At 46.1% G+C, this 71,423-nt stretch overlaps 1 protein-coding gene and 1 non-coding gene across 2 annotated transcripts; both read left to right on the top strand.

The window, feature by feature from the left end:
• Nucleotides 1–11,397: 11,397 nt before the first annotated feature.
• LOC119169984 (uncharacterized) lies at nt 11,398–43,885 on the top strand. Its single transcript, XM_037420989.2, has 2 exons — nt 11,398–11,588; nt 41,601–43,885. The coding sequence occupies exons 1-2, from the start codon at nt 11,577–11,579 to the stop codon at nt 43,608–43,610; spliced, it is 2,022 nt and encodes a 673-aa protein (XP_037276886.1). The 5' UTR covers nt 11,398–11,576; the 3' UTR covers nt 43,611–43,885.
• A 19,829-nt stretch (nt 43,886–63,714) lies between these two features.
• On the top strand, nt 63,715–63,787 carry TRNAR-UCU (transfer RNA arginine (anticodon UCU)). Its single transcript has one exon. It is a non-coding gene; the product is annotated as a tRNA-Arg (tRNA).
• Nucleotides 63,788–71,423: the final 7,636 nt, after the last annotated feature.

Genomic DNA, 71,423 nt, shown 5'->3' with positions numbered 1-71,423 from the left:
AGCACTCCGACACACAGCCTTCTCGAGATCGGCCTGCATAACACGTATACGCTCAACTGAAAGCAGCAACATTGATCTCTCAGCGCAACCACCTCAGCCAGACGAAGTCGGGAAGAGAGAAATTGATGAGGGCGGGTATACCACCGCAACTCCAAAACTTGGACGAGGAGCTGGTAGCCGTACCAGACCCAGTCCGACGGCATATTTCGATCGCCCCTATCCCCAGGATCGTGACCAAGGAACGGCATCACGAAAGGCGAGAGGAGCGCGTAAAATGGATCAGAAAACTAGTCAGAGGCAATGACAACGAGCTATACGTTGACGCTTCCAGGTATAACTGGAAGAGCTGCGTCGTCTAATGGTAAGCAGCGACACGAGAAGCATGGCGTCCAGCACATCACTGTACACTACATCGATCACCAAGGTCGAGTGTTTCGCCATCTCATTGGCGACTAAAAGTCGAGAGCGCAACAACGGCCAGACGTACATCACTATACTCTCAGATTCGCAAGAGGCATGCCGGATATTCACGAAAGGCCGCATCCCATTAAACATTTGCATACTTTTAGGCGGCGAATTGAGCAACACTTATATGTTGGTCTAGTGCCCGGGACATGCAGGCTAAGAGGGTAACGAGAGGGTGGACGCTCTAGCTCGAGCGCTCACGAACCGAGCGGAGCAGCAGCCTTCCTCACTGTTACCACTACCCAGCACTACGCACGGTGAATTTCACGAAAAGGAGGAAAACGACCCAGATCAGATGGCTCGGCGAGAGCGTCTTGCTCACCAGCGATGCACGCGGCAGAAATATGGCACCCCCCACAAATCTCTTAAAGGGGAAGACGCCATAGACCCCCGTAAAATTCAAACGGGAGTTTATCCATATTTATTACGACTGCACAAAATTCACCAACTTTGTATGGGCGCGATTGTCCGTGGTGTCGTGACTCGCCACCGACCCTTTACCATATCTCGTGGAGTTGTGCTGAACGGCCAAATGAACTCGATCGCTCACAGCATATGTACAAAATGGAAAACTCTTTGGAACAGTGGGAGGCACTCCTCGCTAGCTCGGACCCGGAGCACTCCTGGACCACGTCCGGCTGGCGGCGCAAGCCAGTGCAGCCTTGGACATGGGGACCCACCCATCTAACTTCTAAACCCATTCTTTTTTTTTTGAACTCAATAAAGATATATATATATATATATATATATCTCGTGCCGAAGAATAGTCTTCTTCCTCTAGTTATTTGAACGCCTTGATGATGATATAAAGTGCGGACATTACTACTTTGGCTAGACAAGCACGACGACACAGACCACGTATGAAAATTGAAAGAGAAAGCAAGCAAGGAACAGAAAGGGAGGGAAAGAAAGAGAAAATACAGAGGAATGAATGGAAAAGAAACAGGAATAATTGAGAAAAAAACTAGAAAGAAAAAGACGAGGAAAGAAAGAGAAGACTAGAAAAGAACAAAGAAGGCTGCCCAGTTCCGCATTCAGCACTTCGTTCAAGCTTAGGACCAACAGGGCGAAGCTTCCTTATTATTCTTTTTTTTTTCGCAGTGCATATACATTTGATGTATGGTTTAGACATTATAGAGTTTACACCCGATTATTCTAATCATAGGTCATCGTAATATGCCTTTAGTAATAATTAACTGCTCAACAATATACAACTATACTTAATGTGTGATAATTCTGCTACTAATATTATCATAAATTGGTCCGAAAGCATTTATGCAAGTGAGGGAGGAAACACAATATGCGTACCAAGCTGGCAACTGCAGCTGGATGGGGCCGAACTCCTGCACAGTATTCAGGATGAACGATTGCAAACAAATGTACTGGACGTAGAGGAAGAAAGACTAGAAAATGAACGAAAGACAAAACATGACAGATCACGGAAGCTAAAACGAACCTTGACGAGTGGCGCAAGGAACGAGGACAGTGACGGCACAAGGACACATCAGGCGCGCACTTCTTGTAACCTTCTCTGTGCTAGTAATCTTGCACTACTTGTAATCGGTTTCAGGCATGAACCAGTTGTCTCAAACCAAACTTTTATTCTTCTTTAGTAAAGTGTCAAGAAATGAATGCAGTACACCATGAGAAATAGAAAAACAAGCCTGAAAGTAATTTTATTAGAAAAGTGTTCAAGAGCATAACTGGTATTCAGGACTGCAAGGTGGTCTTGACGCCACCAATCGACCTATGCACTCTGTCCGCGGTCTGAATGCTTCTCTGAGCAGCAGTATCAGGCAACGAGATGCACACTATGCACTCTGAAAGTGCCAAACCGGTTCTTTAGTTTTCCTCGCTGCAACCTCGCATGGTGCCAGCCCTTTCCCTGACCGCTGTTGTGACTTCACTCTTCTCGGTTGGGTTTTGACTGACTGAACATGGGTTACGTCTGGCGGTAGTTATTTAGAGACCTTTCACACGAACGAGAGTAGATGAAAGGCTTAAATAGAACAGAGTTCAACGATCCCTTCACAAGTCTCTTCACAAAAATCTTTTCTCCAGCACCCATTATTGACTGATGGATACCTATCTCAATGTGAAATCAGTGATAAATGGCATCTATCTGTCTATCTATCTATCTATCTATCTATCTATCTATCTATCTATCTATCTATCTATCTATCTATCTATCTATCTATCTATCTATCTATCTATCTATCTATCTATCTATCTATCTATCTATCTATCTATCTATCTATCTATCTATCTATCTATCTATCTATCTATCTATCTATCTATCTATCTATCTATCTATCTATCTATCTATCTATCTATCTATCTATCTATCTATCTATCTATCTATCTATCTATCTATCTATCTATCTATCTGTCTGTCTGTCTGTCTGTCTGTCTGTCTGTCTGTCTGTCTGTCTGTCTGTCTGTCTGTCTGTCTGTCTGTCTGTCTGTCTGTCTGTCTGTCTGTCTGTCTGTCTGTCTGTCTGTCTATCTATCTATCTATCTATCTATCTATCTATCTATCTATCTATCTATCTATCTATCTATCTATCTATCTATTTCATTGGCAATTTTATTTGACTGTGCCTCACTCTGCGATTTATTATTCACAACCTGCACCATCATCCCCACTATCACTACCACCCCCGACACCACCGGAGTCATCATCATCATCATCAACACAATACGCCTAACACCTTCTCCTCTAGAAGTTTGGAAAAGTATCCTGTGCTATTTAAGGAAGGCTTAATGAAACCTTCTGTAAAACGTGTAATCGGTAAAGCCTGAGCTATTTCGTATTGCAGAACGCCGTACCGATATGGCGTTCTAATAGTTTCTTTCAGACATTCAGCAAGACACGCAGCGTGGCCGTTTCTATTTCTTTCTCTCTCTCTCTCTCAATATAAGCGTGACTCTAAATGTTCGGGTCAGTCCAAACGTTACTGAAACTAGTGAATCGAAAGTGTGCTGTGTCTTTGGCGCTGGGATAAAGGTTGACTACACACACAATATATTTTTTTTTGTATTTTTCGCGTCAGCAAAAGGTGTGCCAGCAACCGAAGGCAAAGTCTTCCGTTTACCGGCTTCAAAGAGAGCGGCTTCTTTTGCGGCGAGAAAGAAAAAGGAAAATAAGACAGATGCCAACAAGTAAATCCAGAGAAAAGAAAAGGGAAGAAGACTGGCTTTGGTTTCCCACGAGCTGCATGAGGTCATCGGGCAGGTGCTTTGGGTCGCGGTCGAAGGATCGCGCGCGCCCGATTAAGATATATGCTCTACGCTCGCCTATACCGCTGTGCCAGCGCGGGGCGACCTCTTCCAGAACCTGGAATATTGCTATTCTGCTACGTGCGCTGTTCGCGGTCGTATAGTATATGTATGTACGGCGCGCGCGCATCTTCGCGTATGCTGTTCCCGTTTTAGAAAGTGAGCAAGAACGCATTCACCCCGAAGTCTTTTTCCTTTTGCTATCCTATAAGAGATATACCAAAGGCTCTTACTTTCCCTCTTATCTGAAAGTTGTGGTTAGACAGCGCATACACATAGTCGATCGAACGTCACAGAGTTTGGCAACTGCGCACGACCACGTCTCGATTTTGTACAGTCTTCCTTCGTGCTTCACGATTCCTTCGGCGCCAGTGGCACAAAGTCGAGCGATGGAATCACTTCTTGTAATATTCAACAGGAACGGTATCGATTCACGGCTGGTTAAGACGCTAAACCTAACGCTCCAATCTAGAGATTTCGCTCAGCCGTTACAAATATAGCCAGACTTACATGCTTGCTCGGATATAACACCATCTTTTATGAGGCTACGTTCCATGTGTAACCTCTATAGACGCCCATCTGCGTATAGCTTACGTAGGTGGGGCTTCCATACGCTCAGGTCAATGACCTGTAAACGGCAGTCGCACCCAATGCAGCCTGGCTTTATTGCCGTCTTAGTAGGAAGCGGGTCCGCTTGCTTTCAAAATAGATAAAAAATGAGAACCATATTTTCGAGATTATATTGTAGTAAACTACGCCTTGGAAATGCGCGTTGTTTATGTTTTAGCTCTCATTACATACTGGTTTCCGCAAAACTCCCGCTTGTCCTGAACGGCCGTATGCTTCCGCTCCAGCCTATTTTCACGATGCTAGATTTTTTTTTTTTGCGTGAGCTTTAAAAACGTGTCAGTGCATCACTGCATCCACCTCCACCCAGTGTTTTGTTCTTTTAGCGCTCCTCCTATCGAGGAAGTCCTGCAAATGAACGAACTAAGCAAAAGTGAGGGAACTCTAAACTCGACGTCTACGGAACATCCACCTCTAAATATCCCAACTCGTTTGTCCGAAGCGTGTCCCATACTAATCGCTCCATACGTAGAATTCGCATACGTCTGCATCAAGGACGGAATTCATCGCTTCCACTGTTGTAATTGCAGGGCGTAATTGCGCGAGACGGAAACAGAAACTGTACCATGTCCCGCACGTGCACACACTCCTGCCGCTTTCCTGAAAGCCCTTGTGCTTAATTGGGTGCTGGATAGATAGCCGGCTGGCTAGCCGGCCGGCTAGTCGGCCAGCTCTCGCCGACGCCGGACATTCCGCTTTCCCAGCCGTGGCGAGCCGCTTGTGTGCGCACGCAGGACCGTTGTTCGGGAAGCAGGCAAAAAGAACGTGCCGCGAAGCGCAGGTGAGCAAGACGACTGTGCCGCGGCGGCTCACTGTTTATTTTCGCGTATACTCACTATACGTCTCGTCTCAGCGCGAGATTTCGTGTGTATACGCAGGAAGCTTTTGCCGCACCCCAAGTGTGTTTGATCCTCGCGGAAGCTGTTCTTCCTAGCCCAGCCGCATAGAAGCAGCGAAGTGCGGAAACAACAACACCGGTGACTGCCTCACCGCCTCCTGTGTTGTTGTGGTGGCATGCGGCGGCACAAACGCATGCATTCGAGGCAGGTCGCGGAAGTGGACGTGTCTACCAGCTACTGACTTCCCGGGCGTGTCCCGCAGCGTGGCTACGTTGTTTCATGAGCAGCCGATTCGCTTCGGCGACAGCCGAGAAAGGATAGCGCGCTGGCGCGCCGAGGATTTACGGCGCAGTCACTCAAGGGTATAAGGCCAATCCGAGGCGAGGCATAGAGGAACGGTCATAGTGCGACAGCTTGCCTCGAGCTGCCGCAGCAACGCTTTCCCGCAACTCCGTTCCCTATTTACGGGGCGAGAGCGAAGGTGACTGCGCAGAAGGAGAGAGGAAGGAATTGTGAGAGGTGGGACGAAGGCAACGAGTTGAACGAGAAAACAAAAGGAGTGACCGAGAGAGGTGATAACGGAGAAATCGCTCGAGCGCCGCTTTCGCTCATCAAGTGCGTGCGTGGGTCCTGGAGCGTGACCCTCGACGTTCCCGTGGCGATCGGGCCTGCCCGCATCCTTGGGGGTTGTTCGCCTTGGTTATTCGGAGCTGGCCGTATTAAGATGAAAAAAAAAGGAAAAAAAGAGGGCATATTTATCAAACAGCTCGAATGGAACGTAAGAGCAAAAGTGATGGAAAAGACGGCTGGATATATAGACTATATACGGTGAATGGGGCGGCCGGCACGTATATATAGTTATATATAGTTAGAACAAAGGGAGCCTCTATGAGGAACGTAGTGTTTTGCATGGTGGCATGGCAACCACGTGAGAGGGGCAAAATGCTTCGCGTAAATTAGGAGACTCGGCTGCCATTTCTCTCGTTGTATTTTCGAGTAATGCAAGTATAGACGATCAAGGCTTATGATTAAAGTGGCTGGCTAATGTCGTGGTGCCCTGGTTACTCCTGCACCTGTCGCCCTTGTGTGCAGGGAGAAGAGGAACTTTCTGTGGATATAAAGAAGTGGCAGCGAAACCTGCGAAAGTAAAGGATGTTTCTTGTTACAATCCACCCCCCCCCCCCCCCCCCCCCTCCGCCCACCTGCCGAATTTCGGGTTTGTTCAAGAGCCGTAGTAAAAAAAAATTACGCCTGTCTTGCTTACAAAACAAAAAAATCGTGTGCTAGATAAGTAATTTGAAAAGGGGGACCAACGGTCGCCATTTAAGGGGGAGACAGGTAGGGAGAGAAGTTAGGCACACTGTAATTAACACCACACTACAACCCTTGCTTACGTATTTTTCATTAAAACTATTACAATACCTTGTTACGCAGAAAACAAACAAACAAACAAACAAACGCATGAAAGATACCATGAGCAGTAACACGCTGCACAGGACAAAACCAAGTGAAAATACTTGCGCCTCGTCTGCCTTGAACGCTCAAAGGCCTCACGAGAGAAAAGCTTCGCTGAAGTTTGTTATATTCATTTTTCAGTCTCCCATTTCAATAAAAAGCGAATTCAGAGGTCATCACCGTTGCGAAAAGCGCAAATGCGCCAAGCCTTCGATTAACGTAGCGCAAAAAACTTCATTGTTGCGCTATCGCTGGCTTTCGCAGTGCGAACGAGTCGTTTCCTCAGTGGCGACGCCTCTTTCACAACGTCTACAAACGTCACTCGAACAAGCGATGCTCGATGCCGTCGGTGTTGCGGCAACAGGTGCCGCAACTCGTAGTTCTTGCTTTTAGAGGCGCGTCGAATTTCGTGCTTTGCAAAAACACGCGCGCCTTGTTCGCTTCGCGGAAACACAGACAGAGGCGTCGTCGTCGTCTTCAAGCGGTGGCTTCCGTCATGTTCCCGAAGTCACAAAAGACGCGTACGATAGGCGCGGTTCGCCACTGCCTTTTGAACAGGGCGTGAATGACGGCGCGCTTTCGCGACGCCGGACGACAAACGGGACGACGTTATACAAAACACCTGGAAGCGTGAAATCGGGAAGTCAATTGTGCAACTCTCGCTAGTAGCGTGCAGTGCTACGGAGCGTAGAAGCTTGCGCGAGTCACCAAAGTGTCGAAATGAGAAGGCCACGCTATTCACATTAGTAAAAAAAAAAAAAAAAGGGGGGGGGGGGACACACACGTAATGAAAACCTGCACGTCGAGGAATTACGAAAAAAACGCGAGTACAGTAACAGGGACACTTTGTTTGCTACAAGTCGTCTTTTGCTTTGCGACAGGGCCTTCAAAATGATCCTCGGCATGTCTGAAACGGAATTTGCAATGCATTGTACAAAGCAGAGGGTCTCGATTGGCTGCTTGTGCTATGCGTCACCAGGTGCCCAATGTGCCACTCCCTGGCTACACGCCTTTGCGCGTCAACTTAAATTGAACCTCTTTGGCTCTCACCGGGTTCATCATGAAAGCAACAACGTGGTGACATGATGTCGATGTCTTGGGAAGTGGACCTTGCATTTTTCTTTTCAAGCGAAAGCTTTAGGCGCCTCACCACATGCCAAACTTGACCACCGGCGCGGGCAACGTCAACGCGAGCAAAAAAAAAAAAAAAAAATCTTCACCACAGAATGACGTCAACAAGTTACGTTATCATGAGGTCAAAGATTGCGAGAATTCGGGAGGTAACTATGACGTCACGTAATGACGTCATTACATGTCATCGGCGCTTGAGCAAAGTTTCATGGAAAGATCGCGGAGGCAGCGGGAAACCAGGTTTGAAGTTTGTTTCACCACAGTTCTACAAAGTTAACTATTTTTCTTTTTACCACACATGCATGAAAAGCTGGTGTGCTGAAATCGCGCAATGCCTCTGATCATGGAGGGAACACAAAATTATGTTAATGACAGGAAGCCTTCGGATGGGGGCCGGCGAGGATCAATACATCGATTTGAAGAACAAGTGAATAAGATGTCTTTCGCTGTAGATTCGTACGACTGAATAAGGATCCCTGTAAGTTTTAACACGATAGCATTAAAAGCATGGTGTCGGCATCGTTGGTTGTCAGCTAAAAATCATCATCTTGTGCGTGACCGAAAACTCGAGAAAGATGTTAATAAAATAAATAACGAATAATTCTGGGTCCGAGTGAGTCTTTTGCACGTTAAGCGGGTGTTCTACCACACAGCCATGCGTCTGCTTGTGAACACAGCGAAAATATCTTCCTCTTCGTGTGAAAGTAACTTCCATGCTTTACAAGCACATGCGTCCTGTATAGATGCTTCACAATGCAACATGAAGCGCTGCAGTAATAATGCCTGGCACAAGTGTACACCGCCATCGGGCGTCAGAGCATGCGATTATCATAATGACGTCATGGTCTAAAGCTGGTCACTCACTACAAGAGGCACACATGTTACTTTGCCTATTCTCTTGAGCCACGTAGTGAGTGCCTAGCAAGTTCGAAAATATTTCATGCACCCATGCAGTGTTTGAAGTACGCTGCAGGGACAGGATATCGCTATCACGTTCAACTCTTAAAGGTGAAGCTGAAGGGTGCCCCATTTTTTGTTTATTTTTTTCTTTCAGTCTTGTCCGTCTTGCGTTCTTCCAAGCACACTGTCAATCAGTAAAGTTCATACTATCTTGTCACTCGTGAGGAGAAACCAAACAGTATACTCAGAGTGGGTGGTAGAAGCTAACTAAAGAAAGAAAACACACATTACCCAGTGAGATATCCAGCAAAAGACCTTCAGAGACGTTGTGTTCCCGACGCAGATTATCCCAGCTTACTCTATTTAAAAGCGCGGCAGGAGCCCATAATCGTCTACGAAACGTCTCGCAGTAGCATGGACAACACGTGGCCAGTTCTTCTTTCAGTGTTCATTGCTACGCGGAGAACTCCTGTCAGGAAATTGCGAGGGGCAGGGAAAACAGACATTTTCTTTCCCCATTCTATCCAGAAATAATAAAACATTTGGAAAATCTGAAATGTCAGCGCTAACAATAACTCATATTCCTTATTTCAAGAACAGAAAAGTAAACCACTCATACACGATTACACGTTACAGAAGACAACGAATTGAAGATCTTGCCATCTTTCGCGTAAAACATTAGATATGAAAATTTCGAAGTGCTTAATATCATTAACAGGTGAGGTTTTACGTGCTACATGACATAATTAATTGCGCAGTGTCTGACTCACTGTCATTAAATGTGTACACATGCACCACGTAGACGGCTACTGCTTTTTTTTCCCAACCAGATTTGACTGCACAAAAGGTAGGCCACTTTTAATCGTCTTCAAATAGGGACACATTGCGCAGCTTGCTGCGAAAATTTCCACAAAAAGATCATCGCAAATGAGGCACATTCGCAACTCGCACACGTGGACGTCTGCAGCAGCCTGGTAGTTATGTCTTTTAAATGTTGCTGAATGCGAAGACACTTCCACGGAGTTCACGGTTTCGACGTTCTTCACGAAGTCCCACACGCCAGCATTGGAGCGCATCCCGGGGAACGCCCTCTATTTCGTGACCTTTGAAAGCAGTCGTTGAATGTAGCCAGGACCCCGAATGGCATACAGCGTATTAGCATTGCAAAAAAAGAAAAGTATTCAAGGACCATGGCAGGGTCCTTCAATACCTTTAGTGAAGGGCTCCGAAGCGAAGTATCGAAGGACGATGCATTACAACGAAAAAGCTCTTAGCGAAACATGCGCCTTTTTTACGAGAGGCTTGAAAACATTGCCCCGTTTTTCACGTCATCATCATCTGCTCTAGAGCAGTGGGTGGCAAGTATATATATATATATATATATATATATATATATATATATATATATATATATATATATATATATATATATATATATATATATATGTGTGTGTGTGTGTGTGTGTGTGTGTGTGTGTGTGTGTGTGTGTATAGAATATCTTAAGGCTTGGTTCTGATTTAGCAGTGTTTAAAGGAGCTGGCAAAAATGAAACGTCGCGTTTTTAAAATGATGATAAGTTGTTTCAAGAATAGTGCTGTCTACTTCAGCTCAATATAGCACATCAAGTAAACTAACGCACACGAACATTTAGCAGCAATTTAATAGCTTTATATGGCAAATATTTAGACGTTTCCAACAGCTTTGGTCACACGAGCACACGACTTCGTTAGAACGATCGCTTCCTTCTGTTCCCTCTCCCGCTCCTCTCCCGCTTTCAAAATACCGTTACATGTGATGTCGGCAGTCAACAAATACCCACACAAACATATACGACGACCCTCCCGTAACTGAGATTGCCTATCACTCAGGCGACTTCTATCTGGAGGAGCTGAAGGCAAGTTCTGTTCATCAGGCGCGTCATCTTCGCTCATGGTTGGAATGCACAGTATCACCGCAAGGAAAAATCCCGCGTTCTTAGGGTATGTAAATAAATAAAATAAAATAAATAAAAAGCAAAAAGAACGTGCATGAAATTTCGATCATGGACCCCCGCTTTAGTTTTGCGTTTACTCTGTTCCGGCGTGCGATTTCAATACGGCACGGTGATATCCGTCGACACCGCGCTCGACACACGTCCCGGAACGAGAGTTTAAGCGAACTGTTACCGGCGAGACAGCGGGGAGCGCCTTCCGTCAACGTCGTTGCAGAGACGACGACATGGCTTAACCCGTGGCCCAGCACCGCATTTTCTTCGCACCCAAATCTTTGTTTATTATTAGAAATATTTCTTGCTTCCCCCGGCTGCCACTCTGAGCCGGCATCCCAAAACACGAGTCGGGCGCACGACGGTGTGGCGAGAAGGGTGTGGCGAGGGGGAGGCTCCGGCAGACAAGGAAACAAGGTCATAGCGAGTCCCCCTCTCTGGTCGAGCCCGCCCGCCGTATAAAATCTAGAACAAGTTCAGGGTGAAATAGTTGCTTGGCTTGGCATTGATCCCCGTGGATGCGGCGCGCGACGACCTGCAACGACGAACAGCCACAACGTCGTCGTCTCTTCGCACAAGACGCCGACGGTGCGCCACCCACGCCCACCGCCCACACGGCGAAGGACCGCCGCCGAATCGGTTATTGCCCCAACGCGCGCTGCAGTGATCGGACGTACGACATCGACCTTGTGCCGTACTGCGAGGCTTTTTCGCGTCCAGCGCCGCGGTATCTTCCCTTGTGTCTCACCCCGGGCTACCTAATCCGGTGCCCACGGACGTTCTCTCGTCGACGACTCGCTGCTCCCTTGCCGGACTATTAGAGTGGACTACTCGCTTGAAGTCGGACCTTTTGACCGTGTTTGTGAAACGCCGGGTCGGAATCACCGCTGCCAGGATGTTGCCAGCCGTAAGTACACGGTGGTGCCATCTCTTTCTTGGTCGCTTGGCCTCGCGAAACTTCGTAATAACGAATTTCGTGGCATTCGAGAAAAGAGACGCGAGTTGGCCGTCGCCGAGATATAAAATATAGACTTGATACGCGACACTTCGATACGAGTTTTGCTTTACCATCTTAACATTCTCGAACCAGAGAAATAAACGCAGTTAACTGGTATAGCTTTCGCGAGCGATTTCGCTGTAACGAGAGCTCACCTCACGGCTTTCATGATTCGCGCGAGTTTCGAAGTGTGTTCGGCACTTTTATTTCATTCCAAATATCTCTTTACTTCTACGGGTCTTATTCGGAACAAATTATACGTTTATGCACCAAGGTATTAGTTTCCTGTTATCGCATAGAACGCCGTAAGGTTAAAGAAATCCAGAGATGTGAATGGCACAGTACGTCTGTTAAGTGAGTAACTTTCATGCTATATATACCTGTGCTTCTCTTGGGAATATTTAAACACATTTTAAGGTGCTTAAATAAGTGCGCACAACAAAACAGTTCTTTTTCATTCTGATTAACGAGGGTGAGAAAACGTAAAAAAAATATTGTTGTTCGTATTGTCGTGGACATTAGTATACATTTGGAGGGTGCAGCTGTGTACAACTACAAAAGCAAATAGGTCGGTATATTTGCCTGAATAGTTGTTAGCACTATCTAACCATACTAATAGGGCATAGCAGAAAAATATTATTAATAATAAAAAAGTGTAGGCTGCATTCAAGTGGTCAAAAAGGTAATCAGTGGGGAAATGGTTTACAGCGCTAGAACACTGCTCGACATTATCGAAATGGATAATCTATGCACAGACATGTAAGTTAAACCTCCTGTTTTATAGCGTAATGAGACAAACCTTCGTGCTAAGAAAAATTACTTCATGTGTCCTGGATGAACGTATAAAAACATAAACAGTAATTTACTTTATTCGCTACATGCACGGGAGATGAACGTGCGCACGCACTTGCATTTACCAAGTGGTTCAATCCAACGATGTTCTGTTGAAAGTACTGCAGCGCAACGGAAAGTCCCTCTTGGAAGACATGATGCATAACACTGTCAACCTAAATTATGCCAAGTTTGGCCACCGTTATCGCTTAAGAAAATGCATTTCTTTTCAATGTTTGTCCAGTTCATCGCAGGGCTTATATAGACAGCTTAAATTAAAACGAACCAAAGTATATGGGAACTGTGCGTTTCAAAACCACGATATCGTTATAAAGTGCGCCGTGGTGGAGAACTCCGGGCTGAGCTAGTGTTTTTTTAACGTGCGCCTAAATCTGTGTACTCGGGTGTCTTTGCGTTTCTCCCAATCGAAACGCGGCCGCCGTGGATGGCAATCGAGCCTGCGTTCTGAAGTTTAACACAAGTTTGATTATCTCCAGTGTACGGGCGCCTAACATTATCATCTCTGAGCGAAAATATTAGCGCATCTGTCGTGACGAATTTGAGAACATCAACGAATCTTGACATCACTGCAACTTGTATTGCTATGAAAACGACGCTAACATTGTATAGCGTTTCTATGCAGTGGCATCATCTAAGTTTACGTATATAAAATGAAAAAAGAACGCAAATCGACTTCGAAAAATGTTTTGTGTGAATATTCTCGATGTTCAACGTGGAATTAAAAGGAAGATGCAAGCAGCCTACACAAAGGGAGGTCTTCTCTACGTGAGCGCATAATTTGTCGTGTCCCTTGAATAGTCCTGAAGAAATAAGCAACGATGTTTCAGGCATCTTTATAACTATGCTCTGAGCCACTGAGTTCATCAAGGACTGAACAGCCATTACTAACTATGTAGTCAATCCAGCAATTTTTTTTTCTTGGCAGTGCGCCTGAAGGACTTCCGATAAAGTTGTTAGCGTGATATAGAACACACAAAGCGAAGCAAAGCCTAATATAGCACGGTCATTACGAATAGTTTCGTAACCATAATATGCTCAAGCAGAACTACCGAGAAGCCAAGTGATTGCAAAGAAATCGAAGTCTGGTTCGATTGGAACGTGATGCTAAAGCATAAACTAGTCGAAGAAGATGACAGAGAAGAGAGAGAAATGATACACACAACAACTTTCATAGTGGGTGTCACTTTTGTCTCTTGTCCTCCGCCTTCTTGATTGGTTTATGCTTTAGGCCAAGCTGTCAACTCGTTTTGGACAACCATGGTTCGTGCAGCTGCCCGAGGGACAACCACTATAATGAGGAACGGGCAAAAAAAAATTTTCAGAAATCTGACGCGCAGAACACTTCGCAAGGCAGGCACTGAGTTCATGTAGTCACACTTGAATGCTGTCTTTTCCCAATGTACGGGGTGCCAGAAAAAAATGGAGCACAGCGCAGAATCGAGTATACGTATATATTTAGTGTATGCCCCCTATTATGTAGTTCCGTGACAAGAGAGAACAGGAGCGAGGAAATAAAGTGGCTGTTATCTTGTTAGGAAAACAAAGGTCTCGCCATCATCTGCTGGTCACGACGAAGTAAGGCTCAAAGCCACACGGAATAGGCGTTTTAAAAAAGAAAATACAGAAGAAAAAGACTACAGAAGATATAAGATTTTGAGCCACCGTGTGGAGGGGGTGTCCACCCGTCTGCGATTTACGTCGAACCAGCGACGAAGGCCGCATCCAGTCGCAACAACATCCATGAAGATGGTACCGCTCGCTCGCGACGTGGACGTAAAACTTACGCGGTTTTGTGCAAAAAAAAAAAAAAGGTAAACTCCCTCACTTGAGCTGCACTTTAAAAATAGCCTCGGTAAGGCGTTACGTAATGAACAAGCGATCAAATAAACGCAAATGACACGGTGGTCTATTTGCGCAACGTAATGAGGTCACTTTGCCGCCGAGGCTGGCGCGGGGAGGAAAACGCGGCGTAAAACGCTTCGACCTCTTTTGTATGCAGCCCGCGCGTCTCACACGGGGATGCCGGTCGATAAGCGCGGAATGCGGAATACCTGCTCAACCTGCTCGGCTAATTCACGGGGCACCGGACCTGCCCCAAAAAATCACCACACGCCAGCTTCTAGGTACAGAACATTCGATTGTGGCGTTACAATTAGTACAGCCGTGGGAACACAGTACTCAATACGGTTAATTTGAAATTAGGTTGTAGGACATTGGTAAAAATAACAGCCAATAACCTGAGAAACACAACTTCTTCGATGGGAACGAAGTATTGCCGGTGGTTTTTAGTGAGAGGTCGTCAGAATAATTAGAAGTACTCACCTCTTTCGAGCAGTGTTCTTTTGGGCTTATATCGCCAACATGCCATGCCCACCCCTACACTTATCGGCCCTTGCTTATGCTCCTACTGGTATGCATTATAATTCGCCTACGTTCACTTGTGTTTACCCTCGTTCTGATGTACAGTATGGTACACTATTAAAAGGAACACGTTGATGAGCACCTTTAATATTGATGGCCTTCTAAATGAAAGTGAATGTAGAAACATTGTTCGTGCACACCTCTAGTCTGCCAAAACGTAGTTGAAATTGTCAACCACCAGTTATCTAAGCTACTGCACTTCGGCTGAAGAACGAGATCTAGATATACATTGTAACAGTGCAGCCGTCTGTACGTTTACCGGCCCGTCTGGCTGGATCAGTGGTTACAGGGCGCTCAGCTGTTGACCAGAAGGTCAAGGGTTCGATACCGGCCATGGCGGTCGCATTCAGATGGAGCTGAATCGGTAGACACCCGTGTATTGTGCCACGTCATCGCATGGTAAAGAGCTAACGACATTGAAATGTCGACGTCACAGTCCTTCGCGGGTGAGGGCGACATGCACAACTGTCATGAATACACATTACCTCCTTAAATAAAATTTTGGTTATAACTTCCATGAAAAAACTAAAAGTGAAGCCGGTTCAAGCATGAGCAAGTGCAACTTCACACGCATCTATTAGAGGTAACCCGACTCTATTACCGAGGCTGATAGCTTGATATTTCGAGAGTGAAGCTTTTCGCCAGTGCGTTCATAGATGTATAGTAAAGTTCAAATCTGGAATAAGAAATAAATCTCATGGGCCGATGGAATTGTGGCGTTTCGCAGGATGTTGTGCCTCATTACCATTTCTCACTGTCCTGATATAGCGCACTGTGCAACTGCGTCATATTGTTCCTTTGCTCTCGATAAATTGTACTAAGAAACAAAGTAAAGAAAATGTCACACTATCTCTAGTCATAAGATAGCCACGAAAAAGGTAAACAATAAATTCCTGATGTTGATGCTGCAATGAAACTAATCGTGAAGAGATGATACATAATCGCTTTCAAAACGATATGTATTGCAAAAACAGAAGAAAAAAGAACACATGCAATGATCTTTACAATATAAAAAAATAGACGACAAAAAGATGGCAAAAATATAAAAAGAAAGTACGAAGCGAACTATATGTCAGCGGTACTGTCTCTTTTTTTACTGACAGGTATTATTTTACACAACGTACAAGCGTTTGATCTACGCGCGCTGGAGCAAGATGTGTTATCGTGCACTTTAAACGGAGTTTAAGCATAACTCGACTGCCACTTTTGACGAAAGCATCACGCGGAACAACTGTATACAAAAAACTTTGACGACTTTGCTTCCCGTTGATTGGGAAACCTCGTGGGCTACGTCAAGAAAAAAAAAACGATAAAAAGAGTAAAGGAAAATAAGAGAGCAGCCGGGCTTCTGCGTAATTGGTTCACAAGGAACAAAAAGCGCGCTATGCGCTTTCGCAGTGGCCCATTAGCTCGAACGACTTTTGCAAAGTATCACAGAGTATACCAGCTGTCGAATAACGAACGCCCCAAGCGGCCACTTAAGGGCAAGTCGTTATAGCCGCTCAGAACCGAGCATGGTTGAAGGCAAACCCCGCGCCTCCTTTATGGCTCAACGGGGCGTGCGGACCCAGCTTGCGCAACAATTACGACAACCCATAGCGAGAAAGAAAATAGGGCGCAGCCTATGCGTGGTTTGAGAGTGTGGGGGAATGCAAGTGGTTGAAGTGCATTTCACTGAACGAATTATTATGAGAGTGAGTGAGTGAGTAACAATCAGGTCAGTTCAATGGAACCATTCCTGTTGCTCCGATTTGATTCCCTTTCATTGAATATTCAACGCTGGTGAACGAAGTGATGTGGCCGCAGTACTGCTCACACAGTGCCACTCACAGAGGGCCAATCACGGAGTACCTCTCACAGCACTGACCGTTTGCCAGAAGAAAAATGTCATCAGCACCACCTTTGTGTGCCCATCGCGAGGCAAATGCTTTTCCCGTGTTTCTCCAATGAATCCGGTCCTTGGATGCGGCCACGTTACGCACTCCGCCCCTACCTTTCAATTTCATCTGTGCACCTGACACTATGCCACCATCAGGAATGTCCACCCTGTCTTGGAACACAGTACGTTCACTCTTAATGAGAAGCTGTTATCTTTACTTAGATCTACATGCCGTATCTTATCAATTTCAAGTAATATATCCTTAACACATGTGTGCTTTCTGACCCCATGTGCTCTTTTCCTGTTCTGCGAGGAAAAACCATACTTGGAATATATTCGTTAAATTAAACCTGGTGCAGGATTCGATGGATATTGATTTGAAATCATGACCCTTGAAAAAAAGAAATTCTTCGAATTTTATCAGCTTCCTATTTTCGATCATTTTGCCTGCCAAAAGGATTGTATCATGCCGATAGTTCGTATCTTTACTCACGATGTTTTCTAAATGCATTCGTCAGTGTGTAGCCAGCAACCATGCCACTATTGAGGATGAAACCAACAATATTGCGTGTGACTGTGTATTCTCACACCCTCATTCACAAACCAATCGTATCCTTATCTTACAGTTTTCGAACGTCTTTGTACGCTGTATGGGCGTTATAGGGGCACAAGAATGGTAACAGGGTAAAAGATAACTAAAAGACACATTTGTGAATACTGACCTACTTTGATTATCAAACACACTAAAGACTCGATACGGATAAGGAAAAGCCGATATAAGGATATGGTTTGTTTGCAAATATGGGTCAACAATAACTTCTACTCAATAGACAGAACACTTCAGATGGCAGGCCATTTTCGGAAGTGAACGTCTTCGAACTTTGACCGAGTAACACTGCTATACGCATAAAAGTGGCTCAAATATACGCCTTTTCAAAGCAAGGTGCGATGTTCGAGCCCTAAATGAATATTCATTAGTGGGGGCTGTTCTCGTCATGACTTTTTACTCATCCTATAGCTTAGCCAACGAAAAGGTTAACACCAACACTCGCGCACTTCAGGCCATCATCTCTCTATCAGCGAATTGCAGAGTATAAAGTGACTGCTAATGCGTAGGTATCAGCTTTGACTGATTGCGGACCGGGGAATCAAAAGCTGGCTTAAAACTGGTTTTACGTGACTTAGAAATAGTGAATTTTGACTGCATCAAGGGCGAGTGAATCATCATCATCATCATCATCATCATCATCATCATCATCATCATCATCAGCAGCAGCAGCAGCTGCAGCAGCAGCGGGGGCGGCCTGACTACGCTCACTGCAGGACAAAGGCCTCTCCCACGTTCTGCCACTCAACTCGATCCTGTGCTTGCTGCTGCCACTTTACACCCGCACACTTCCTAATTTCATCTGCCCACCTAACTTTCTGTCTGCCCTTCACCCGCTTGACTTCTCTTGGAATCCAGTCTGTGTTTCTTAATGAGCAGTGGCTATCTTGCCTTAGCGCTACGGGCCCGGCCCATGACCATTTCTTCTTCACGATTTCGACTAAGATGTCCTTAACACTAGTTTGTTTCCGCGAGTGAATAGCGGTCCGTTAAGTCCTTCCTGTTATAGGAGAAAATGAGATATGTGATCATTGGCATACGAAAGGGCATGTTCACACCGATTTAGCCGCATAACAGAGCACGGGAGCGTGAGACTGTTAAGTGAATACCCGAATGAGCCAGCACATCAAGCAAGCTTTCGGGCAGAGCATGTTAACACACTTGGAGAGGGATAGAGAGAGAGACTAAACGGCTTTATTTGAGAGGTCAGCAGAGGCTTCATTAGTCCAGGATTCCCCGCCGCGGTGGTCTAGTGGCTAAGGTACTCGGCTGTTGACCCGCAGGTCGCGGGTTCGATTCCCGGCTGCGGCGGCTGCATTTCCAATGGAGGCGGAAATGTTGTAGGCCCGTGTGCTCAGATTTGGGCGCACGTTAAAGAACCCCAGGTGGTCAAAATTTCCGGAGCCCTCCACTACGGCGTCTCTCATAATCATATGGTGGTTTTGGGACGTTAAACCCCACAAATCAATTAGTCCAGGATGGCTTGAGCTCGGGCCGCGCCAAATATTGCCAGAATTTGTGACGTCGCTACGACGTCACACGAAGATGTCGTCATATCACTTTATCGCTTGGTGAAACACGGGTCTATCAAGGAGGCAGTCAAAACCGTGTTAGGGGTAGGCATACCGATGACGTTATTGTCACGTATACGAACAGCCCGCCTCTCTCGCGCCGTTCTCTTCTTAGCCTTTGTTCTTATTTTTATTTGTTAGCTTAGGCTTCCTTTCCTCGTCCCGTCAGGAACCGAGTTTTTTTCCGGGCCGCGAGCTCGCTGCGTGCGATTGCTGGAGGCGCCACGCTGACCGCTTTTAATTGCAGTCCGAATAGGAGCGAGATCACACGCGCGGCCTTATCTTCTTCTTGCTTTTCTCGCTTGCGTCGGCTTCGTTTTTGGGCTCCGAAGAGTGGTCCGACGTTTCGAAATGAGGCTAACACGCGACCGGAGAAGAAGTGCCGACGACTCGACACAACCCTCCTCCGGCAGCCGACTTTAACCGGCTCCCTCTCGCCGAAGTTTGTCTCCCCGGTGTTCGCGTTGAGAAAACTGCCGAAAAAAAGATTGCCGGCGAGAAGTCCGAGTGGATGCTGCGGATGCTAGAAGGGGGGAAGCGGGAGGAGGGGGTGAGTCATCAACAACGACGTAGCCTCTGCGGCTGCTTCTTGCTGGCGGCGGAGCCTCAATTGACCCCTTTCGGAGCTGGCTTAAGTGTGCCGGCCTGCCATTGCTACAGAAACAAACAAAAAAAAAAAGCCAAACTGAATACACCCGTGCCCGCAGGGAACCGGGCACAGATACCCTGCGCGGGCCGATGCGGTACATTGGCGCTACGAAAAAAACAAAAAAAGGCATGTAAGATGACGCAATGAAATTGACCAGGTTTAGCCGATAACAGACCAGTGCTGATTACGCCGATTTCTGAGGGTTAAGCCATCGTCACTTAACGCCTTCTCAGAAGCAGGGCTCCAGTGGATACGAAAAACAATTGGGTGTATCCACCGGGTCATTGCGATCAAACGAAAGCTCGTGGAATCCGTTAATTATTTTAGTTGTTGTATTGAACAAAATACTCAAGCATGCTCCACAGTGCACCTGAAGGATAATAAGCCAGCAACCATGATTCCCGGCCTCAAATATTGTGTTATTGGAGTTCAGTCCCACCGAATAGAGAAAATGAGATGATACGGTACTGAACATTTGATGTGACGTCAAAGGTCGTGCAAGTTTCTGTTTGTTTTCTCAGCCGATTCATTGTACCTTATGATTCAACTTTGGCCTGCTAGTACGCATTTTTGAATACCTCACGTCAAGACTGGGGAAATGGGAAGGGGTGATAAAAGCTAGAGAGGAGAAGAAAAAAAGCACTGTAGCCGTGTATGCAGCAGCAGTTTCGCGCCTGACACCACGGACGGTGAGGTCAGTCGCGTGGTTCTAATTAGAATAGCCTACTGAACTCAGCGCTCCTTAACGTCCCTGTCTTTCTTTTACAATTATTCTCCCCCCTTCTTTCTCACGCGAAGACTTATGGAAACGTGATATGAGAAGATAATCATGCCAGCCATAAAAGTCATGTTCACGATTCGACGATGACTATGACAACGTCGTCGATCTCCTGGCGTGCTGCAAGCTACCGTAGAACTCGGTGGTAGACACTGTTATCTTGGCGCGGCTAGTCGAAACAGACTGGCCACGTGTAAAGTGCACACCGCTCACGGAAAGAGCAAGTTCGTACCTCGCGAACGTAAACGTTTATTCGCTCACGCCGCGAAGAAGTCAAGGACCCTGGAGTGCATATTGCAGGGGTGGTGTAATATGCCTTCTTGCGGCGGCGGTGGCGACGACTGAACCGCCTGCCGCATTTCACCCCTTTGGCTGAAAGGGGGGCTGCCCTCAAACCACTAGTTGCATCGCAGCCTATTTATTACGCACACACACGAACTGACGGCGAAGGGTGCGAGGTCGAGCATTGCCATCCCGCGGCCGTCGTGCTCCGCAGCTCCGGGATTGATCCTCCGATACCTTGCTCAGCCTGTCTCGTGCGAAGAAAGAAATATGTAAACGAAAAAAAAAGCGCGTACGGGACGCTACAGGTATGCGTGTTCCGCGCGTATGTATGCGTATGGTATATAAATAGACGCGGCTCTGGCTTTTGTGTAACCCCCAACCTCCCCTTCTTTCTCTGCAACTGCATTCCTCGATATTTCTATATTTCCCTGCGGTGAAAGAAGAGAGAACGCGTTGCTAGTGCTTAGCTCAATACGCCGCCGCCGGGCCTATCATTGGGGCAACACGAAACGCCTCTACGGCGGTCCTCGATCTCCTGAGCCCCTTCTCACTTCCACCTCACGGCGCGAGGGTCTATTTTGGACATTTTTCTGCAATTCCGAGATCGCCGCGGCATATAGAGGCGCACGCATAAGTCAGAAAAGGGCCCCGCGTGTGCGCGCTACGCGGATAATCTCCGTCACGAGCGTAAATCTTGCTTCTCGAAAGCCGCCGTGGCGCACTGTCGTGAGCACGGTCAGCTTCACCTTTTGCACGGGTGGCACGCGGTGCTGCCACCGCTTGATGGAGGAAAAAAGTCGGGGCATGAAAAGAGGTAGTGCTGCATATGGGACGCGAGAAAAAATAAGCCAAAAATACAAAACAAAAGTCTGAAGGTATATGACGCAGAGTAAATACCGTATGAATTATGGGTGCAGAAAGGAGAAAACGGCGCCACGATAAAAATGAAGGGAGGCATGATGATCCGGCGTGGCCATGGCTACATCAAAGGAGAAAATAAAGAAAAAGAGAAAACGAGCCAGGAAATTAGGACGGGGTTTTATTATATATGAGTAAGCCAACTGCTGGAGATTATGGAAAGAGATGCAGCGCGGGGATAACATCTTCGTGCGAAACAAAAAAAAAAGCAAGAAAGCCCGTGTGCGTTACCCATTCTGATGCATTCTGTTGGCTGCTTAATGAATAAAACGGGTTTATCTGTTAGCATCGCCTACCTTGAATATACATTTACGTTGCACTGGATATAGCTACGACGCTGATTACTTCGTTCCTCTCGAATAAATGAATGTTCGGCACAGCTGAGAGAGAGAGAGAGAAAGAGAGAGAGAGATAAATAGAGAGGAAAGGTAGGAAGGTTGAACAAGCTTGGCTCGGTTGGCTACCCTACACTTGGGGTCGCGGAAAGGGAGAATAATAGAAAGGAAAAAGATAGAAAACAGTGTAAATATATCTATGCTCTCGCACGTTGCCAGCAAGTTGGGGGATATATAGCTGAGCCTAGCCGTCAGCATCCCGAATGATGAACTGTTGAAGTGAATAAAATGTGCAAGTTTAAAAAAAAAGATACTGTCATGATTTAAAAAAAAAACGACTTGTGAAGGATACCAAAGGTCATACTGCTTTTAAAAAATAGATCAGAACAAAACAAAGAAACACAACAGCGACACAGTAGTCAACTCGGACATGGTAACCCTGTCACTCAACATGTCTGTTTCCTCATTCTTATATTAACTTACATGGTAAACTAGAAACAAAATGACGTTTTCTACGTGAGAGCGTTTGCATGAATTTAAGTGAATCAAGTTGAGATTGTAAGCTTCGTCATGCGTATCGCCTTATTAGAGAAAGCATTGCTGGCACCGACCATGGCATGCTAAACTGACACTTATCTAATGTGTACATATGTGCTAATGCCCAACTGGTTGAATCGTATGATTTAAACCACTCAAAGCAACCATACTATGAGAGACAATGAAGTGCATGATTGACTCTGAATGAATTTAGACCACCAAGAGTCTTGGCCTGTATGATTCTGAATCTGGGGATCTTTGTGCATCATCTGCAGTGTGTTTGAGATAAGGTTTCTGTTGTTAATGTTGCTTTTGTATTGCATCTTGTCGGTCATGGCAGCTTACACGTCAATTAACCTTGACTTCACTCATCCCGATACAGATGGGAGCAAATTATGAAAGAATCGGCTTGGTTATGCATTTTGATGCTGGTCCTGCTACCTGGGACAATCAACTAGACAGATCTCAAAAGGCAGCCTGGAGGAGGTTGTAAACAAGGGCCTACACCAGCAAAACGCACTTCCGCTACACTTGTTCATAAGAGGAAAATTCATCCAATCTTAATGCCTGTCATATGATAAGTGAAGGAGGATGGTTAATGAGAAAGACCACTTACGAAAGAAGGTATCGCGAAATCAGCTCCCCGATCCCACCGAAAACCGGTACACTTGAACAGAGTAAATTCCGCCCATTATATGCAATCGAGCTGCAAGATTTGCAAGCTAGAACGCGCAGACAATGAGCACATCTTATGGAAATGTGCAGAGATCAGATAAAGACAGAGAGGACAACTCAGTGCCGGGACAGGGCCTTTCGAGGAGCGGTGGCTAAACGCTCTGAGTTGCTTAAATCCTCACGGCCAGCTACAGGCAATCCAGCGAGCCTGGGCAGCGCTGGATGGGCTATGCCTTACCGGACATAACGTCACGGTTGCCTGAGCCCGGGTCGGACACCTCGGAGGTGCTTTTTCTCAATAGCTTTTCCTGTTCGTCCATACCCGAGCATGCGCTCGTGCGGGAATCGACGTCCCAAGTGACCACGTGACCCTCGATCACCTGCAGCCGCACAGCGAGAGACGTGGCATAAGGGAAGCAAACCCAAAACGAAGTTGCTTTCCGGCTGACCTTCTCGGCCGTGGCGGAAGTCGGGCGAGCGTGGTTCGGTTCAGTGTCAAGAGCGGGCCGAGAACGCGCATGGCCCGCACGGATAGCTGGCCGTTCGCTTGCGGAAGCTACAGCGTCTTGCGTGTATATGACCCACGCTCCCTCTTCTATACCCTCCTCGCCGCAACCCGCATGGAATATTAATCGAGGCAAGGGACGCCGGTCTGCGAGGCCTTTGCGTTCACTGCGTGCAGCAGCTCTAACCATGCGCGGCACATCGCAACTCGGCCGTCGCCGCCCGTCTAGCGGGAGCGTGTGCACCCCCCTCCTTAGCTCGACGAGCTCACGTGCCGGAAAATCAGCGGCCGCCCGCCAGTTGTCGCGAGCTTCTTCCAGCTGTCAGACGAGGGCACGGACGAGGAAAAGACTCGAAACTGTCCGTGTTGAGCGTAACACCAAGCTGGGCGCGTGCTCGAGTCGTGGCGGCCCCCTTTTGCGCAATAGAAAACGAGTCAATCGTTCGCCAGAGATTGCGGCGTTCGACAAGGTGCGCGTGGAGCCTATACTATAGTAGAGCATTGCTATCTGGCGAGAGGAGAAGACAGGCTGCAGTAGCGAACTCTTTCTGAAGGAATGGTCCATGGGGGCCATCTCCGCGTTGGCCGCCGGCCTTGACATAGAAGCTACGGTGACACGAAAGCTCTCAGTTCTCATTTCGACATCGACGGTGGAGGTCGTGTCGGGTGAACGCGCTCGGCCAAGTTACGACACAAATTTGGAACGGTCGCCCCTAGCACGTTCACGGTCAATGAGTCGGACCGGGTCGTGCACCCCGCATACTGCGTTGGAAGGTTCGCACAAAGAGTGATGGCCGGGCGATGAATGCGGACGGTGAATGAGTTTGCGCACATACTGCGCGAAATGTGTTCAAACAGGTAATTGACGTTGTAGTTGCCGCAACGAACTCCCCCCAATGGAATTTCTTCCCCGACGCTAACAAACTGCGAGTTATCGGTCCCACGTATTACATAATCTTCAAGCGTACTCTTGTTTGCAATCTTAGAAAAAAATTGATCACGATTGATTCTAACAATATGTTAGCTTCGTTCTTACTGCTTAACGTCGCGCCTGTCTTCTTCAGATGAACGTCTCTTCCTTCTATTTTCATCCTCCGGCATGCCGTTTGTGCAAGAAGACAGTGACGCGATACCGTTCGTGTGAAATCACCGAAACAAAAAAGATGGGGGGGGGGGCGGGAGGGGGGGGGGCGAGTTAATTGTCTTCTGACTGCGCCATTAACCTTCATTTCCAGCTTGCTTTTACACCTAACTGGTGAATGCTATTATCATAAGAAATACGTGATGTTCCAGTTTCTGTCCATTGATAGGCTCTCTGGAGTTCTCTCTGTTTAAGGCGACAAAATATAACCAGACCACACCTTCAGATATTTATTCGCATAAATATCGGTAAGCCATACCGTATTTGACCTTGAATGGCCTCGTGAGTGATCTCAGTCGCCGCCTGACGTGGGATCAAGACATCAAAAGAAAAGCATCGACATAACATTGGCGAGATCGCGGGTACAAGAGGCTAGTCACAAAGCGGACAGTCGCTCAGCGCGTGTGGTGCACCTCGAAGTGCTTCGTTGCGTGAAAGCCTTCGACGGCCCTCAACTGTGGGGAGAGACGTGGCTGCAGTTGCTACTATTGCTACTATAAGCCGCGCCGCAGCTAACGGCTGGTGGACGCGCCGCTTCCTCCAACGGGACGAAAAAGCGCGCCCGCGCTTTCTTGCATGCGTGCGTGCGGCGGGAAATCGTCCGTGTCTGATGGCCGTCACCCACTGACCATGGCCGTGAGGATAGACGCGCGCAGAGTGGAGACAGAGAGAGAAAGAAAATACATAGAAGAAAGCATTGCACCTCATGGCATTTCACCATGGCCTTGCCGTTGCACCGCTCGATAGATACCGAGGGCGCAGATGCACACACCGACTGTTAAGGAACACGGAGGGCGAGAGACAGAGGTATACAGAATAAGAATGAAAGAGCTACGTGTACAGGAAAGAGATCGTTCAAGGTAAGGGGTACATCTAGAGCACCCCAAGCCGCTAAGGTAAACGCATTACGCATTCGGGGAGCAAAGCAAAAAATAATGAAAGCACTGCCTTCGGGCATTGCGCAAACGCCCGTTTCTTTCTTTATACGGCGTAGACCCGCGCGCTAGCTGGTGTGTGTGTGTGCTTCTGTGGACCATGCGACCGAAAACAAGGAGTGCGTCAGAGCGTGACATCTTGCTCTGGGGCAGAAGGTGTGTGCGTGCGAGTAACTATCGAAATAGAAGTAAAACAAAGCGTCGGCCGGAGGAGAAAAAGAACGAAAGTTGGCGAGAAGTCAACACTGGCTTGGCTACTTCTCCAAGCGGGGAAAGCGAAACAACTGAAAATGATAATAAACTGCTCGCTCAGCGAGGATTGAAAGTTGCTCCGGCTTGATGGATTCGGTCTGGATGGCGAAGACGGCGGGCGGCTCGCCGTAAAAGCGCCGGCAGATGAAGCTTCGTCGACGCTAAGGTGACGAGTTTCATTGCCCACATTTCCCTCCGTCGTCTTCCTCTTTATTTTCGCGTTACTGTCCTTATTTCTCAGTCGCGAAGGCGGGTTCTTTAATGGAAGCGTCCGTGTCGTTCCCTTTCGCGCTTGGCTCCCTTGCTGACTACATCCCCAGGGCCGCACGTGCGGCATGCTTTAAACTAGCTTAACGATCTTTCGTGAATAGAAAGTCGCCTTTGGGACGGCGGCATGGATTCATAACACAGTCGACTGGCTGCCCTCGTGAGTGCCTGTTGAGCGAAAGAAAGAAAAAACAACAACACTAGACTGACGTGTGCTAGCCGTGAGCAAGCTTTCTTGCGCTGTATATTAGGGCGCCCACGACTCTCTTTGTGGGAGGAATGAAGCAATCTCCGCTACAAGAGTGTGTGCCTGCGCAGATTAGGCGTCGTGCAGTCAGCAGAGGGCCTACTATTGCTGACGTGGTCAAAAAGAAGTCTACACTAGGCGCAGCTAGGCAGTGAGCTAGATAGGGTATACTGCATAGCGCTGCGAATGCGTGTAATGAAAAACTCGGTCATGATATATCCGTATCGGGTACACTTGTCTGTGGGCGTGACAGCCGCGTTAGGTCGGCCACGCTAGTTTTGGCAGTGGTGCTAGCCGTCTACGATGCGTAGTGAATGAAGTACCTCCGTGAAGAAGATATAAGTGGACTGTGCAGCGGAAAGTCACAGTCTCTTCGCGTTCAAGAGACTGTCCGAGCTCAATTTGGACACTCCGCAAGTCGAGCTATAAAACTATTGTAGACGGATGAATCGATTCGCTCGTTCTCTTGGGATGAATGGCATGCGTACGGTGAAATCAGTGGCACCTGATGGTGCTGCGTAAGGTGATACCGCTGGGCAGAGAATAACAACAGGATGGCAACTATTAATTTTCAAAGATAGGGCTCACAAACGTGAACCTACAAATGTAAACGAATACCCGAGAAGCACAATACCTGAAGTTTATTCATATTCACCACATCTAGAATTTGTTTTCACTTCTTTTGAACGGTATGGGCATTTTTCAATATCTAATTTATCTCGAACGGAGTCATTTTTTTTTTCATTTTCACTGCCACTGACGCGAACACCATGCAGCGGATCTCGTTTCTCAAGCGACCGTCCAGAGGAAAAGGAAGAAAGTACACTCGCTGACCGGGGCCAACGTCAGGACGAGTCCTCGACCCGTCTCCTTCTAAGGTCGGCCCCGCATTTTGTCGCAGACGGGAGGACAATGCATCTTTGTTTCCGCGTTTCCCACGAGCGGCGACAACGACGACGTAAAGTACTAGTAGATGCCACGTGCGACCAAGTGTCTCCGCGTCGTGTGGACCCCTCAAGGGCAGCGACCTTCCAAAAGTGGCCTTTACAGGGAGAGAAGGTGACGCTATCTACATGCTAGAACCACAACCAGCACGTACTCCTCTTTCCATACCTTACCAGCTGTGCGGATAGCGGAGTTGTCCACTCTTTGCACCGTGTGTGTGTGTGTGTGTGTGTGTGTGTGTGTGTGTGTGTGTGTGTGTGTGTGTGTGTGTGTGCGTGTGTGTGTGTGTGTGTGTGTGTGTGTGTGTGAGTGACTGCGTGACTGCGTCGCTACGTATAGTGGGCTTTAGCGTATAGCCCACTTCCACGTGGAATCCAGCAAGCCACCCTTGTGACCTTCTTAAAGAGATACCAGCCGAGATGAGTGGTGGTGGTTGGCAAAGGGCCACATTGAAACTGGGGGGAAAAAAAGAAGAAAAAGGCGTGCCATCGCACCGTCGCATCGGGGGAGGGCCACCGCCGCCTTGTTTGTACGGGCAGTGCTATCGCGAATGGCTGCTCTGTACTAAAAGGAAGAAGGTACCGCAAGGAGTTCTTCCCGAGGGCAGACGACGAATGGTTGCGTCGCGCTCCGTCGCTCGAGCTGTCGTATCCGAGGCGCTTAAAAAAAAACACTTTTCCTCGTTCTGAAGGGCTCGACTCGTTTATTCAAGCACGTCCCGTCCTCCCTTTGTGTGAGGACGCGTTAGTGCAAGCGAAAGGACGTTGAAATTTATAGTCGCTACACTACAGCCATCAGCGCTCAGATCAGAGCAGTCGAGTGCGTTGAACTTTGCGTGGGTACCTCGAGGTTATCACTTTCTCAGTAGGAGCAATGTCGCTGTAAACTCAATCTCGGAAGTGTACGCTGCTTTCAGTTGGAAGGCAGCGGTATTTGCGAGTTGTACTGGTGTTTTTTTTTAATCTACATCTTATATTAATATTCCGATAGGCAGCATGGCTGCAGTGTTAGATTTTGTTTTCGTAGCTTCTGTATCTGGAAACATAATCAACACTTGGTAATTGCTCACCAAGTTCAGCAAATTAAGTGGGTGGAACTTCTTGCAGTGAATGGTGATATCAAGGATCAAAACTTTATTATGTTTTGTAACCGTAATTAATGAATTGCACACAAGCTTTACTATTTTACTGGAACCTGCAATTACTGAAACTTTCTTCGAAAAAAAAAACATTGAATGGAATGAGTAAACGGACATTATTGCACTACTTGTGACTACATGTGGAAAATTGTTCAGTTTATTGAACATATTTGACGACAAGAATAGGCATATACACATGCTAGACTACGTTTGGAAAGTAGCAAAACACAATTTTTCTCTGAAGACATTTCCCTATTCTTCACAGTTTGCCACGAAAAGCTTGCGCTTTCACTGCGAAAACATCAAACCCCTCATTCGTACGAAAGTAGCGTGAAGCTTCACAGAAAACTCATGCGCGTTCGGTTGAAATTGAAGCATCGCAATTGGAGAAGAAGCAGTATTATTACGGCTATTGAAACCAAATAAGCCACCCACAATACGGAGGGTCCGTGTTGATTAGTCGTCGATTCAATTCACCTAGATTTATGTAAGAGAGAGAGAGAGAGAGAGAGAGAGAGAGAGAGAGAATTTTTTCAATGAAGAGTATGAGCTTGGTGCTGTAAAGCGGCGTTGTGACTAGCATTGGAATGTGGGCTCAGTGACTGGGACAATCTGGGTATTTTTGACACAATATGTCAGCCAGTTACAACGCGCGTGTGACCTGACACACCGAAATTGTGCGAGACCTGGTCACAGAGTCGTAAACTGAGGGTCAGTGCCTACATCAGGCTGTGTCACCGACCCCGTTTTACATATCACCCCCAAGGACAGACCCGAACACAAAGCAAAATTCAAGTTTTAATGTCAAGGGGTAGCCACAAATCTTCGGGTGAGGGTGGGGTTGGTAAAGCATGCTTTGTGTGTTCGTGCCGAGCATTTGTATGTCTCCGTGTATGAATACACATGCAAAACTGAAAAACTTCAATAAGGGGGGAGGGGGGTTAAGCTTCTCTTACTCTTCCACCCTTCCCCTTCTTACTACGCGAATGCTTCTTGTGTAGCCTGCCATCTCACAAGCTTCTACTTTCCATGTCCTTTCGTAACCTTAAAGCTCGATTTCATCGCGAGGCATTTTTGTCAAGTGCGGATCACAGAAATGGCATTTCTGCAATCCGTACGATGCGAGCCAAGTTTTGCTGCAAGATGACGTCGCATTCGTAGACATGATGTACAAGAGACTGGTATCCGCATGCGCAGAAGGTAATTTGTCTACGTTTAAGAAATGACCGGGGTCGCCATCAGCTGCGCAATAAGGCCATGCGAAAAAGCGGGCTTGCTAATACGGAAAACTGTCCATGACAACGGCACGCGCTCTTTTGCCTACAGGTGACATCAGGTCACAGCGGGTGGGGGTTTAGAGTCAATTCCCCGACCTCATGGTCTTCATTTTACACCAGGCTTAGCTTAATAGTTAAGACCTGCCTGAAAAAAAAAACTCACTAACAGAGCGCAAAGGTGGCTTTCGCACAGTTTGCAAAGGCTAGAATGACGCATAAGGCGTGATTACAGCGCAGCACGCCAGTGGTTCTTGCTTTTGCACTCCCAACATGCTCGGCGAAGAATGCGCAATGCTAATACACTGGCTCAGTGCTACGGTTTCTTATTAAGGCTAAACCCTTAGATGCTTCATAAAACTCGAACGTTGACCGTCGCCGTCAACACGAGTGATGCAAAAACGCATCATCTCCGTGATGACACCATTCCAACGTCATATAACGAACCATCTTGTAATGACGTCATCACATGACAATGTCACTGGGTGAAAGGTGGGCCGCCGATGCTGGAGGCAGTGCAAAACATGTTAGGTGCAGGAAGCTTTTAAAGAGGAGGGGGGACATCAAAATTTTGACTAAGAAAAGAAAAGGTCGCCTTCTCCTTCATATTGTCTCAAACGAATGCGTAACGCACCCTGTGAGTTCTTTATTATTATTATTATTATTATTATTATTATTATTATTATTATTATTATTATTATTATTATTATTATTATTATTATTATTATTATTATCATTATTATTATTATTATTATTATTATTATTATTATTATTATTATTATTATTATTATTATTATTATTATTATTGATTTCTCTGACGGCCCAAGGAAGAATACTTTGCACTGCGGGAAAGCGAGCCCAACAGTTTTCTTCAAGAAGGTTCAGTGCGCGCCACGCACTCTTGGGTCGTGTTGCTTCTGCATGCCCAAAGCGCGACCACCTATCGCAAGCGGCCTCACTGCTGCCGTACGAGAGTCCTTAGTTGTGTTTGTTTGTGTTTTGATTGTTTGTTTGTTTGTCAGCTGCCCGCACTACTTCGCTCAACGAACGCATCAAAGTCGAGCGGCAAAGCCAGCGTCTCCACGCATGGCCTGCACGTTTTCCTAATGCGCGTGCGTTCGAAGGTTGCTTTCCTCGTACAGAGGCGTACAGAGAAGGCGAACGCATGGGGAGGGGGGGGGGGGGAGGGGTCGTGGACGATGTAATACGCCGCCGGGGTAAGCAGCTCCCGAGGCGAGATCGAGAAACTGGAACGGCGGGAATCTCGTGCCGTGGCCAGAAGCGCCAACTGGTCGGTCGCCCCAGCGTCGTTCCATTTTCCGAGGGCAGCAGCAGAAGAAGAAGAAGAAACAGGCGAAGCCGTTTCTCGCCGCAGTGCCCGTCGATGAACGAGTCCAGCTGCGCAAGCGCCTTTCCTCTGTGCAGCGACAAGCGCGGCAGTCGAACTCACGAGTTGCATGGTATTCTAGAGTGATTGATTCATAGATTGACTGATTCATCGACCTTCGTGTGATTGCTTTGTTAGAGTTAGGGTGTCTTCGATTATTACTTGATGAAATGTGACCTAAATTGTGGGTGGGGAGTGCAATCTTTAATTACTAATAGATAGATAGATAGATAGATATATAGATAGATAGATAGATAGATAGATAGATAGATAGATACTGACGATCATTCGTTCTTACATCTTCGTAGTAAGCAAAATCCAAGGGTCAGATAGATATGTAACAAATAACAATTAGGAATGCTGTAGAAGTGAAGATATTTCTGTTTGGCTATGAGATAAATGTGTCGAGCCAGGCTGCTGATAAAGTCGGAGAAGCAATCGGAGAAGATGTTTTTTTTTTTTGCAAGAACACGCATTGAGTGATATTGACAAAATATTTCAAATTCACTAAAAATTGTGACAATATCATGTAATAAACTGGTTTATTAGAAATGTGCCATGACGTTAAAAGTTTGTTCGTATTAAATTGTTGTGGCTCTACGCCACAAGACCGTGATATGATTATCGGAGACGTTGTAGTAGAGGGCTCCAGAAAGCTTTACCACCTGGTATTCTTTAACGTGCACACAAATCTAAGTATGCGGCTTTCTATCATTTAGCCTCCACTAAAAGGTGGCTGGGATTTGATCCCATGACCTTCAGGCCAGCAGTAAAATACCATATTTACTATACGACCATGACGGCTTCGTTTTTCTTTTTTCTTCTTGAAATACTGAGCCATTTGACGGCATGAGCCAAACCGTAAGGTGGCTTCTCCATAAGACGAAAGCACGGCTAGTACTGCAGAAAAGCAAACTTTCTGTTATAGCAAGTCTTTTCTGAGGGCCTGGTCGTTCCATGTACGGACGAAAATTTCTTAGCGCAGGAAAAACACCGGCCACATGAAAGACACAAAGGGAGGCGTATAATAATCTAGTGATGAAGTGGTACTAGTCAGTATGACATATAGTGGGAAATGCTGTACAGAGGATGTGAATGTAGTGCGGTCGCGGATGTCTTCTCCCTTCACGTGCTGTGCTCGTGAATTAACATCGATCTGTGGTGCTCTTAATATACCAACTTATTCACGTTGCTATTCAATGTATAGAGTTCTATGACGTATGGTGTTAATTGGATAGCAGGGATGGTCGTTAAGTTACCCAAATCACGCAGCTTTCAGCTATTTCAACACAGTGCTCAGCCTTACACACATATTAGAAGAACAGGTGCCAGTGGCTATATTTTCTTCATTTTAGATACAAGTAAATCTAAACACAACGTCAAGTAAAAAAAATATTGATGGATCCTTAGCTCATCAGTGAGATGCGAAGATTTTATTCTGATGAAACCCTAAGGGGACACAGCCAAACTTAGATGCATAACGGATATTCACTGACGCGGAATTCTCGTGTAACCTGCGTTTTAGCAACCGTTTGCAGCTATACGAAGAACGCAGCCTATCACTATAGCGTGACATCGCCAGCCTTGGTGATCTACCACACGTAATCGCGTAATGTGTGCTTTGTTTCGTCTGCGACATTTCTACGGCACGCTTCCTTGGCCATAACGCGGAGATATATAAATAATGTCCTTACATGTCCTGCAAAGCCGTCCATTAGGCACCAGACAGGAATAAGACAGTAGTGGGTTGGTACGCGCTACCTTGCACCAGCTTTGCGCATATGAACCTCCGCCGCTTACTGGCCGCGTTCCAACCACGGGGAGGGGCCCACATTTCGGAATTTGGCATGCCGCAAGTTTTCGAAACGAGGCATTAGCTAGCCTCGTGTCGTGAGGCTGATGTGCTGTGGCCACTGGCCGCTGCCAACAATCTGCGGCTGTTGTCGGTGCACACCGGCAAGTTCTATTGCGGAATAAATGTGTTAGAGACACTACACGAGACGCACAACTTCCGTCTGCAATAAACAAAGCCAGGTATGGGGCTTTGTGATCGTGCTTTTTTCTGTACATAAAAGTGCTTGTTAATGAGCGCTATCGCATTACAGTGAATCGTTCATCCCCATTTGTGCGTAACCATGATGTAATGTGCAGACCCACGTGTAACATTTATTTGAGCATTCAGCCTTACTATTAAAGCAAATCGGAAAGCTAATCTAGTGGTGGTTTCAGCAGATGTGTCACTTTTATTTCGACGCACGAAAATAAACTAAGCAGAGAAAATGTTAGTGGTGAGCATGTTACATAACCAACAGGAACGAGGTTGCTCGTAAGAACAGTGTTCACAAACTTAGTATAAATGATCTATAAATTAATTCAATATACGAATCAGTCTAGCAGGCAAATAAATCAAGGAATCGTTGTTTATGGTTAAACAATTTCGACAACAACAACAACAACAATGACGTAGACGTTGACAACAACAACAACGACAACAACAGTGATGACGACGGCGACAACAACAACTTCGTTCTTTTGCCGCTGCATCGATGAAAGAAGTTTTATTTCCAATAGAGCAACTCAAAAGGTGGTAGTTTGATGAATGTCTAATTTCAAAAACACATTGTGATAAGGTCAATGTCCGCAGAAAAAAAAATACTAGCTAATAATGTTCAATTTAGGGAGCTCCCTAGTTTAATACAGCGCAGCGCTCGCACTGGTGGCGCCGCCAAGACGCCGCCATTATAAGTAGACGCATATGAACTCGAGTTATAGCCAAGTGCATCCTGCACGCCATGGTGGCTTGGCACGTAAGCACGTAAGGCTTCGCGCTGTTGAGTGCGAGGCGACAGGTTTGAATCCCGGCCAAGGTGACCACAATTGGATGTGCGCGAAATGCAACTAACACCTGCTTGCTCAAATTTAGGTGCATGTAAAAGAACCGCAGGTAGACAAAATTGATCGAGAATCTCCAAATACTGCGTGCCTCGTCATCATGTCGGGGTTCACGCTCACATTTTTTTTCGTGTGTTTTTGAAAAGAAAAAAAAACGGCCCCGTATCTGCATGTTTCTGCAAATGTCGTCGAAAGACGGTAGTCTTGCGTGTGGAGAGAGTGAACAAGACATTTATTTGATGCTCTGCGCAAGAAAATCAGTGAGTGGTATTCTGGAGGCGCTGCTTTAGAGTGCCTCGAGCGTGCAGCGGAGGCGAACGACCACATCGAGCCACGTCACACGTGAGACATGAGCGCTATCTGGCAGTTATTTTGAAAAGCGAAGCGCGCACGCCCTGCGCGCCCGGCTCGGAGGTGATAAGGTGTAGAACGCAAGGCTGTGGGTAGGTGCCACCACCGTCCCATCTTAGCAAAGCGTTGGAAACACTCCCCGTTCCGTGCAAGCGTTGTATGGTCAGTGCAGCGTGATAAGCGCTATGGTCCTCAATATTACTTATGTATGCCTTTTCTAGTAAAAGACGCACATGCAGAACATATACGTGTTGTTATGGTACACCAGACATGCGCAATAATCGCTTTTAAATTGACAATTGCACAAGCATGAACGCTCAACTTTGAGCAACGTTGGTGGGCGCTGCGGATGAGGTCGGCTGTTTCGAGTACCCAATGCCGCTAAGAGTGGACAAACAGACAAATGTACAGATAGACAGGCAGACAAACCAAAATTTTTTGCTTCGAAGGTCCCCAAGAAAGACTATCGTCTTTAATAGAGTTGACGAGGAGTTTCTTTCATAAGCACAGCTTACGCTTATTTATAACAAAGGTGCTGGAGGGGGAATACAAAGATAGAAGAAAGGCAGGGACGTTAATCAGGGCTGAGCTTGGTAGACCACCCTGTACTGGTGAAGGGTGGTGGGCGGAGAAAGGATGGTAGAAAAGTTAATATTACAACACTATGCAAATGACAGCCCTCTCGACTACAGGAGACGCTGATTCATGGCATATCTTTCGCATAGCAATAACGCTTGTGAATCCACGCACAGCCGTGAAGCCCCATTGCATCACACTGCGTATTTATTTATTTGATTTGCATACACAGGTACACAAGGACACAGAGAAAAGAGGGAGAGAGCAAGCAGGGAACTGCCACCTGGAGGGGCACAACGCCTGCCCACTCTTTCGGGGGGAGGGAAGAAACAGAGGAAACAAAGATTAGATGGGAGAGAGGGGAAAGAAGATGAGGAAGAGAGAAAAAAAATGACGTAGACTTCGACAAGTATGAGTGAAAAATAAAAGAAAAATAATTAAGAAAGAAGAAAAGTAGTAATAAAAAGAATAATAATAAAAAGACCGTCTATAAACGGGTGGCCAGGTCCGTTTGGTTCATATATATAAGGAGAGCTCGGTGTACCTGGTCGCGTCTGGAAGCAGTACCACTCGGAAAGAGGTAGTCGTCTACGGTCGCGCACTTAAGTCCTATGAACTTATATTCCTTAATTGGCAAAGACCGCTGCGTAGCTCAACGCTACATAAGCCATGCTTCCTGCGTGCAGATGACGGTTCATATTATCTTCACTAAAGTTACAGTATAGGCTCCCTACGGGAGTATATAAGGTAGCATATACAGTAACCCTAAGCTTCACCTTACTTCCCCCCACCCCCAAAAATAAAATAAGAAAGAGAACAAAAATCATTGGGATGCAAAAGCGAGGAACGTCGGTAGCCTCAGGAGACTGCTCCGTCACGTAAGCTGCATTAGGTGTAGCAAAGCATAATTAAAGAAAAAAAGAAAATTCTCCAGCCCACGGCAGTTGCACAGAGGTCGCTAGAACAATACTCAGCTACCATGACAGCTAAAGACGGGAAGTATCAGCGAAGTTGCGGAAATCATTTTAGTGGAGCTAAGACCTATTCGAATGAATCTGCACGAGATATCACTGCGCCTGTATCATTAAAGTCAAGATAAGATAGTCACTTTCGATTGAACTAACCATTTGAAAATCAAGCATGTCTTGTGATACGCAAGAAAGTGTGTCTTGTGATACGCAAAACTTTTTCTACTACGCAAAGCACAAGTTGGAAGCGTAGTTGGCCGGACAACTTCGTATAGTGGTACAGAACGAACAGGAAAATGTAAAACAAAGAGCTATGAGCATTGCGTCAGATTCTGGCACTTATTTACTGCTACAATCTCTGCATGTCTATATCAGCTAACTACAAAAATGCTAGTTAACATCCCAGCCTTTCTTTGTTTAAATATATATATCTCTCACTACGCTAAGTCAAGCGCAGCGTGCTAAGATTTGCCATCTTATCGCTTCCATCTGTTGCTTGGTGGGACTTTACTTAGTTTTCTCGGTCATAAGGGTGCGCTTTTGTAAAGGCACACACATTCATAAAAGCGTGAACACAGTTCGTCGTTGCTTCGCCCCTTCCACATTCTTCCACCAAAATACCAGCAGGGTTCTATGTACGAACGCGAAGTTGTTCCCCGTTCAAGCTGGCACGGGCGTGCTCTGAATAACCAGCTCTGCGAAGGGCCAAAATTACAGAAAAGAAACCCGAATGAACTTGTTGCGACAAAAGGGTCGCGCGGATTACAGGATGCCCAAGCGTGCGCCTCGTAGCGGTTCATTCACTGCTCTCCGGACGTGCTCGGAGTTCGAGAGCGGCGATAGCGACAACAACCGATCACACTGTGCGCAAGCCCTTGAATCCTCGTTTTGCGATTCGAGAGGCAGAACGAACAAGTGAACGCACGAAGAGATTGAGAGTGTGTGCGAACAAGTTAGCCAAGGAAAGAAGGAGACGGAGCCTTGGTCTCTTCGAGTGCAGCGCCATTGCGTTCATCTTCGGCAACTTCGCGAATCATCCCGTAAAGGATCGAAGCCGACCTTTCTGCGCTCGCAGTGGTACAGCATTGCCGAGCGGCGAGCGCATAGTGCGCCACGAGCCGACTGCGACGGGCACGACGCCGCGGGGTCCGGCCGCACCACCTTTTGCATTCAGCGGCCACGGAATGTGGGTCAGCGACGTGGGATGCCTTCGGATATGGGGTAAACACGGGGGATAGAGCTCGCAGGTCCGCGGCGACGCCGACTTGCCTCGCCCGAGGGGCCTTGATCTTGAAAAAAAAAAAAAAAAAAAGGCGAGGCGCGATCGGCGGCGGCTTCCCTTCCCTGGAGCTTGCGTCGACTCGTTGGCGCGCCTGCCACGCGGGAACCCAGATACGTAATCCCTCCGCCTTGCGAGTGCCCCGTTGCTCCGGGGTGCCAGCGGAGGATCCGTAATTCAGGTCTGGGATCGTTGCCCTACTACGAGACTGCGTGTCGCGCGCCGTTGCGCTGCGCCTTGTGCCACGATCCGCGTGCGCACCAAGTCAACGACAACGACGCCGCCGCGGCCGCGGCAAGCGTGTTTGTGCGCAATACCGTATGCAACGAAGGCGTTCCGATGCTGGCGCCGTGCCTCGGAGCGCCGCGCGTGCACGAGCGTGAAGCTATAGGCGACGAGGGGTGTCGTCTTCTGGCACCACGGCACGCACTGCAGTAACAATGCTCTGTCATCGCTGATGTACACGCCCCAACACTGCGACAGCATGTTCTGCTTCTTGATGAATACCGACGAAAGAAATGCGTGCAAACTCCGTAATAACGTACGATTCCTGGCGACTCAATGGGCCGCAAGCTGCGCCCGGCCTGACAGGTATCCTCCCAGCACTCACTCCCGACCTTTAAAGCTGAAGGCTTGGCCTTCCACCTCTTCACTCTTTTCTCTCGCGACGGGCCGCCCAGCCGTGTGTACACCGTAAGTAACAAGAACCGACGCTGCTCCACTTTTGAGAAACGCAACGTTGGTATTCATCAGGCGCTTTTGCTGCGAAGGCGCGTGAAGCTCAGCGTCAACGCCGCGTGAAGAGGCCCGCGGGACATTTTTTTTGTTAAGCGCGGGAACACAAAGGAACAGCAGACGCTACAGAACGTGCGAATGAAAACTGACGCGGCAACCCGATCGATCACCGTTTTTTTTTCTTCACACCAGACCTTGAGAGCGATTCACAATAAGCGGATCAAACCTTCCATCATGCAGCCTCCTCTAACCGCACAATGTCGTACACCCCTGGCTTACTGTAGAATGCAGCTACTCATGGGAAAATAGTTCAAGTAGTGCCCTGGGTGCGTCAACAAGAAATATTTTTTGAGAATCGTGTTACGGCTTGGTATGCACAAGAAAAAACAAAACGAAAAACCCGAGAACGTACACAGATATGTGACAGTTTCAGGTCAAGGTGTGACACACTAGATCCCACTTTTCTTATGAATATTGACTAACGAAACACTCCGTCTGTTGTCTCACTTGGAACAACAACAACAACAACAACAACAACAACAACAACAACCACAACAACAACAACAACAACAACAACAACAAAAGTGTTACGATGGACAACAAATGGCAATAGATTAATTCACATTTGGGAGCTTTTGATGAGCCTAGAAAAACCTTCATAAAAGAAAATTCAGCGAAATTTCGGACGTCGTCGAAACTTCATCGGCAATATTCGCGCAAGGACTATTTGGTGTCTGACCTGTTTGGTGTCCCCACCCCTATGATATTCAAGCTGTTTTTGCATAAGAAACAATATAGCAACAATATCGGAAGTATTGAGTGAAAAAAAAAAAAAACGGCGATACGGTTGTGAGATACACCTTACAGGAGGCCTACAGAAATTTCCAACATCTGGTGTTCTTTAGCGGGCACTCACACAACGCACAGTACTCGGGCCTCTAGAATTTCTCCTCCATCTAAATGCGACCACCGCAGCTGCAATCGAAACCGCGACCGTCAGCAGACGGGCCCCATAAAGATTGTGCTACCATGGCTGACCCCACGGAAGAAACGCCGAGTATGGGAGAAGCAATAGATGTAAGCGTTGTTTCTCCTCTCTCTTTTTTCATTTTCACACTGTACGTCTTTTGCGATGAAAAATGCTTCCCGGACATCCTGAGCATTTCTCTACAGCGTCCGATTAATGGCCAACAATACGGCTTTTGGCTATGATTACCGCTCGACTTGCGACTTGCTATATTACCGACGCGTGACTCGTACACCCTTGAGCTTTTACGACCCACCCATACGCGGCGTTACCTCACCCTCTCAGTACTGCATCGCTTTCACCGCTAATGAGAAACCTTGCACTTCGTCTCTGGGTCACGCGGGGGCCGATATGGGCGACGCGAGTCGAAAATGTGGCACACTCGATTCATTCGGTTTCATTCATTACGCCGTGAAGACTAAGGCTGCCGCTCATGCAAACAACCGCACTGATGGCATGTGCGCAGGGAATAGACCACCAAGCCTCCGAGTATACTCAATGAGGTTATTGTCAAAACACTGCGTCATGTCCTCTCCCAAAATATGGAATCTGATTAATTACAGACTGTTGATAGAAGTCCAGACAGATGTATATTCATGCCTCCTAATGCGCATCTTGTGCCTCGATAAGTCGGACGCGAGCGTCTGCTAGACGCGCATATGTGGATATGCGCACGTGGGCGCTTCTCAGTAATGTGTCTCGATAACAAGGCCTCATTCTTTATCATAGAGCTAAGCGCTTTTGCTTTATTTTGCAACATCATCTAGCTCTATGTTATTGTACGAAATTATCTGCCGAGCAGGCGTACGCAGGTACGATATTCTTGCCGGCAGATAACGCAATAACCATTTGCAAACAGTGATAGGTGTGTATATGTGCCTGTTCCTTTGTGTTCGGTGGCTATTACACTCTCTATTGGCAAATATGCCGATACACCGTCGAATACAAGCTGTTTTTTTTTTGTAGCCGAGCAATAAAATCTGCCATGCCCTTGTTTTAATTCTGAAAACCAGCCTTACGAAAGCGCACCTGACGGTTCTGCATGCGTAGGAGCTAGCCGGGGAAGAAAAGCTGATTAGGACGAGAAAAAAAAAAAAACGGAATCAAGCTGCAGCCGATATGTATGCTCTACACGTCATGAGATTAAAGCACCCGGAAAATGTTTTTGAAAACAACTGTAAGGCGTAGTTGAAGGTTTTATTTCTGAACGCGTAATACGCGTACTGATTTGCCATATTTTGGATATTTGGAAACCTTCCCATCTGAGCCATTTTCTGACCTTTTGATTGCAAGATATGGTACACAAGGAAGGTACTCTTTCTTTTTTGGCTGTACGCGTTGTTTCTCGCATTGATGGGTCAACCAGATGCAGAAAGAAAGTATATCTGTAAGTATGTTAAATACATGTAGAGAGAAATGGTCTATTTACGAATTATTCCTGCTTCCTGTTTAATAATTCATCCTTACGACCAAGGAGTAGAGACAAATTGCAAGCATTAAAACCATAACGCATGACGTTTGTTATCGCTAGCATGGGTACCTCGAATGAACGCCGATAGCGTGGGCACTTTTGTTTGTTGTTATAGGTGACACGTCGATTAGCTTCTGGCTTGACTGAATAATGCGAAGATTTCAACCGATTTTATTTTTTTAGTAAATGAACACAGATTATTTATTCAACCAAAGAAAAAAATTCATTTCAACTGAACTGAATAAATGAATTGGTATTCGAACTCGACCTTTTAAAATGGTGCTATAGACTTTCATGTTGATGGCTTTCTTGCTCTCTCTTCAGTGATGGTATAGAAAGCATTTCGATAACATAAAGCGGAGATAAGCAACATTAAGAATCGGCGCAGCTTTTAGGCACCATTTTCTTGCCACTGCGGACTACGGATATTATAAAAGCAGTATTGACAAAACTAACCATGACATCTCGAAGCGGGAATGACCTAGTTTGATCACCCTGTCTCTTACTTTTTTAAAGCAATACAAGTGATTACCCGATAAAACAATAAAGGAAATGTTGGCGATATATCCACTTTGCTCGAATGAAGCTTAATAACTGACACTCATCCATGGTGTGCTTACAATATCTAACTTCGAGATTTCGTTTTCCAGACTGTTATGCCGACATAGAACGGAGATAGGAAAAGAGACAGGTAATGAAAAGTGAGGAATCAGCTGTAAAGAGCTAGTCCCGTATGAGTAGAAAAAATTTCTATCGCATTATTGGTAACGAATCCGTGACTTGAGGTATAGCATGACCGCAATATAGAGAGGATAGACAGGCACTCTCTTTTTAGTCCTTTTTTTTTCTGCTGATGTCACACTCGTCGTATGAATGACCACTATTGCGGAATATAGATACAGTTCATTACGTTCGTTAATTAATTCCAGGGACAGCACCGTAGTATTTTGAACGTAGTGAAAAGATTTGACAGTGTCTGGCAAGCAAGGTATAACAATGTTTTTTTTCTTGTTCTGTCTTTGCAGGTCATATGTGCCCTGCTGTTCGGTATGGCGACCGCCCAGACATTCTACCTGCAGCAAGGTCTGTCGCCACCATACATGCCATCTTCGGTGATGCCCTACGCTCCGGCCGAATCCAGTCCGAAGCCATCCTTCTTCCGGAAGCCGTTCTTTTCTTCCGGGAGCAGTGGAGGAAGCCGACCGCCAGGGAAGGGATTCTTCAGGCTACGCACGCCATCTTTTCTGTCGGGACTCCGAGGATCAGCAAGTTCTCCGAAGCCGAGTTTCTTCTCCTTCGGAAGACCATCTCAGCAACAGCCGCAGCATCAGCCGCAGCCCATATTCGCGCACCAAATCCCCGTGCCACCGCTTCAAGCAGCCGCGGCGCACGCCACGTTTCAGACGCTCCCGATGCCCGGAGGGCCACGATTCACTTTCGCACCTGAAGCCGTGTTACAGCACGCACCGACGCACATCGCGCAAGCGACTGAGTTTGCCGAGAGCCAGATGGACTCGGACCGAGCCCCTGGCGGCTTCCCCGGACTTTCGTCCCTCTTCCAGCCGCAGGCTAGCGAGTCTTTCGGCTCGTCGGTCGGGGACCAGGACAGCTTCCAGCAGCAGGTGAACTCTGTCATGCAGATTTCACCATCGTCAAACAACGGTTACGGTTTCAAGACGGAAGGCTCGAGCGTCTACAACGGAATAATGACCGCTCAGCTCGGAGTGCCCGTCAGCTTGTCAAACTACGGTGACGGCCCCGTGGCCATTCCTGTCGGGGCGACGAGAGGCCAGCAGGGAGGAGATGGATCAGGGTCGGACTCGCAGAGCTACACTCCTTCCGCGGAAATCTACACGCAGTCGCAGGGATCCAGTGGGCAGAAGACGCAGTCGTCGTCGGCTGACCAGTACAGCACGTACGCTGCCGCATTCCAAGCACAGCCGACCTCTTCAGGGTACGGACAGAGCAGCTCCTCGGGCACTCGCTACTCGTCGGCTCCTTCTTCAGACCCCACCATAGCTTTCTACACGCCTCAATCTAGCTCCGGTTTCGGTGGTTCTCCTCAGACGTACACACTTTCGTCTGGGGGTGGATACGTCAGCTCCGCTCCATCGGCATTTATCAGTGGGCTCACTAGCGGCTACGAAACAAGTATCACGAATCATGGATCAGGATCGAGCAAATATGGACCAGCCTACAGCCTCGTAGGAAGCGGAAACTATCCCACGTCCTCTTCTGGAAGCTACGGAAGCTCACAACCATCGTCATATAGTTCTTCCAGTGGGGCCTACAGTCCGTCAAGTTACGGCAGTTCAGCGAGCCACTACACGGTGCCAACCAGGACCTACACATCGAGCCAGCCGTCATCCGGCTATTCCTCGTCATACTCTAGCGGGTCGCCTTCCAAGTACAGCACATCTGGAAGTGCATACTCGAGCGGCTACGGTAGCAGTTCATCGTCATCCCTGCCGAGCTCATCCGTAGCGTACGATAACTCCCAATCAAACTACGGCTCTTACGGACAGCGTTACCCTTCGTCCGCTTACAGCACCTCTTCGCAGTCAGCTTATTCGCCAAAACGACCAGCCACGAACTACGCCAGCACCTCCACGTCCTATAAGAACTCGCAGGCAGCTGCAGCCGTAGCGCAGGCCCTCAAGGCATACGCAGCCGGGAACGTAAAGTACGGGTCTACAAAGTCCTCGTCTCCGAGCGCGGACAGCTCCTACTCAACCTCTTACAGCGGTTCGTCGGGCTCATCGAGCTATGGGGACAAGAGCGCAGCTGCACCCTACTTTAGAGCGAAGACGTCATCATCGACGTACAACAAGTATGGCGATGCTTCTTTAGGGTACACAGACAGCGGAAGTGACACTGGAAGCAGCGGAAGTAAGACGTCATCAAAGTCATCGTATGACCAGAGGACCGTGGGCCAGACGCTTCGGGTCAGCGGAGACAGCACGAACAGCAGCGACGCCTACACGACGTCAACGAGAAACACGAGCAGCACACCCAGTAAATCGAGTACAGTGTAGGCCTGGTCTAAAATGGCGCCGTTAGGTTGATAGGCACAAAGATGAGATAATGATGAACTCGAGAAGCTCGCACAAATGTTTTGATGTCGAAGTTTTGAGTAGGAACCACAGAAGTGGTCGCGAACAGAGTTACCATGAAAAAAAAAGTAACGATTGGAAGATGGTCACATGATTTTTTTATAGCCTTCATCCAATTTAAGGGTGTTAACTTGTACTCAATGGAGCCCTTTTCAATTTAACGACCATCTTGCATTCATTGGTTTTAAATATACTAGCCGGCAGGGCCGATACTTTTGACGTCTTAAAAGCACTTCACACAAGAGGGCTGTCATCAGATGTAGGTTACCAATTTCGCTTTGTGCGGTCATGATTCGTGAACCGCGAACATGAAATCTGGAAGTATTCTGCGTGCTACTCACATTGAACGAAATGGTCCCACCGCAGCTATACATTTACAAGAATGTAAGCAGGAGATAAAGTCAGTGAGACATCTCTGAGCCAAATCCTGCCGCTCCACATATTTTTCTCACGGTATAAACGAGGAATAACTTTCTCAGCACTTCGGCAGCTGGTCTGCGGTGGTGTACGACAGTTATATACGTTTGCATCGAACGTACGACAGGAAAAAGCAGTGTTTGAAAAGGCGTCAATTTTGTCACTATGTGCCTCTCAACCTAGTGGGCGTGGCAATTTACAAGGAAAGAATGGGAACGGGTAGACGAGCCGGTCAGCCTTCAGAGTTTTTGGCCTTTCGAGGTGGTAGTGATGTGAGAGAAAAAGAAGACGAAGAAAAAAAAAATGTACATATCGAGAACGCTCCCAATGAGCTCATTTCAGGCCTAACGCTACCTGTCTTAGCTGTCCATTGCTTGCTTAACGCTCTTTTAGTGACGTCTTCACCTACCCATCTCAGTCATCCCCTTCCTCTCAGTTATTTTGTTGCGCAGATGTGAAAAAAAAATTCATCTTCATCATAGCCTAATGAGAGAGCGAGAGAGACACCTACCAATTACATGAAATCAGCGCCCTACTCAGAGGTCACCATGTCGAGTGTGCGTGTTACGCTTACCTCTTTATTATTGTTTTTTTTGAGTGCTTATGATGCCCTATTTATGACATACTGATCGTTTCCTGCCTCCGTTCACCACCTAATTTCTATCTGTAGTAGTTTTTTTCTCTTTCTTTATATACGTGTACGTAAGCAACTTGTATTTCCTGTTTGAATCCGTGTCAGTGGGGCGAGAAGAAGAGACGCAGGCGCAATGCCTACAGCGTACATGCATTACCTCTACTTTGAATGACCGTTTACTTTTTGTCGTCGCCATTTTTTATTTATGCCGATAAAATAAACAAAAAATACATCTAACGAAGAGCGATTGTGCCGTTACTAGATGCGTGGATGCCCTGCTGAAGACTCACAAGTCTAGAAGCATGAAGGCACTTGCGCATGTCCTGAGTTGCACGAAAGTATGTTAGCCGAGTTGAGAAGCGCACAACTAAGGACAGTACCGCAAAGACGCCAGGCAGCGTCTTGACCTGCTTGCACTTCCTCGTCCTCCCCTAACTTGTGCCTTTCTTAAAGGCCAACTCCAGCAATTTTTCGGGGTCAATGAATCTCAATGAAATCTCCTGGGTACGTTTCTTTGCACATTTCCGTCATTTATGCGGAATTGCAGGCCTGAGAGATGCGCTGATTGTTTAAAGATGAATTTCAAAGATTGCCTCGGAAAGCTGACCTCGCTGGCCAGAATTTTCGGCAACACTGTCTGTGCGACGTCCTGTTTGGCATGTCAACGGAAGTGGCGCAGCCGATGGCATCCCTACTTTGGCCGCTAAAGCGCTTATTGTGCTGGCCACAAGGTGACGGCGGTGGTGTTTGGCACTGGTATGTCACGGGAAAACTTTCTTCCTTCTTCTGTGTTTGGCCGGCGCTTCCATGGTCTGGCTTTCACAGTTTTCATACTTCGTGCCAGTGGAACCAGTATATGGCTTCCGGTTCTTACCAAATAGTGCGTCATACGCAGACAGGGCGCCCGGTTGGGTTTCGGTTTCGGGTTTGCACGTTTTTGCCTATCAAAGATTATTTTCAAATTTACTGAGCATTGCAGCTATTGGGCTCGTGACAAGAGTGTCTCAGGAACATAGAAACACCATTACTTTGACATGGTCCAAAAATCGCCGGAGTTGGTCTTTAACTCTGCGAGTGTGAGCCAATTACGTTGGCGACCAACAATTTCTTCTAAGTTACATAGCACTGAGGCAGGTCACTCGCCATGCACTTTTGCACATCAAATACTTTGAATGAAAGGCTCAGCCCTTATTTCCATTCCACTTCACAATCGTAATAAGTGTCCTGATGGCTCCGGGTAACGCCTGAAGTAGGTGGGCGCTGATGTTACATTGCTCTTGTTTGGAAAGAAGGGCAAGATGACAGATTAAAGAAAGAGATATAACAATTTTTAAAGAGTACACCAGACATGTTTGCCTGGTTGATCGCCTGCCTTACTATTTCAGCTGTCGAGTGTTGACAATGGTATGCGTATACAACGGTCACATATACACTCAAATGGCACGTCCGCTCATGCACGAGAATGCACAAAAGAGTTATGAAGTTTCCTTAAAGGCTAACAGTGCTTTCGAAGTGCGTATTGCACAAACGCTACTTTGCGGTGTACCGAGAAGGTGTACCACAGTGCCAAGCTCAAGCCTCGATGCAGTTGCACTGAACCCTTGGTGACCTGTCCCTCTTCAACCAAATGGGAACACTTGGACCGCAGAAGCGGGGATGTTAACTAGTCTAGTATCACTGCTATGCCACCATACAGTGGGAAAGCATTGCAAGACTGTGGCATGACTGCATTGTTTCCTATTGCAGCTATGATACCGTGGTTGCCTTCTATTCAGTGCTACAGTTCGTTATTTGAGCAACCACAAGCACACTACAGAAACAAATTGTGTCATACGTCATATACGCAGGCGATACGAATCTCAAGCGCCTAAATTCCCTCTTGGCCGGTGATATTGTCTGTGTCACCTGTAAATAAAACTGAATTTGAGTGAATCGTATTAAATTATTCCATGCGTGTTTTAGTACAGTATTTCCGATTTCCATCAGCGTCACTATAACACTTGGATTTCGTTATTTATACAATTATATTGTTTTGCATGGATGCGTAGGAAAATTGTTGCAATTTAACATTTCACAAAACACTGCCTTTATTCATACTCAAAACAAGACTCACAGCGCACAAATTATTCACATATACGCAGAGCATTATGCCTGAAGGGTGGCTCCATATCACAATAAAAAGAAACTAGAACACGGTGAGCTTTCATTGCTTTTGGAGGGCTTCAATCAGTATAAAACCTAACAGAACATCTTAATGATATCCATGAAAAAGAAAAAAAACCAAAATATATGCCAATGAGGCGCTTAACTGTCGACAGTAGAGAAAGATTGCACTTGTTTTCGTTTCTTTCTCTTATTTTGTGACAGCACCAACATGAGGAGAGATTCCCTGATTAAAATACTCACGCAGTCTGAAAGTGCGCGCTTTTATTAAAGCCCTACCAAAACTTTGGTCGTTCTATGGTTGAAAACAGAAACCTTACACGGTAGGCTGCGCAGTGGGCGACATGAACAGCTCTGGACGCAGAAACCTGATATCTATTCAAACTTCACATACGAGTTCACAGAATCAAATAAATATATGCACACCCTACGCGATTGCGGTGACTCCAAGAATCATTAGTCGAAGTTACCGCATCTCAAAAACTCTTTTCAATCACTCTTTCACCGAGAAACCCTCCAAATTCAACAGGACTTCAGCCATTGCCTGGAAAGCGCTTAGTGAACGGAAGCCTTTCACTCTTAAATGGTTTGACGTCACCACCGGCATTCACTCTATTAAAGCGAGTTTCGTCCGACATCAATTAAGTCCGCCCGACATTGGTTAAGTGGATTCGACGGGGGGCTCTCCTCGCTATAAGGTTATAGGAAAGGCTGCTGCGCTTCCTAATGTAAAGGCTATTCCTAAAAGCTTTCTGCAGTGCTACTCGATGGTGCAGTTAGCGTAACAAAGAAAAGTTCCTTCAATCATTTTTATGCGGGCGGATAAAAAGGAGAGATCCATATCCGTACTGAACTTCGAAGTATACACGTGTTAACCCTGCCCAAAGCTCAGCAGTTTCACAATTCTGGCTTCACGTGAACGTTAACGTACTCCGTCTAACATGACTTCGTTTTCTCTGAAGTGTAAACGCAAGTTGCGGGAAGACTCCAGAGAATTACCTACGCACTACTAAGTAGTACGTAAGTTCTACGCGAAGTTAGACCGGCCCAACGGTTTTACCGGAAATCGGAGAGTGAATGAATTGCCCTTGATTTATTCTAGTAAGTGCAATAATGAGAAATGTGGGTAGAAGAGTGCTGGTATTGAATCTCACACTTGGAAGCCCCAGTCAGGTTTTTTTTTTCGAAGCAGAAATTACAGGAAAATACATAGACGTGTCTTGTGTAGACTGAGCAACGTGCGCCACAAATCAAAGAAATGAAAGAGTTCATTGTCAAAAAAGATGAAGTTAAAGAAAATTCTGGTGAACCAATATTACAACTAGATAATTGTAGTAACTTTAATGGTGAGTCAGCGTGAACGAAGGCTCACTGCAGTAAGTCTTAGTCGCAGCACAAACAGAAAAACAAAAGTACTACACAGGATTTCAACGCTCACCATCACCAACAATGCGCATGGCACGGAACGGAGTTTCAGGTAAGTGTGTTCTAAACAAAACTTCTGGTCAGTTTATTATTATTTATTCTTGAAGGAGTCAAGTGCAGGAGTGAAGGAGTAAAAATAACTGGTGAGCACCGGGCATCACATTACAGTTACAGAATACAACAATCGCTCTAGCACACGCTTCAAAATGGGAGCCACTTTTGCGTTTCACTTTTGCTGCACCAGGCGGCGACGTCTGTTCATGGTGGCAATTTCGTACAACAGATGTCGACGCTGTTTGGCTGAGTCGCTTTCTATTTACGAGGACGCTAAGACTATACTAAGACCGCACGGTGCGCCTCTACGTATTCAAGCAGAGCTTTGGAAAATGCTGTCGAGGTTGCGAAATAACATGTATTACGACAGATTCATAGATTGTTCACTTATGTTTATTGTGACGACCGAAGGGTGTTTTTTGCGAGCGTGAGGAAAACTCCGCACCATTTCAGCGTGTCCTGTCAGCAAACTGACACAAAACTTTGATTTATATAACCAGAGTAAGACTTAGAAGAAGGATTAGAGAAAGATAAGTCCTTGCCAGCGTACCACTGTCACCCATACTAAGGCTGCCACGAGGACACACCTCACCCAATAATCTATCTATCTATCTATCTATCTATCTATCTATCTATCTATCTATCTATCTATCTATCTATCTATCTATCTATCTATCTATCTATCTATCTATCTATCTATCTATCTATCTATCTCCTTCCGTCCATCCGTCCGTCCGTCCGTCCGTCCGTCCGTCCGTCTGTCTGTCTGTCTGTCTGTCTGTCTGTCTGTCTGTCTGTCTGTCTGTCTGTCTGTCTGTCTGTCTGTCAGTCGGTCGGTCGGTCGGTCGGTCGGTCGGTCGGTCGGTCGGTCGGTCGGTCGGTCGGTCGGTCGGTCTCGAGGAACTTTAATATCGACAGCGATAACAAATAAACGGTGAAATTCAACGGTTCCGGCCAGTGGCTTAGGCAGAAATTTACGTCGATGGCGGCATGGCCCTTGATCTGATGTGGAGGCCATGCAATTTAGTTAGGATCGATTCTCATTTTCTTGCTGCGTATCCGATGGCACGGGGAAATTTTGGGAGGGGCACATGACCGGTGAGCCACACACTTGTCTACGCCACTGGCTCTTGCAACTGTGAACTCAGCAACTAACCGTGGCAGACACGTACGCTACAACGGGTCCCACCCTAGTGAATGGACGCTGCTCATGCATATATACAAATAAACAAAATACGGGCGAACAATTAGAAAAAAAAGGAAGAAACGTAAATAAACCCCAAGGTTTTCTTTTGAACTTAGATTCTCAGCACAGAGGTTGTGCGTATAGCGCACGGTGTAAGATACAAAGTGTTTGTATCTTACACCATGAAATAGCATGAAGGGGGAGGCATGTGGTATATTGTAATCGCGCGTCATATTAGGTTCCTCATTGCGCTTGCGTGTTTCACATGCGGCTTCCTTGCAACTGGTGGCTTTGAAGTCCCTCCGATATCACAGCCTGCTCGCTCGATCGTCAAACTGTCGGTCGAGGAATGAGCTAAACAATGATATAACGGTTCATGGCGAGAGTCCAATTCACTATACTCTAAAACTTTAGGAAGTTCCGAGTGAAGAGAAAGAAGAAAATGAGGAGATGACACATGGGGTGATAATCCGGCTGGTAAAACAACTCCACCTCACAAATGCGGTGAGGTGGAGTTGTTTCATGGCCGTTTCATGGCCGATGCCCCGTGGTGGGTTGCGCCAGGACTCTGAGGAACAACCAACCAACCAACATGCTGAAAGAACGAAAACGGACAATAGCTAATTTATTACAGCGAATGCTCCAAACAGACTAGCATTTCTGGGGAAGACTAAGGCTTGATGGGGTGGCAAGTCGCTGAACAAGATATCAGATGAGCGCGACGCCAAAAAGTGTTGCCTTCGTCAGGACAGAAACTGCCATTCGGGCACTGTTGTTTTCTTTGTGAGGACAAGTCCTGCTGCCGAAGCACAGGCTCCGGTGACATTATTCAAGGGAGTTTTCATCACTCTTGCAAACGGTAAGTAATAGTGATACATTCAGTGCCTTATCGGACGCCGAAACCTACGGTTATCCCGCAAATGTAATACCTAGCGATTATGCTGCAAAATAAAACGACAACCGTTAAACAATCAAGAAACAGAAATAAAAATATAAGCTTTCGTGTTTAATCGATTATGGTGAGGCCTCTTGCACCATTCACCACTTCGAGATCTGCGCGTATCTTAAGAAAAATCGAGTACCTTAAAAAGAACCTACACACAATACAAGAACCTATTTTACGTATCTCACCTATCAAACTCTCTTACCAATTGGTAAGATAGGTTGACTTAAAATTCAGAAATAAGTCAGAAAACATTAAATTCTTTAACGGCACCTAATGAACTAATACACAGAACATGTACTCGCAAGAGGGTTAGGACAAAAAGGACACAGCGCAGAAAATTAAGGCAACAGAGGCAAATTTGAGTGCAATTCGAGTAAGTCACATTGATCAGACGATGCTACACTAGTAATGGGAGGAATAAAATAGCTAAAAACGCACATTACGAAGGCAAAGAGATAGAGAGAGAGAGAGAGAGTTGGTACTTTCTAACATAAAAATATAAATGTTACGGTAAAAATATAAATGTTACATAAAAATATAAATGATAGCATTCGGATATACGACAACGTAATGAATGTTGTAGACCACTACGTTTACCAATGATCCCGAACAAGCGTAGGTAGTTGGCCAACGAAGAGATATAGCCAAAAATAATATTAAAAAGAAAGCAACGGGTGGACTTGGAAAGCTCATGAAAGACAGTGATCGAGAATGGCTCACATTGCCGGTCTGTAGCGACTGGGGACGGCTATACGCTCTCCCATAGTAGAGTACCTAGTACTCTAAATCTTTAACCACTTCTTCAAATCACAAATAAGAGTGTGATTCATGCGGTTGATACTCTGAACAAGAGTTACAGGCCTCGCGTAAATATGAAACAATATTGAGTCAAGTTATATGGAGCCATGGTGTTCACACAGTTTTCAGAATTCCATGGACTTCCAAATGAAAAAAAAAAATATCGATTATTTACGAGACAGAAAGAGAGAGATGAAAGTATACGTTCTTTTCAAAATGATGAAACTAAAATTTTCTAATCTTGCTCATAATCTCCAAACTATCAATTCTGTGGAGGGGCAATAACGCCGAATGAAGCGAAAAATAGGATAAAAAATGAGGCCGACTGTGAGCGAAATTGTTAGATGGTATTCTAGAAGTAAGACTGAAATGCCACGTTAGGCTAAAAGAACTTCTATGAAATTGGTATTCTAGGCATCGATGCACTCAAGTTGGCAGCAAGAGATGCCAGAGACACAATGGTTGTTTACAACAACATAAAAAGTGTTAATCGCAAGCAAAAACAAAAAGAACAGTCATTAAACCATTTTTTCGGTTCGTAAGACCCTACATAGATTGTTAATAATATGCATAGGCTGGCGTTGAGGCAAGCCATATTCCAGAGCTCGATATTAAGATAACCTAGAATAGAGCACGACATTGTGAAAGCGAAAAATACTGCGACGTTTTTAACGCATTTACTGGTTGTTTCATTAACTGTTTCATTGATTGATTGACTGAATGAATAATTGACTGGTCCCATAATGAATTATGAGCTCAACTTTTTGCAAGAAACAGCATTGTTTATTGACAATGTCTTGCGAGGTAATTCCAAATAGGAGTAAAACAAAAATAATAGATATTACGACTCTCTTGTTTGAAGGAAACCACATGCTCAGCTCTGTATTTCATGCTGGCTCACTCAATAAATATAGTAAGCTCTTTCAACATTACACTTAGCCACAGCCGGTGTAACATAGGAGTAGTTTTTCGCACACAATGAATGTCGACAATCTGGACCAACCATCCATCAGGAAACCTGCGCCTGGACTTCATTTGCCCACACATGATCCCTCACCAAGAAGCTTTTCCTAGCGTGCGTGGAAACGATTGATGGTTGACACTGAACAGGTACGTCACACGTCGCCACCGCACTGCGACATCGCAGTGGTTAAGAATGACAGATGTCAGGTGTCACCTACGGAGGCACGATAGTGGGGCCTTACGCGTGACGGGCACTTGAGGTCCATCGCCCGCAGTCGCCCTCTGTCGCCGTGCACAGCACTCAGTGGATGTCGAGTCACGCCTGGACGGTCGCCAGAAGAAACGCGCGCCGCTTTCAAACATGCATATGCAGCCGCAGCGGTGGCCAGCGCCGGAGTACATGTGTCACTTAACCATCATAAGCGGAATATAGGATGCATTGGTGCAAACAAGGTATGTATGTAGGAGTGCGCTCAGGATGGTAAGCGGCTGGGGCAACTTTCCTTCAAGTTATATAAGGTGCCTCAGCAATTATGTAAGGGGGGCGCCACGCCTGCTCCATACCTTTATCCAGTCGTACGTGAACCATCATTGCTTTAAAGGGCATGGTTATGGTCATGCAGGCTCATGGTGACAATGGCAGTCGAGAACTCCTAATGATGCATTCAAGTAACAGTTTTATTCAGTCACTTACGTTAGGAAAGCCGGAGACTAAAAGGCAGGTCATTGGGAGATGCAAGTAACGCTTCGTTTTTATAATTGCATTTTTTTTGTGAAGGCTTCCTTTCACAACCAACGCAGTTGGGGAGGGGAGGGGAAGGAATCACTGCGGTGAAGCATCACTCATTTTCATGGAGAACCTATGGTCTATGGGTATGTACGTACGTCACATATGATGGGAGTGTAACCTAGACAGCATGAGAAAACCACTGCGTATGCACTCTAGTGAACTGAGCTTAGGCCTTTCTTTAGTAATATTAACTGGTAAAACATGTATTGCTTGTTGTTTGTTTGTTTCAAATTATGTTTCTTTATATTGTCGCAGAATCGAGGCTTAAACGAACGCAACAGTCCGCTTATTCAGTACCGTTTATTCTTCAAGAGAGAGAGAAAATTGAAAGCACTAGCAGTTTACGTTGCACGCTGATAGCGGTGAACAGGCCGCCGGCCGCAAGTAAGCTCATTTACGTTGATATGTGACGGCTGTGATACATACGGCATGGAACATTCGAGCCTTATCGCTGGTGCTCGCGTAAGCTCTCCAGTAAACATAGCTATTCGCGTCCTTCGCATAATCTTAACAGAATGATCTTGAACAATTCAAAAGCTTCTCAATCATTGAGGCGTGGTCTCCGCAGAGCATTGCTAATAGTCTTTGTGGGTCAGCATCATCAGCCTACTACGCCCACTGCAGGGCAAATGCCTCTCCCATGATCCGCCAATCAACCCGGTTGTGTCATTTCTGCCACCACGTTATACATACGAACACTTTAATCTCATCAGCCCATCTAACTTTCTTTCTCCCCCTCGGTGCGATTGCCCTCTCTGGGATTCCAGTCACTTACCATTAATCCAGCCTACGTGCTACGTGCCCAGTCCACGTCCATTTCTTCTTGATTTCAACTATAATATTCTTAACCCTGGTTTGTTTCCTGACCCACTCTGCTCTCTTATTGTCTCCTAAGGATACATCATCTTCATTTCCATCGCTCGCTGCGTCGTCCTCGACTTAGCTGAACCCTCTTTGTAAGCCTCCGGGTTTCTGCTCTGTAGATAAGTGCCGGCAAGATGCAGCTGTTTCATATCTTCCTCTTAAAAGTCAGTGGTATATTACCATTCATGATTTGAAAATGCTTGCCGAATGTGATCCACCCCATCCTCCTTTTTTTAGTTATTTCACTCTAGTGGTTCTGCTCCACAGTTACTACCTGTCCTATGTAGACATATTTCTTTGTTACTTCCAGTGTCTCTCTACCTATGGAAAAGTGCTGTTTTCTGTCGTGACTGTTGCGCATAACTTTAGCTTTGTGCATATTAATTTTCAGATCTACTCTTCTGCTTTCCTTGTCCAGTTCTGTAATCATTCGTCCCCTGAGTTACTCATCAAAGAAATGTGATCAGCGAATCGCAGGTTACTAAGATACTCTTCGTAAACTCTTATCCCAAACTCTTCCCAATATAGGGCCCTGAAAACCTCCTGCAAACACGCGGTGAATAGCATTGGAGAGATTGCGTCTCCCTGCATTACACTCTATTGGGATTGCGTGGGAGTAAGCCGAAAACATCACAATAAAGCACTAATAACGCGTGGCAACATAAAATTTGTTTTCAAGTGGATCACTCTCACTGGAGTGGCATATATTGCTCTACCTCTCAATAGACTTGCAGAGTTTGTGCCAATCTAAGACATATTCGCATGAAAACTGAAGAGCTTTCCCTGGTGTTCTGCCTAATTAGAGCCAGTTCGGTATGCGTGCCGACCTTAGTTCGTCTCAACTGATATGAGTTCTGGCCATGGACGTCATCTCAAAGCCAAGTCGGCATTTATTTGTGGTGGATACGATATTTAACAGCCGGTCTATTAAACGTTTCGCTCTGCCACGTGGTGTGAATAGAATCTCGGCCCAGCTTGCCTGTCATGGAGAGCCTAACGTTAAAACTCAGATGAACCTAGTTGAGCTAATGTAAGTGAAGCCAAACATAATAAACCTAGATATGTATAATATAGTCTAAATAGAGCAATTATGATAAAGGCTAATGAGAGTGAACTAATTAAGCCTAGCCCAGCTTGCCTGTGCCTAATTAAGTCAAGTTAAGCTTTCGATGAACCAGAGCTTAAATGAACCATAATAACTATGAATAAAACTACTTCCACATACAATGACATAAGCTTAGTATATATAAAATAAATCCACCACCTAACTAAGCCTGATTCATCCTAGTTGAACTAAGACTAAATGATCTAAGCCAAGTTCAATGTGATACAAATTGCTAGTGCCCAAGTAGCCTAAATAAGCCATTATTAATTAAATCAAGCTTGCTTCAGTTCAACTAAGACTACGACTAATGGAGACTAATTGAGTTGTGTATGGTTATGCCACGCCCTACCGAGATACTTCAGATACATGAGGCCCAATTATGCTGATGAAACCCAATTAAGCTATATAGATTAATCAAGTCTGACTGAGCACAACATTGGCTTGAAATCGAATGACTGATACTCAACCTATTCCGATCTCACCAAGAAAACCACAAGCTCCACTGTGATTCAGCCTCACGCCACTTAGTGAAAGATGACCATATTTTATCTAGACAAAACAAGCAGAAGAGCGTGATAGAGAGAGACAAAAACAGACTCAAAATAGTTAAGATTTAGAAGATCTTGCTCATGCGCAATGAAGTTATTCGGCCTAGATTCAAACTGCACCTTCAAGGTATGTTAACGTGGCGAACTAAAGGCGTTCATCCATTATCCCCTGATCTCCGTTTTGGGTTAATCAAATGTTCGGGGTCATCGAGTGAATGTGCTCGTATTCGCTCGTGCAATGACACAATACAGTAGTTGGTGTGGTTAGTTCACCAATGTTTTTCACCGCACCTGGAAATGTCGACAACCACTGGGCTACCGCCCCACTCACATTCCTCCTGGGTGACTGCGCTGACCAGCTCAGAGCCACAGAAGCAGCGTCGGCTGATCCAGTGGTCAAATGGTGTGGCGCGAGCCAATGACACCCTGAACTAAGGGCTCCACACAAAGAGGACTATCATTTCGGCCTGCATGAATAAAAGTTTTTTTTTCTATCTCTCCGCGTTGTTGTTCTCGGCTCACAAGCGCCTATTTCGCGACAACCTACCACCACACTCGAAGCTCAACAAAGAGGACAGCACCATACTGAGAAGACGGCAGAGTAACACATACACACATGGCATGCTAATGCACCGATTGTACCCAACATTACATGAGTATGTTTGCCCGATTTGTGCCGTACCAGGCACGTTGGCCCACCTGATCCTCGAGTGCCCATGCAATACAAATACAGATCTCTCGCCTCCGCTGAGCACCTGCGACGCTGGTAAAGAAAACGAACACCTTCTCGAAACGTGGGAGGCCAAGCTCGCCTTGGCGGACCTGGACCAACAATGACGTCTCGTCGCCAGGGCCAAGGAGTGTTCCTGGAATGAGGAGACCTCCCACCTGCAGGTGAACGCGGAACCTACACCACTACAACAGTTCGAAAAATAAACGTTTATTCCTCCTCCTCCTCTCCGCGTTGTTGTTCTCGGCTCACAAGCACCTATATATTTCACGACACTCTACGAAAGTGATTTGACAAATTGTGCACTTACTGAACAAGCGGGTATATGCAGGCTAGTTCGTATTTAATTGCAGATTTTTTGGCTCTAGCGCTGCGTACAAAATTGAAAGAAAGAAGTTGACAAAAGTTGAGAGTGTGCGTCTTTCCTCTCAACTTCTTTCTTAAAATTTCGTATGCGGTGCTACACCCGAAAAGTCGGCAATGGGTACTTATAGTTGCGCGTACACAAACGTACGAAAGCCCGCGAGTTTTTGTGCGGATGGTGTGCATTACTACCAACGATTAGTATGTTCACTCAGTATTACACAAGTACCATTCATCGCTCAACGGCCGCACTTCCTCTTCGTGTTCGTAATTCCAGAAAAGCGGCCCATGAAGTTCGTATGTTCGACATTCAGTGTAGTATGTTTCAGTGAAAACAGAGTCTGTTATCTTGCGGCTGACAAGAGACTTCACACCGTGAATGAAACCAGGTGAAAGTGGTCGTAAGCTCCTTCAGATGAGGGTAAAGGAGTTGTATTCTATGGATAACACTGACCAGTTCACTGTCAAGATTGTTTTGATCTCCATCGATGCCAGTTTTGTACCTTTACAATTAAGTTTGCCATTCATGAATGAAACAGCTTGGGAGTTAGGAATCTTACCTACCAGTCCTCGTGGGCCTAAACGGAGTCCGCAATTTTTCCGTCACGTCGCCTTTCCTGTTGGTTCACTTTCCTCTGTGAATGCTACCAGAGGTAATGCTAACTTGGGCTCTCTTCTATGTACAGCGACAATGATTGAGCACGTCTAAATTAGTCATATCCGAAAGCGCATCGCCTTCATGTTTGCACTGGATGCCTCTAACGTGATCATCTTTTCCTCGATGATAGTTTGATGCTTAACACTGATGTAGCCCGAACATAAACTGAATATGCGCCAAACAACTCCAGCACAAAGAAGCTATTGGCCTGTTTGAGAATGGACCGTAGTTGTTAAGTTCGAACCGACAGAAGCAAAAAGTCACTTCCCTAACGGAAGGCGCGACATCTACAAATATATTACATATTACAAGCTCGTTCTACGTCTCGAACGGAAATGGCTTTACTAACATCGTTAAAAAAACACAAGCAAAAAGCAGTTCAAGGACTACTCCCCTCTATAAATCGCGAGCTATCACGTCACTGTTTCCGCCAACTCTCGCCACCCTCAATTTTTATAGCACTATGCACACTCTTCTCGTTTAAATTCTTCTAACTCACCTTTTTATTGTTAAAGCATTCTCTATTTGCTCCATACCAATCTTAACCAGGCCAAGGTATTCCCCTTGAGAATAGGGCTTGCCTGAGTTTGTTGGCTGCTTATCTCAATGAGGGTTTTCAAAGACACGCATTGTTGATGAAGGCGCAAAAAGAAAGACGATACACCACTGGACTAGCATCTGTAGGTTAACTGATAACTTCACACTTTAAGACCAGTTTTGGACATTTTATCATGAGTGCGTTTGCATATGACACTCTTCACGGGGTGTGATTCTTCGGCCGTTGTCGGGGCATGGCTCAACATCATGATTGGCTTGTAGGCGAAACATTGCGTACGCAATGCTTCGAGTCTACAAATCAATCATGATTTAGAGTCGTAAGCTATGCAGCACTCTTTCAGAAAATGTAGCGGTAACTGTAGATGGATGGATGGATGAAAAACGTTATTAATGTAACCATAGAGTTTCCTAAAATTAACTATAGGAGGCTCTAGCACTGCGATAGTTCAGTCACTATGAGAATGATCGGTGGTATAAAAATTTCCGTAGTCTCCGTACATATGGGCGGGCTTCTAACTCATTTGTGGCTTTGTTTATTACTGTATTTTGTTTTGTGTCGAATAAAAAGATGCATCATTGTGAACCTGCTGCATAGGTCAGCAAAACTTGTGGAGCTCCCTCAGATTCACTCATGAAATATATTTTGAGATTTGGACTCGGTGGGACTCACACCCACGACAATTAGCTTCATCCGCAGTCACTCGTACTGACATTCACCAAGGCAATACTCACCCAGACTCACTCAGGCACAGAGTCACAGATCGAGCTGAGCCTGAGTGAGTTCAGTTGAGTCGACGCAAGTCCGTCAGCCTAGAATTAGCTTCTTCAAACGTGGTGTCAATGATCTTTAACACCAGTATTTCACGTAATCGGTGCTTTTCTCGGTGCCGTTTGACACAGTATCTTCGAAAACAAGTTCTGAGTGCTTCCAAACGACTAAGGTCATTTTTCTTGGAAGTGATGACAGCATAAAATATAATGATCAAGAAATTACGCGGAAGAATTGGTGAAGAAAGGTCAAGGCACACTCCCACGTCATTCAAGCCTCTCATTAATAAATATTTAAGCGGTGTGTACATTACACTGCATTTAAATACGTGTGAGTAGACGTCCGCGTAAACGTCAATCCAGGTCAGGGTGATAGTAATGCTGAAGATGACTAGATTGGGTCCTAGATCCGCAAAAGAAAGTGGGACTCACGCAGACTCACCCAAGAATTATATTTTTGCGCTTTGGACTGACTCGAACTCGAACTCACCAAAATTTTCCAGAGCCGACCTCACTCGGACTCACACTCACGAGAACAACCGGACTCATTCAGACTCACACTCACAAAAATATTGCTTATCCGGATGCGTTCACACTCAAACTCACAGATCAGAGGTCGAATAATGAGTAAGTCCACTGACCTATTACCTCCTGACCCGATTTGAATTGGTGAGCACAAAAGGTTAAGATGTTGAAGCGCAACTGCTTAACATTTGCTGATTGTTTTCTCGCGACAAAGCAGTTTCAAGCCTCACGAAGCAAAACGGAGCCAAAAGTACAACGATTAAGCGAATTTTCATGCTCGCTGAAGCGCCGTGCGTTGCAGCTCCTACAGAGACTACCTCCAGAGTTCCCTCTCGTGTATTTACAGCAAATTCTGCAACTGGTGTCAAATAGTGCATTTCACTTGCAGCGCGATGTTTCCTACGGAAGCCACACAACGGTGAAGTATACACACTGCCGCATTTGCATATTGTAATAGAGTCGCTTAACTTACTCGTCTCGCACCAGGCAGCGTACAAAGCACGCGCTCTTCAAAGGTCATACCAGAGTAGAAACGTGTCTCGTGGTGTCACGTTCGACATTTGCACTTGGCTGTAACGGAAACGCCAGCGTCGTCAGCGAGGTGACACCACGTGGCCAACGAGTACGTGTCCGACACCGTGCTTATTGTTTCCGCACAGAATGCTTGCTGCAGGTGAGTCAAGCTGACTGAAGATCTAAGGTTCACGTTCACCGCAGCACAGTGGCACATCGGGGTCGCGTGGTGGTTGTATATTACCGGGCGCTGCAACAGAGCTTGGTTGGTGAATTAGCTAATACTCTCCGCCTACCACAACCGATCTCTCGGCATAAGCATTGTTCACGTGAGAAGTGGTTACGAAACACCGTGTGCTCCCCGCCTCAAAAGATTGATCTCCTGCCAACGCCGGAGCTTGTCCTCACTACCCTTCACGTCTGGACACATCGCATACCAGGCCCAGTATTTCGTAGCGATGCGACGCGCTTCATTCTAGGCTATTCTTACCACCCACTGGTCATGTATGCTTTGCGCCCGTTGATAACCTGGGCGGACCATCTCTCCGAGTACTGGTCACACACACACACACACACACACACACACACACACACACACACACACACACACACACACACACACACACACACACACACACACACACACACACACACACACACACACACACACACACACACACACACACACACACACACACACACACACACACACACACACACACACACACACACACACACACACACACACACACACACACACACACACACACACACACACACACACACACACACACACACACACACACACACACACACACACACACACACACACACACACACACACACACACACACACACACACACACACACACACACACACACACACACAAACACACACACACACACACAGTATAGGCATTGAAAAAGACATCACTACGAAATGCCGACCCAGACCACAGCTACAGCCAATATGGGTAATAAAAATTTCTTTAGCACAAAACGACGCCAATAGACAGCCGGTAGAGAAAGAGGGCTGTCTGTCTCGAGTGATGTCGCTTGTATTGAATTGTCGCTTCGCACTGAAAAAGCCCCATGGATTCCCACAAACTATAGCCTGCCGAAGCACCGTGTTTGTTGTTTGCTTGTTTGTAATGAGCCCAACTTGAATTTAGCCCTGAGTGCTCGGACTTGTCTCACGGGACTGCCCCTACAACAGTAGGACGGCAGCGTTTATAGAGCTTCTGTGAAAAGAGCTAAACGAAAACAGCCAACCTTCGTTACTGGTCATTTTCAGCTTGCGCTTTCAAAGTATCGCATACGTGTGCGCAGGCCGCCGCAATAAGAGGGGTGTGAGTCATGTGACAACCCGTAGCCTCAAGAATTCGCCCACTTCTAGTCTCTCGTCCCTCAAGGAACTGCTCCCTGAACTGCAAGGCACATTTCAAGCAATGCACATTTCAAGCAAAAGAAAAAAAGATTGCATCTGACAAATACTCTACTGCTGTTAACATAATTAAGGCAACCGTAAAATTCAATTCGCCAAAGGACCAAGAAAAATATACAAGCTACTCAACAATTATCCACATTTGTACTATCAATCAGGTAACAGAGCAATTCTCAGAATCTACTCAACCACTATACGTAGCCTTCATAGATTACGATAAAGAATTTGATTCAGTAGAGATATCAGCAGTCATGCAGATACTGCAGAATCAGGGCGTCGTCGAAGCGTATATAAACATCCTGGAAGAAATATACAGCGGGTCAACGGCTACTATAGCGCTCCATAAAGAAAACGACAGAATAGCAATAAAGAAGGGTGTAAGACAAGGGGATCCAATCTCTCCAGAGCTTTTTAACGCGTGTATACAGGAGGTTTTCAGAGTCCTAGAATGGGAAAACTTAGGGATGCGAGTTAATAGAGAGTGGCTTAGTAATCTGCGCTTCGCCGAAGAAATTCATTGCTGAGTAACCCAGGGGAGGAAATGCAACTCATTATTACTGAATTAAACAAAGAGAGCATAAAGGTAGGTCTAATAATTAATTTGTGGAAAACGAAAGTAATGTACAACCACCTAGCAAGTGAACAGTGCATCGAGATGTAGCAGTGCACTTTAAGTTGTAAAAGAGTACGTCTACTTAGGACACGTAGTAACCACGGAGACGAACCGCGAGATTGAAGTAACTATAATGGGGTGGAGCACATTCGGCAAGCATTCTCATATCATGAAAGGTAGATTACCACTATCCCTCAAGAGAAAAGTATATGAGAGCTGCATCTTATCGGTATTTACCTACGAAACAGAAACCTGGAGGATTACAAGGAGGGTTCAACATAAGTTGATGGCGCAGCGAGCAATGAAAAGGAAAATGATATTTATAAACTTGAGGGACAAGAGGAGAGCAGAGTGTATCAGGGAACAAACGGGTGTTAAGGACATCATAATGGAAATCAAGAATAAATGGTGATGGGCAGGGCTAGTAGTGCGTTGGCAGGATAACCGTTGGTCACTAAGGGTAACTGACTAGATTGCCATAGAAAGCAAGTGGGTGAGGAGGAGAGAGAAAGCTAAGCTGGCAGACAAGATTAGGAAGTTTGCGGGTATAAAGTGGCAGCACCAAGCACAGGGCATATTTGACTGACGGAACATGGGAGAGGCCTTTGTTCTGCAGTGGGCGTAGTCAGGCTGATGATGATCATGAAATCGTACTGCATGTGGTTGAGATACTATACACGATAACACTATAGCCAAGTTCTTTTATGACCTAGTAGGTAATGCAGTTGCACTCAGCAGAATAGGTTTACGAAAGACACTCATCATGCAATCTTTGTGCTTTCTCGTGCAGTTGTGTGACTGGAGAGCCTGCTGCTTCCCTATCTCACCTTTGCGATTTGCTAATAAGATTGATAACAATAGAACTCCCACTAGAGCTTATTTAGGGTATTTCTGGGATTTTCGGGGCGAAGCACCGAGGGGTCTCGGCATGTCGGCGCGTCATGTTGTCATTACTGTCCATCGCAAACGGGTGTGATCCACAAAGCCGGGGTCAAGGACACTACTCACGACTGGTCCATAGTATGCAAATTATGAATGAAAAGGTCCGTCGATGCTGTCTAAAACAATATGATTTTCTTAGCAATGGTGTCAGTGTTCCCGATAAAATTCGCCGAGGCGTTAAACTTTCTTCTCTAAAACAAGAAAACACAAACGTCCATATTTGCGGCCAAGTCATCTATTTGAAACAGCACTTCTAGGAACGTATCTGTAAAATGATGGTGCTTTACTCAACGCCGGTTCACAAAAAAAAAAAAATAAAGGCAACAGTTTGCCCAATAAACAAACGATGGTATCAGCGGAGCTGAAACACCCTTCCCTACAAGTCACAAGGAACTGAAGCCGGGCATGTAGGGAAAAACAACAACAAGAAGCACTTCATGATAGGCTGCATTCCGATGACGTCAGTGGAGCTCGAACACCTTTCTCTTCATGCCCGCGGTGTCAGGCTCAGCACCACGAGATCTTAGTCAAAAAACTCTCTCTGAAAACAATGGGGCAAATACTTTGGTCAGGCCCTGCTACTCCCCCTCCTTCTCTTCCTTCCTTCCTTCATCATCATCATTATCATCATCATCATCATCACCCCCACCACCTTCTTCTTCTTCTTCTTCTTCTTCTTCTTCTTCTTCTTCTTCTTCTTCTTCTTCTTCTTCTTCTTCTTCTTCTTCTTCTTCTTCTTCTTCTTCTTCTTCTTCTTCTTCTTCTTCTTCTTCTTCTTCTTCTTCTTCTTGTCATTGCCCATTAGCAGCGATTTTGATGCTAAAAACACTGACGCTCACGGTACGCTTCGCTGCTTCCCAGGTTTCACATTGGTTGAGCTGAAGCACCCATCCCAGCATGGATCACTCCTCCTAAACTCTCCTTATCTTTTTCGCTTTGAAATACGCAGTGATCGCTCCACATTGTCAGTTTTTACGTCACGCTTTTCATACTCTCTACTACATCCGTGTCACACAACTGTCCCTGTAGCGCAGTGGATAGCGCGTTGGACTTCTAATCCAAAGGTCCCGGGTTCGAGTCCCGGCAGGGATGACAGTAACTTTTACGAGGGGTCTCATATTTCTGGTCATTTAAAAAGAACCATATACGAGATTTCCCGTGCTCCTCGCGAAATTGTAATCAAACTTGCCAGCTTCCCCCATTTTCCCCCTTTTGAGCAACCCGCCCCGACTAATTTCAGACATTTTCCACGCAGCCAGTGGTCCTTCCATGACGCCATCCAACTAATTAGGAGGGAGAGCATTATTGAAAAGAAAAACGCTCATTATGATCAGGTGGAATGTCTCTTCTAGTTTTTCGCACTAATTTTGGTATAAAGGATATGAAACAAAGTTAGTACCGTTTTGCTCGTGTTAAAACGCTGCTGACTTTCTCGATAATAAATTCAAGCCTTTAAGTCCAGCTAATTGAGCAGAAAAAAAAAAACCGATCAGACAATCAACCATACAGCCCCGCACACGAGCGTTTTTATATGAACTCTTTGCCCCTAATGCATCTCTTTACAGCAGTCACGTTACCTGCTCACCAGCGATTAACTGCGAAAAAGCAGCCGTTCTATGGAACAATGTCGTCGCGTCATCGGAATTGACCTGTTCTCGTCATTTAGCGTGTTGTGCCCATTCGGACAAGGCACCCAAGATGAACAAAACAACAGCATCAACAATAAGCGAGGAGAACAGTGACACGAGAGTAGTGAAAGCGCAGTGAGTGGACGTGTTCACGTGAACAAAACGAGGGTTGTTGAATTTCAACTCACAGGACCGTGCCTGTATACGTGAGATACAGCGCAGCGCAGCACTTACGTTTGCCTTCGGCATGCACGGATTATTCTTTTTATAGTTTTGTTGCAGCGCGCTTAGCGTGTATTCTTAGCGAGCGGCGTTCTATACACAGGAAAGCCACTGCCGAGAAGTGCAGGTTTCCGCAGACCTTATACCATCCTTGTCAAAGTACCACGACAGCGTATAGGAGGTTTCGCTGTACAAGTAGCGGGAGGAGGATACTCGGTCGCGCTGAAGAAGCGTGCAGTCCTGTTCATGCGGTATTACCTCGAAAAGCCGCACGAACCTATAAATAGCCAGCTTGCAGGTGAGGTTGCTTTGCGACTTGATCTGTCTCGTTGGCCGCCACCCTATAGGTCGCGCTTCTCGTGCTTTCTGGCATTCTCTGTCAATCGAGTTTCACGTATGAAAACAAGAGTAAATAGAGACACACGGTTGTAAACGGAACTGCTGTGCCGAGCTGAAACGCAAGCGCAGTGATTTTCTCGATGTACCTAATGCATTATACAAAGTGTAACATAGGGTTAGTTGGTGCATAGTTTAGCGAATCAGTTTTGGTGCAAAACTGACAACAAGAAACACTGATCTAGCAAAACTCCTTCGGTGTGTCATACGCTTCATGCATTCAACGTTCTCCACACGTAACTAGGCCTGCGTTAGACTAAGCACTTCCACGTGTTTAATGCAACGCCAGCGGTACCAATTCTCTGACCGTGAACAATGGCCATCACGCATAAGCGGCAAAGCCAGCGTCACAATTTTTCAGAAAGGTCCTTACGAGCGACGTTCCTTAAAGTTGTAACCCTTAAAGTTATCAATTCCTTAAAGTTGCAACTGCCTGCACCTTTCCCAATGTTGCACGTATTTCGTGCGCGATCCCGCGAGGGCGAGTCAAAGCGCGGAAGAAGAGGCTGCACAATGGAGGGTGTAACCTCGACATAAAACAATACCGACACGGAAGCCAGGGCGGAAGCATGCTTCCGGCAGGAGCATCGTTAAGGGTTCGTTTACTCTGTCGCGGGCCTCCTCCCCTTTCAAGCGCAGAAATTTACGGCTTTTTGCTGCTGATCTCTCCTCGGCGACCGGTCTTATATTTTCCGCGCCGCATAGGTGACTCGGTTGCCCACGGCTGGAGCGCTCCTCCACGTAATGCGTCGCCTCCACGCCACAACAGAATCGCGCTCGTGTCAAAGGAAAGGTGAGAACTTCGCCCCAGACTGGGCCTTCAGAATTAACGAGCAAGCAGAATGATAAAAAAAGACAACTCATCATCTGTGCTGTGTCTCCTTACGTGACCACGGTCAGCGCTTGTAAAGGGAGAACATGACACTAAAAATACTTACCGCGCATTACCTCACATATTATCGCGTACAACGCCGTTTCAAGAACAATGAAAATTACAATAAGTGATTATACAATGAAACTTGTCAAGTTTCCTACCGGCTTTCAAACGCCTTCTGTCAGCTCAGCGCCTATTGTACTTTTTATGTTATTACATTACGAAGACAATGCCAATCTATTGTTCCTTTGTCCACTCTTGTTATCTGAAACGCATCACAACCAGGCTGTTATAGACATGCCACAATTACGTGCAGTGCGTTTACAGTGACGTGTGTCATAAGTGACAATACACGAAAGCTTTGATACCGTTAGGAAAAATAAATTGTTTAGGCAGAATATATTAAGAAGCAAAAATGAATAGAACATTTACGCTCAAGCAACTCCTTTGCAAAAATTTTTAACGACGAAGCTACACCTTCTGGACCTACTTAAAGAAAACTTGCTGCATCTAATTGAAATAATTAAGTTATGCCGAGCGACGGAGCCCTCGTTTTGATTGAGAGTCCGACAAGTGTTACAAAAGTTGTCTAAATTGTACATTGAATACGGGTACACTGAGTCTTGGGATCCGCATGGATACCGAAACTTCGATTTGTTTCGTTTTGACCCACGTCACTCACCTGTTATTAAAGCAAAAGCTGTTATGAGATCATAACAAGGGTCGCGCGTGCCGTAGTTGTCCGCCGCCGCCGGTGTCCATAACCACTATCGCGCGAAATAAAAAAAATGAAAGCTTAACGTATAAGATCACCAAAACACGATGGGATTCGAACCCAGGTCTCCTGTGTGTGACAGCGCAGTGTTTTACCACTGAGACAAGCCTGTGCTTGACACTCCGTTCGAAACTGCCCCTAGGCAGGCTTGATGTCAGCAAATGAATCGCGTTAATATAAGTAATTCAGAGTTTTAGAACAACCAAGGCACAACCAGGCGTTACACAATGTGAATGGCGTAACGAGCGGGTCATGGGATGCTCCAACCTCACTACTAACGCTTAAGCATAATTTTTCATAGTCGTCAGCCACAGCATAAAAAAAAGCGATTTTGTAAGTTCGTATTGGGTACAACACTTGTCCGAAAAATGACGAAGGATGACAGTGAATGCCTCCAAACAACACAAAAATTATGCTTTATGGTTTAGTGGGTACCCATCAAGTTCCCTTGGAACAGTTAACCAAAGAATGTTTTCAATGGGCTTTGAAAAGCCACCATTAACTGTGCCTGTGCTGCGCGTTCCACGCAGGCATAGGAACGAGTACGAATGCTATTGGGCGTCTTATTTGCTTAAACATACCAACGCTAATACGTGTTTCGGGAGCAGCTGCTGGAGCGCATGCTGCAAAAGTCGTCAGCTTGAAAAAATAACAACAAGCACACTTTACAGCTGACCTTCCTTTTTTAGGAGCGAAGCTCCTTAAAGCGGCGCCTGTTCGTCCCTCGTAGGTCAAAGCGTAACATGTCTTACGCTTTGACCTGCAAGGTGGTGCTGGTGGGAGATTTCTCCTGTGCGTTGTTGAACAATAAAATATTTGCAGCATGCGCGTTAACTAAAAGCCGAATTGTCCTGTCTCTCATTCCCCATTAGAAGAAATTGCCATGTACATCGAGCACTATCTGACAAGGAAGGGTTGCTACGTTATACTCGCTTGGCGTAACCTCCTTGGTTTTAGAAAGGTTTAGCGAGCGTTGGGCCGCAGTGCCATGAATACAGTGAACTAGTATATACAATGAAAAAGGTGGGAGGTAGACACGAAGTGCATGCCGTAAGAAAGTCTGCGTGTGCCACCTCTTCTTTAGTCCTTGGAATGTCCGCTAGGTGGCGGTGCTTCTATATGGGGAGTATGTGATGAAAAGATGCGAGATGGTGGTGCTTGGAGTGTTGAATAGATGGACGAATGGACACACAGACAGATGCATGGACGGAAGCACGGATGGCTGCACGGACGGGTGGACGCATGGACGGACGCAGGGGCGGATGCTTGGACGAACGCAGGGGCGGACGCACAGATGGACGTGCGGACGCATGAACAGACACACGCACGGACGGGCGGATGGACGCGCGGATGGTCACACAGACGGACGCATGGACGGACGGATGCTTCGCCCCACTGTCCATCATTCACTCCATAAATATGCTGCCATTTTTTTTCTTCAGCATTCTAAGTTAATATTTGTGTGCAGCAAGGAACACAGTAATACGTTGGCATTGCGATTATCATCTGATACACGCCTCACGTCAATATAAGTTCGTCGACATTGTATTCATCATCATCATCAGCCTGACTACGCCCACTGCAGGGCAAAGGCATTTCCGATATCCACCTATCAATCCCGTCTTCTGCTTTCTGCTGCCCCGTTATACCTGCAAAATTTTTAATCTGATCGACCCACCTAACTTTCTGTCTCCCCTTCGTGCGTTTGCCTTCTTTACGAATCCAGTCAGTTACCCGTCATCACCGGCGGTTATCCTGCCTACGAGCTACGTGCCCCACCCATGTCCATTTCTTCTTCTTTCTTGAATTCAACTATGATATCTTTAACCACTGTTTGTTCCCTGACCCACTATGCTCTGTTCTTGTCTTTTAAGGCTACACTTATAATTTTTCTCTCCATCGCTCACGGCGTCGCCCTCCATTTAAGCTCAACTCTCTTAGTAAGCCTAAATGTTTCTGCTTTGTAGGTAAGTACCGGCAAGCTTATGCAGCTGTTATGTACCTTTCTCTTGTGGGTTAGTGGCAGATCATCCATTCATTATTTGAGAATGTTTACTGAATGTGATCTACCCCATCCTCATTCTTCTAGTTATTTCACTCTCATGGTTCGGCTCCGTGGTTACTGCCCGTCCTAAGCAGACATATTTCTTTACAGCTTCCGGCGTCTCTCTACCTATGGCAAAGTGGTGTTTTCTGCTGAGACCGCTGCACATTACTTGTGTTTTGTGCATATTTTTTTCCAGACCTACTCTTCTGCTTTCCGTGTCCACTTCTGTAATCATGAGCTGTAATTCGTCCCCTGAGTTACTCATCAGAAAAGGGAATGTCATCAGTGAATCGCAGGTTACTAAGATACTCTCTACTAACTATTATCCCTAAATCTAGGGTCCTGAAATCCTTCTGTAGACACTCGGTGAATAGCATTGGAGAAATCGTGTCTCCCTGCCTTACACCCCTCTTTATTGTGATTATACCGCTTTCTTTATGGGGGACTATGGTGACTGTGGAGCCACTGTAGATTTCTTCCAGTATGTTTATGTTGGGTTCGCCGATGCCTTGATTCCGTAGTGCCTGCTTCACTGCTGATGTCTCGACTGAGTCAAACGCCTTCTCGTAATTCATAAAAGCTATGTACATGGGTTCGTTCTTTTCATGCATTTCTCTATTACCTGATTGATAGTATGGCTATGGTCTATTGTGGAGTAGCCAGTAATAAATCCTGCTTGGTCCTTTGGTAGATTCAACTCTAATGTCGCCTCAATTCTAATAGCTAATATTTCTGCAAATAGTTTGTAGAGACTTGAAAAGTTACTGGCCGATCAGCTTCTCTATAATATGCCTTACGTGAACATAAACAGGTGTGAACCTGCGCGTACTGCACCACGCTGAGCCTCTAACATGGCGGCTATGCACACGGTCGCCGACAGATGGCGGCAGTGTTGTATAAGGTCTATAATGATGCACTGCTGGATTACGCAGACGAATGCTACTTGCCACATCCACACCATCAGACCATTCGCCATGACAATTACATATCAGCTCTAACGTAAGCACAGACGTCACGTAGGACCATGAGCCAGCCATTACGCGGCAACGCAGTTGGCATGTGCGACAAGCCCACGATAGTTGCACAAATACTAAACTTACGGTGAAATCGATCCCCCTAGTTGTAAAACTTGGCTTAGAGCGAGAAATACTGTATAGGCCGCTATTAGCCAACTGCTTCGTATAAAATCAATTCCCAGATTGCGTGGCACCTGCCGCATTTTCTTTATGCTTACAACACTTGCAAAAGGCCATCTCACAAACTGACAGCATGTATACAGCATTCGACTTTGCCTGGTTCAGATGCCTGAATAACTTCAGTCTTCAGTATTGGGATATTTTGTAATCTCTGAGATAGTGCCATGAATATAACGCTCGAGTTTTGTTTGAAAATAATTATTTTCTCACGTGTAGAGTTGGTGTAGCGAGTAAATCTGTAAGCTGCCACGTCTGGTAGTTCGTCATCATCATCATCATCATCATCATCATCATCATCATCATCATCATCATCATCATCATCATCAGCAGCAGCAGCAGCAGCAGCAGCAGCAGCAGCAGCAGCAGCAGCAGCAGCAGCAGCAGCAGCAGCAGGGACTTTTTGTGAACACGCGCATTTTTGTACACTTGCTGGCGCCGGGTTATGCCGCCAACAAAATATCAAATTCTATAGAAGCTTCGCCTAAAAACGTCTTGTTGTCGGGTGACGTCACCGAATTCAAGGCCAGCCTTGTGAGAAAATATAACTAATTAGCGCAAAAGAACTCACAGTGCATAGTCAATAAAACATATTGGACGCGATGATAATTAGCGCAAGTAGTTATGAATTATTTTGCTCCAATTAATCAAGTCTGTAGTCAATTTGCATTACCTAGCTCAAATCTTTTATCTCTGATATGTAGGTTCCTCGTGGTAGCAAGCTTTTCCGCTTAGAGAGAGAGAGAGAGGGAGGAGATGGGCAAAGGCACATAAAGGCCATTCAAACGAGGGCGTTTCCGACCACCAACGCTTCACTTGGGGCAATCCGCGCTGAGTAGGAATGCTGAATAGCGGTCCAACAGCTAAGGTTCTCATGTTTTATGCAGAACAAGGCAGTGCGTAAGTGTGTTTAGTATCTGTGAGTAAGACACGATTAGGATCGAAGCGTGCCCGATCGTGCCTATACAAAAAATGCGCGTGGAAATCACGCATAAGCTGGTATACACGTGGCACTTCAACACGGGGTAACTAGAGCTGACAAGCTTCGGTCAGAAGTAACAATCTTCCTCTTTCTGTTTTTCAACAGACCACACATTATATATTTCACCTCTATTTGATTATGTTTCAATGAAACTGTGCATAGCATGTACAGATACAATGCTGTCATGTAGACATATACCTCAACTACAACCCACGATGTTCCTTAGAGATCAATAAAACAAAAACCGAAACAAAAAATGTACTTCTCTATTGTCACTCCAAGGAGTTACGAAAAGTGTCCTGTTAGAAAACAGAGCAAAGCGGGGCGACTGCTCCCAATTCTGAACTATAGCTCTAGATTGTCAAATCTATACTGCAGACACTTATTGTTCATACGAAAATTGGTACTATGTAGACCACCCAACCGACAAACTTCGGCAAAACAAGACACACGCTTCGACAAACCTGTAAAACGCGCGTGCGTGGAAGAGAAACCACTTTCGGGTCTTCACAAGATACATTATGATCTTTTGACTAAACAAAAACAGACATTCAAAGCTCTTCGCAGCCAGCAAACAAATTTATTATGTGGTTGTTCGGTAACACGCTGTC

This window comes from Rhipicephalus microplus, chromosome 2 (assembly GCF_043290135.1).
Source record: "Rhipicephalus microplus isolate Deutch F79 chromosome 2, USDA_Rmic, whole genome shotgun sequence".
Taxonomy (NCBI): Eukaryota; Metazoa; Arthropoda; class Arachnida; order Ixodida; family Ixodidae; genus Rhipicephalus; species Rhipicephalus microplus.
The sequence above is the reverse complement of the archived record's forward strand: the minus strand, read 5'-3'. Positions and strand labels throughout refer to the sequence as shown.